General features: G+C 39.2%; 3 protein-coding genes across 5 annotated transcripts in view; all 3 read right to left on the reverse strand.

Moving 5' to 3' along the window:
- Positions 1-3,405: 3,405 nt before the first annotated feature.
- Positions 3,406-24,531, reverse strand: LOC117413298 (tetraspanin-17-like). The gene is made up of 8 exons (XM_058997098.1): positions 24,020-24,531; positions 14,416-14,466; positions 14,158-14,304; positions 12,623-12,793; positions 11,452-11,577; positions 11,132-11,179; positions 8,979-9,095; positions 3,406-8,330 (listed from the first exon to the last, which is right to left on the reverse strand). Exons 1-8 carry the CDS (start codon positions 24,104-24,106, stop codon positions 8,265-8,267), a joined length of 813 nt encoding a protein of 270 aa, XP_058853081.1. The 5' UTR covers positions 24,107-24,531; the 3' UTR covers positions 3,406-8,264.
- Positions 24,532-26,994: 2,463 nt separating this feature from the next.
- On the reverse strand, positions 26,995-32,716 carry LOC117412782 (eukaryotic translation initiation factor 4E-like). 3 transcript variants are annotated; one of them, XM_058997101.1, is made up of 7 exons: positions 32,287-32,716; positions 31,503-31,618; positions 30,680-30,775; positions 29,805-29,868; positions 29,122-29,235; positions 28,720-28,859; positions 26,995-27,378 (listed from the first exon to the last, which is right to left on the reverse strand). In XM_058997101.1, the coding sequence occupies exons 1-7, from the start codon at positions 32,308-32,310 to the stop codon at positions 27,264-27,266; spliced, it is 669 nt and encodes a 222-aa protein (XP_058853084.1). In that variant the 5' UTR covers positions 32,311-32,716; the 3' UTR covers positions 26,995-27,263. The 3 variants fall into 3 exon arrangements, with proteins under 3 accessions (XP_058853084.1, XP_058853082.1, XP_058853083.1); XM_058997099.1 differs by lacking the exon at positions 32,287-32,716 and adding an exon at positions 32,032-32,230; XM_058997100.1 differs by lacking the exons at positions 28,720-28,859; positions 32,287-32,716 and adding an exon at positions 32,032-32,248.
- A 16,265-nt stretch (positions 32,717-48,981) lies between these two features.
- The window catches only part of LOC117412971 (melanin-concentrating hormone receptor 1-like), a 12,445-nt gene continuing 5,131 nt past the window's right edge, over positions 48,982-56,295 (reverse strand). The window contains exon 2 of the mRNA XM_034021639.3: positions 48,982-53,382. Coding sequence (XP_033877530.3) covers positions 52,734-53,382 — 649 coding nt within the window. The 3' untranslated portion in view covers positions 48,982-52,733. The remainder of the gene's footprint in view (positions 53,383-56,295) is intronic.

A 56,295-nucleotide genomic window follows, 5' to 3' on the forward strand; every position in this document is an offset into this window, starting at 1 on the left:
AAGCGAGATCAAAGTGAAGTGAGAATGGTGGGGGTCTGACATCTCCAGTGTATGATCGTCGGGGGCTGATGAGCAACGCTTCACATGTAGCAATGCATATTTTCATTATTAGGCAATCCCACGCCGTTAGGCTAATTACATCATTACATATCCTGCCTGCAAGGGACCTGGTTTACTCATTTGCTTTCATTTCCTTTGACATTGACGCCAGCTTAGACACATTGATACACCTGTGCAGTAAGCCGTGATCTTTATAGTCTCTGTAAATCGCCTTGGATAAAGGCGTCTCCTAAATGAACAAATAATAATACTTGGCTCAATAAAGGCTAAGGGCACTCTGCAATACACTGTTTAACCTAACCTTATAAAGTAAAGCTTTAGCTGGTTTGTGTGAAGCCTCCTGGTCCCCCTTGCTCACAGTGAAGCCATTACCTTCAATAGAATCTGACAGGCATTGCACAAACAAGCACAACATCATCCTGTAGCTCCACAAAGGAACCTATGTTCTAAACAGAGCACACAGTAACTGCTGTAGGCTGTGTGCCAGATGACAACATCGGCTCGTGATACCTTGCGCACAGTCCTGCCGCGGAACTCCCTCGGCTCTCCATAGCCCTTTGTTAAAACACTTGTTGCTTGAGCTGAGTTGGAACATTGAAACGTGTGCAGGGGGTGAGTGACCCACATACCAGGAGATCCAAACGCCTGATGATGAACCAGCTAAATTAATTCCACTGATGGGAATTCAGATATGAATTTGAGTTTCAGCACTGGCAATTGTGCACAAGCAAAACACTTTCTGTCTCGGTACAACCGCGGTTACATAAGAAACACACTGAATTGCAGATGGGAAGTATAGCTGCTGCTGGTTGCATTGGGGGTTGCTGTGATTCTTACAATTCAAAATGTGGTCAATAGGAAAATAGTAATTCAGGAGAGAGGGGTAGAGCACTAGTAAATCCTGAAATAAGATACATTGCAGAGAGGTGGGCTTTTAAAACCCTTTCTGTTCTGTAAAAAGGCAGCTTAAAGATGTCTTGCACTGTTTAAAGCAAAGGCCATCCCATACACTACAGTAACATGGAGGCGACTCCAAGCTGTTATTGCCATGGATTATTTTGCTCATAACTAATGAACTGGATTAAGGAAAGCTTCCCATTTGAAAGAACAGAAACAAGACCCCGTGCTTGCTGACGCATCGAGCCAGTGTATCGCACAAAGGGATATCACATTCACCTTGCCAGACCCACAGGTGCTCAGTCATTAAACCCCACAAAAGAGAAATGAAGCACGCCTTGAAACAAGTCATTGGAAGATGTTCATATTACCAAAGGTGGAACTTAACTCCCATTGACGATGCTTTATTGGAATTCATCATAGCAGTTGGTAATGCATTCATCGGCCGTGTCTCTTAATGACTTGTAATGGCACGGTGTACGTGTAGCTGCAATGCAGCTGCAGTCAAGGGAGGTGCTCTTACTATATATATATATATATACACACAGCTTCTTTGGTGTTCTTGCATGATTGTAAATGTATTGTGATCATTTTATACTGTGCTGCAGTCCATGCTCAGAATAAAACTGGGAACACTTCCAATCTGTTGTTTTTTTTTTGGTTTTTTTTTGGTTTTATTAACACTGTTATTTACATCAGCATTAAAACCACAGTGTGCCAAAGTACTTTTATGAGATCAAAATATTCCATATTGATTGCCAGAGGGAGACTCCTCATTAATCTAAATTTCATCCTTCTCTTGCTCATCACGTTTTCAGCAGCTAGCTTTCTAATGATTATTCTTCATTAAAAAATCATTAGAACACTGCCGTTTAACCTTCCTCGTTAATCCTTCAGACTTTGACAGTTATTTGTCTTGCGGGAGCCCAATTAGAATAGTCAGTCTTTGAGCAAACCCGAGGATAAGTTAGTGACAGCTAGAAGAAGGAACCCATATAGACAGATGTTGCCTGTACTGCTGAGTTTCACTAGTCCATACACTGCTGGACCCTTCCTCTCGGGTGCGAGTCATTCATCTGAATCTCACTGCTGACTGATAGTGTCCGGTCAAGCTCTCAAGACAGAGCGTGTGGTTATGAAAGGGGTTGAATGACCGATAGTGTCCTGTCAAGCTCTCATGACAGTGTGTGGTTATGGAAGGGGTTTGAATGACTGATAGTGTCTTGTGAAGCTCTCAAGACAGAGTGTGTGGTTATGAAAGGGGTTTGAATGACTGATAGTGTCTTGTGAAGCTCACAAGACAGTGTGGTTATGAAGGGGTTTGAATGACTGTGTCTTGTGAAGCTCTCAAGACAGACTGTGTAGTTATGAAGGGGTTTGCTGCACATTTGTTTTCTAGCCTTTCTGCTAAAGTTGGATTTATATCAGGCTTACCTGCCAGTATGTTTCAATTGGGGTATGTCTGTGGTTTACTGCAGCAGATATATCAAGAGGGTCTTTGTATGAGGCTTCTAGAAAGATGGTGCCAAGGCTGTATGTTGCTGAGTTGTATTTTTAAATGGAAACATCGTGTCAGCTACTGTAGGTAGAGAAGCATACAAAACACACGTAATAGGATATTACACAGGTAAGAAATTCAGTACTGTACTAGGAAAATGCAGATAACATGGTTCCAAACAGCAGCCGTAACAGAACTAGAAACAGATGTTATCTCTCTCTCTCGCTTTTTTTTTTTTTTATAGATTACATTTAATTAAATAAATCAAATAGGCTGTCCATTTAACAGGAAGCACTGTATGGAATACTGCTAAAATAAAAACACCAGAAAGAATGTGCTGGTCAAGTTTGAAAGATGAGCAAATAGCTCCCTCTTGTGGTCAAATAAGAAATCCACATTTCTACAAACTTCCGTAGATCGCCTTACAGTCTGCTCTAGTTACAGTAACACCCAGTTCAGTTTTTTTTGTGTATGAAAAGCTAACTGAAGCAACACTTAATTGTATAAATACCAAGTAGTCATTTTATCACCCTTTTAAAAAATCTGCGCCAAAAATAGAGACACCTCGTGGTGTATGGTGGAACTGCAGGCTTATTCAAGATTATACACAGAGCAAGCACACTTAATGGATCCTTGTCCTTGGAAAGAGTTTTAGAATTGGTTGCAAGTCATGCTACAGTTAAAGATAAAGTACATTCAGAACTATAGATCAGAAGTATTGCGACACACTGTAAGGAACCAGTTGTTTGCTCTATCCCAGCATGCTACAGTAAACGGTTCCCACTCAGCAATATATAATTCTTATTAAATCATTTATGACAACCTTTGAGATGTTTCATGTGGACTATGGACTGTGGTTTTGTTCACTGATTAACCACTTATCCCTTACCCAACTAACTGACAATTAATAAGATGCAATCCTTACTTTAAGAATACAATACACCCACACATTAGTGATAAATCATTTTATTCCATATGAAAAAAAAGAAGCATATTTATAAGATACTACACAGTGTAGCAGACCATGTCCAACAATCAATGTCTTATTTTCAAAACTAGTAGTTCTAACATGTTGGTGTTTCAGGAATTAAAAGTTGTAAACCATTAAAACACATTTTATTTGTCTCCGAGAGAAGTTGAAAGAGGAAGATGGCAGTTCTTGTTTTGTTTTATTTGTATTATTATTCCAACCCATTTCTTGGAACCAAATGAATGATCTAGTAACGCTGTAATCCAGAGTTATTGTACAAAGCGTCTTTGTCCTTTCACATCACTTGACAGACTGCATTGCACATGGAAACCTGCTTCCAAACTTTGCACTATACAGAATTTGAGAACTATCAAATCCACTTCTTAATCATGGCGTCGGTAGTTTTATATAATCATTTACATACAAGCACAGTACAGCGGGTGGACAAGTACGGCAAGCCCTTTTAAAAAGTAATGCTTCATTTCTGACATCAGCAACGTTTCATTGAATTTCAGATTATCATGGACTCTGCAACTGGACTGCCTTTGTGACCAACTGAACAGGGTTGTTTGATCTTTGACACTGAGCACAAGAGTTAGAGCCCATGCCAGAGAAAGGAGCAGCATGTGTAAGGCAATCCGAACCGCATGTTAAGTGTGATCACAAACTGCACGATAACACAGAAAAAAAAGACAAAAATAAATAAATACCTAATCTGGAAAACAGAATCCCAAGCTTTTCCAGTAAGGCATGCTTAGTAACCAGCACTGCACATTTCCTTCAAAGAAACCACTGTTCATGTATTACTGTGAACAGTGGTTGTAACCAGGAGGTCCCCTGTTCAAATCCCAGCTCACTCACTGACTCACTGTGTGACCCTGAGCAAGTCACTTAACCTCCTTGTGCTCCATCTTTCAGGTGAGACGTTGTTGTAACAGACTCTGTAGCTGATGCATAGTTCACACACCCTAGTCTTTGTAAGTCACCTTGGATAAAGACACCTGCTATATAAATAAACAAAAAACAATAAATTACTACTGAATGTGTACCAAGTTACAGGAATCCTAATCGAAAACAATGTCCCATTTCATTCCACATAACATTTTAGCTTGTCTTTACTGTTGCGCTATTAAAGCAATTCAACACACTCCAATATTTTTTTTATAGAATCCTATTTTTTTTGAATGGCTGATGAGTCAGTGATATATGGTAAAGCTTTTTTTTTTTTAAAACTTGTGGCTTGTAATGTCATTTGGTCTGCCTCACTAGTTGCTATAGCATTTACCCTTTCGACATAGGAATGCTTAAATATTCAGAAACTTTCATTCAATAGCTTTGCTTTAAAAAGACACAAAACACATACTAGTGCATAGAAAGTGGTTGTATAATAAAGCTACCCCCTCCATTCATAATTCACAAGAACATTATGCTTTATTTAGTTAATGTTACTCAGTTTAATTCTAACTACTCTATTCATCTAGTACTGTAAATACAGCAAGTTTGTATTCCATCCAGGTCCTAAAAGGTGCTCTATTTGACGATGTCATAAATCCAGGGGCTAGGCAGGGTTGGAAATTGTAACAGTACTATATTGTACTGTACAAGTATCCTTCACAAATTTAACATGATCTGTAACTCACGGTTTGCTCACGTGCAAAAGTCAGATAACAAAGTAAAGAGGGACACTATTTAAAAAGAAGAGAGATATGATAATGACCCCTGAGGTTTCAATAGCTTTAACCTCTTCAGTGAATCAGACACAACTTCTTTCATAAAGTGAAATGATCAGAGAGCAAGCTTGGAGGCATACCGCATGAACACCTTGTCATGTAGGGGTCTTGGTAATGTGGTAAGACTAAGTGATTTGGTAAGACATTCCCTTCTGTAATATTGATGACAGTGCGATAATGACCCCTTTCACACTACTGCATCCATTTATCACGACTACATAAGGTTTATTACTGGGAGATGGGGAGGGTGATGTGGGTTGCAGCTCTGCATTTGAAACACACTGATGTTACCGATTCCTCCACTGTAAAGAAGTTCTTTCTTCAATATTTAAAGTAAAAAGAAACAGGAGAGGATTCTAACAGAGCAGCGCAGCATTGCAATTTGGTGGCACAGCACGAGAATAGGAAATCTTTACATATGGCAGTCGTCTTTTTTTTTTTGGCAATGCCCATCCCTAACCAATAACAGCTATCCTGCCAACCTGGGAGCCCGCTGTCAGCTGCAATGGAAGCAAGAGACCGCAAGAAAGAGTGGTGTGATCAGACTAGACGGGGACAGAAAACATGTCCAAGAAGGAAGGATGGAAGTAAACATTCCTTTGTGTGACCATCTGAACAATTGTTTTGTCAGTTTAGCTTAATTAAACTGCTTCGCCTTAATCCAAGTGTGATATAAACTATCAACACATCATTAAACGGATCAAACTGCTATGCAATTGGATTCTTTTATCCATTCTGCTCAGATACAATACCAACACAACCATTAACCCAACTTAACTGAAGGCTACCACCTAGTGGTGGGCCGGTATTGAAAGTGATTCATAACCAACGGAATTAATCCAATATTCACAAAAAAATTAAATAAAAATGGTACCACAATATACAGAAATATTGACTAGGAGAACTAGCTTAGTATTAACACAGTATTAAACTACAGTTTGTGTTTGAATACTGGGCTTGTGTTGACTTAATATTACACACATAATATAATGAAGTGTTGTACAAGACATCTCTTGAACCGAGGTAGTGTTACATAGACATGCTGAAATGACAGTGTTTGAGATGTGGGCTGGTTGGTTTATTGAGATTACAATCAACACAGAACTTTGAATATCCAGGACCACTGTAATAGGACGGGTGTGCCTAGCTCATGCACAACAGTACTGAAACCTCAAGTGAAAACCATCCTGAACTCCCTTATCTGCTTCTTTACTTGATTTATAGAGTTATACCGCATCCAGTATCAGAGAGCACTATAGTGTAACCATTCCTCCTCAAAATGTGATGGTCTCTCTGGTTTTGAGAGCCTCATCCCCACAAAGCCACCAATGGGTTGGAAACATGGGAAGGTTTTCAAGGACTGATTGGCCGTGGAGGTGGACACCTCTTATTCTCATAAGACAAAGGCATAATGCATAGAAATCAGCTTTCTTAGGTCAGGAAGAGCCAAGATGTGCAGAGCTTCACAGCCTTCCAGTTACAATAGACACTGGGGTGGCATGGCTATGGCTACTGTATGATAGAAATCAACAATAAGAGCTTGTTGATCTTATTATCTGTTTTATAATCGTTATCATGGAAGCTTGACTCGACATGATTAAGCCAGTTCAGCAGGTACAGCAATGCTGTTGAGGGGGCTTGGGTCCACAACATCCTGAAACAGGGCACTGAAAGAGTGATGATGGGACAAAAAAACACCTACACACACACACACACACACACACACACACACCACAGGATGAGCTAGTCATGATTCCACCACAGCACAGTCACACAAGATATTTAAAAGAGCAAATATCTGAATACTGTTACTAAAGTTGGTATTGATGGAGATGGAAGGGTGAAAAAGAGTCCCACTAGTCTCTACTGTATCTGTGCATCAGTTGGTTAAAGTTACCAGTTTAAGAGATTAATAATTGACTGCAGCGTCTGAACACTCGGAAGTGCTGTGCCCAGTGCCAAGCTCAAGTAGTGGCAAGAATCTAAACCAGAGATACTCCAGTGCTCGAGACACGCACAGAGCAATGTGGGACTGAGTCCCAACCACAGTCTGACATGTAGGGAATTATGGAAAGGACTTTTATTTTTTATAAATGCGCCATGCATGACAAAAGGACCAGACAGTAATAAAATCCTATTTGTGGCAGTGTCAGTACAAAAAACCTGCTCTTGCACAAATCTCAAGAGCGCTTACCTAGAAAAGAAATCTCTTTCAAATGTGCCCCTCTGAGTCAGTTCAGTTTGTGCGTTATAATTGTGAGCACCCATGTGCCAGTAACTGGGGTGGGGGTCTCTGTTGTAGTAGGCAGGGATGTGTAAAATAAGTGTCCAGGGACAACAATCACGTCAACCCCAAACTGTCTTAATAAATGACATTTAAAAACAGAAAAATCTGTGCTGGACTAGTTAAGAGAGAGGTACTGTAATAGATATCACAGATTTTATCATCATTCTTTTTTTTGCACCAAAATATTAACAACAAAAATTAATGGTCTGATCCAAACTCCTCTACAGAGGCAATCCGTTTCAGAGTGATTTCTCCCAGTATTCCAGTACGAGAGTAAAGATCACAGCTGTTAAATAATGTGGGGCAGCCTGCCGTCACAGGTGGGTTATCTCTGAAGGAAACATGAGAACCACAGAGGGCACAAAACCGCCATGAAATTAAAAACATAACACGAAAAACAGGCTAACCTATACATGTAATGTCAGCCTTTTAATTTCAGGAAGGGAGGTTGTGAAATTTGACCCAGAAGACAGGGCCGGGAGGACTCCGGATTGAATTAGGAGAGCCCCACTGGTCAGGGGAGACAATCTCTGATCCAACGTTTCGAGTGGTAAAGGCAGTCCAGTCAACTCCCAATGAGCTCCAGCTTCAAACCATTCTCGCAGGGAGCACGTGCAAAACCACGACATACTCTTCTGTAAATCAATTTAGAAAAAAAAAAAAAAGAGAAATCAAATACGTCTCGAGTCATCTAATGAAATGATCCACATGTGTCCACCTTGGCAAGGTCCCCCTGCTGCAACCCGGTCTCCATGCTCTAGTTCAGCTCGCAGCCGTCTTAGGGAGACTGGTTCTCGTCTCTGCAGTCTCCTGAACCTGGCGTCACCAGTTTGCCTTCACCGCTTTTATATCACTAACGAGGTTCTGTGCCAGACAGATTCCAAATATCTGAAAACAAACAAATAAAACAACAATTACGTGGGCGCTCAGGGGCAGACTGGTCTTCATAATCCATTCTGAAGAGCTTACTCTTGATATACTGAAAGGGCAAGCCCGAATGTTTAATATGAATGAATTACTGTAGAAAACATCTAATGTGAAGGGGGTAATCACTAGAAAATATTGAGAACAGGGAAATACACATTAGAGCAGGACACTGTTTACACCATATAGACTGCACTACAAATAAATAGTCCGTTATACCTCAGTAGGAAAATGATTAGCCAGCGTGTATTTACAGGGTGGTCTGACATTCATAAATTAGGCAGTAATTAAAAAAGTAAAACGATACTATATAAGGGTCTGCCAGGTGTTCAAATGTAAAACATAAAACTAGTGTAACTCTAAACACATGATTGAGTTTTCACAGCTTCCACAAACTACAGCTGCACTAACACACAGATGGCACTAGGTGGAAATCCAGTATTAAAATTGCTAGCTCTAACAGGGAGTCTGAACTCGGAAATCCTGCCCGGATACGGACCAGCAGGAGGAGAAGATATTTTCCATGTACATGTACTGTCCTGCATCTCTTAAAAGAAACATATTTAAAAAGCAGTTACATATACAACTATAAAGCACCTGTAATTTGCTTACCTGTAGTAGTGCAACTCCAACAAAAATACCAGCTACAACTATTAAATTATCCTGGAGCCATTTTTCAAATTGTCCTACACATCCCTTGGTGTAAATGAAGCTTTGCTGGTCCAGTTCCTAAAGAGCACAGAAGAAAAACAAACAAAGAAAGGTATTACCAGTGAGGACATTCTAGGATTCTTTGAAGGTTTGTAACCAGGCATGCTAGTGCGATAGGAGGGGCCCCCTATCCTCACACTGGAACCCTGATGCTTCTCAGAAGAATCTGGCACATTTCCAGTAAACACAACACCCAATCAAAGTTCTGCACCCTCGTTTACAGAGCACCTCTCCCCCTCTGAGACAAATAAGCAGGTCCTTACTACCCCCTCACACATGCACAACAGAGCTGTTTAGCTTATCCAAAACCAAGGGCATTATTATACATCTGGGGATTTAATTGACCTTCCAATGCTTATTTAAAGATATATAAAACAAAGAAATAACTAAAAATGTACGCCACAGTGCAGGCTTCTGGGAAAAAAAAAAAAAAAAAAAAAAAAAATGCTGTTGCCATTCTTCATTGCACTATCCAGGAAGCTGGCAGATTGTGTGCTGGGAGGGGAGGCAGACTGAATAGAGGAACACAGAGCCTAAACCCCCCTAGAGGCACAGGCTTTGTCTGCACAGACACAGACAGAAAGAGGCTTTTGTTGCCTCAGATAACCGACAAAAAAAAAAAAAAAAAAAAAAGCAGCTCTGCTATTGAAATCACAGCCTCTCAAGACCCCGGAGGGAACGAGGCTTGGTAGCAAATTACAAGAAGCCATTGCTATCGGTCTGTAATACATGCTGCAGACGGAACGAGGTCCGGAGCTGGACTTAAAACACCAGAGGGAACAGGCCAGACTGGAGCGGTCAAAAATACACATGTGCACAAGGGAACGGGCATCACCAATCACTCAAACCAACACAAAGCACACATGTGCATATGCTCTTTCATTCACTGTGCCTGTTTGACATTCATTTAGGGGACATAAACTAGAAGCAGCTTGAAAACAGGGCAGTAAAAGACATTTTTTTAACCATCCACAACTTTGAGAGTTTTGCTGTCAAGCTCCACTTGTCAAGCTCCAGTACTGAAGGTTGTGCAATAAGTTCTCTTCTCGTTTTGGAGGCCTTACATTAAAAAGGAAAGCTTAACTCTGCATTCAAATAGACACTTCTGGTCAAACAGCATATCTTTTCAGTGTATATTGACAACAGACTATTCATTCGGACACTAAGCTTGTTCAAGTGTGCGATGGGTATACATGTGGCCCAATTTGACAAGCCGGAATGGTGGACTGTGGGTAATCCAGATACAAGGTGTGGCTTTAAAGGGTTCAAAGCATGCACACACAAGAAACAAGCCCTCATCTCATCTGCTAGGACACTTTTACCAAGGCTGGAAAGCAAAGTTCATTACAAAAAGCAACCGCCACGTAATTATGCATGGCTGAGGCATGTGCAATTACCTAGCTGCACACCGCAATGTTTACTGCATAAGTGACTGCTGTAAAGAGGCTCAAGCTGACAGCTGAAATCGATGCACTCTTCAGAAGTGATTCAGTCATTTTCTTTTACTGCTGTTATAAATGGAATCTGCCCAATTGCTTGGCCAAGTATAAATTGTTTTTATGACACTTTTATAAAATGGCTGTCTAGAATGCCGCTCTACCCCATATTCTCTGTACAAATCCTTGGGGGGGGGGGGGGGGGGGGAATTCTATATAAATATTTATAAATCAAACTAAGATTTTTCTAGTGCTTCATCAGTGTTAAGTACACATTGCGATGTCTAGGTACTGTAATTCATTCAGAACTGCAGACACAGACACATGTTGCAGCTCATATGTCTATCATAGGCATGGTGTAAATGCTTGTCCACTTGCTTTCGTTTCTTCTAGTTTCATGGTGCCTTTATTGAGCAACTGAAAGCAGCATTGGGTATTACTGCTGACACTAACCACTGAACATCATGCAAGCCAGAGGCACATCAAGGCCGATGAGGAGACGGAAGCTGTATCTCCACCTCTGTTGCCCACCGACACGCGTGTATCGCCTTGGGGAGGAGCACGCTTTCATCAACCATTTCCTTTCAATTCACTGCAAGGTTCAAAAGTAATACTCACCATTTTGAGCCTCACGTCATAGCCACATTGTGTATTAAGTACATCCTCCTAGACAGAGAAAGAAAAAAAAATTGTACAGGAACTACTGGCTCTTTGTTCCGCCATGCTACAAGAAAAAGGCATGACTTATTTTGGTTAGTAAGGTCAAAAACTCAAACTGACCCCCACTTTCTTCAACTTTGCCAGGTTCATATGTTCCTTTTGCACCTAAATGATATTTAATTTTCAACAATGCCTTAATGACAATCTGGACAGGCTGGGCAGCCCCTTCTTCAGTTGCACTTGCTTTCTGAAGGTCCTGCGGAGATCGGTGTTCTTACCGCAGGGTCCTTGACGCAGCAGGAGAAGGGGACTCCGCATCGCTCTCGACTCGGGTTCATGTCCGTGCAGTTAAAGTAGATATTCAGGTTCCAGTCATTCGGACCATGTGCTCCACAGCATGACCACTGCAAAATGACACGGGTGGTGGGGGGGGGAACGGGGAACATAGCAATGCAGGAATGTTTTACCAAGACCTTCAAAAATCAAAAACACTGTAGCTCCTCATTAAGACAGCTGGTTAGTTGAACTCTATATGTCCTACAGCTAAAAAGATCTTATTATCCATTTAACCTCCGGTTTTGTCATATTGGGAGCGCCGGGACTTCACTTTTCTGGAAGACACACTGGAACCCAGTCCATACAGACAATACGACTGCAATCGAATCCCTTCCAAACACCTCCCTTCCCAGGGAGACTTCATGTCCTGTGTTACACAGGGAGTTTATTTTTCCTAGTTTTTCTATAATCCTTGATCAGCTGGGGCAGCTCCCATATCAATGGTATTGCAGCAACAAGTGACTAAACCAACACAGCCATGCAGATCACTTTAAGTAAACTTTAAACAGGACCCTTCACTTATCAGTGTTTTATCAACTCTGACCAGAAATGGACCAGCACTGAACTGCCCTCTAACTCAGCTCTTGGTTTATCCAAGACCACAATCCCATAACTATTGGTTTAAAAACAAACAGCTACACAGAGACAGAGCCGTAGGGCCTTATACACTACGGCAACAGAGAAAACACATTGTGACTTTACCCTCTGCATTGCTTTCCAGTGAGCACACACACACAGACACACCCACACACATTTCAAATGTATGTATTTAAACACTTAGTCATAAAAACAGCAATAAAAGCATACACAAATTAAATAATTACAATGTACATGATCCTGGTCATAGTCATAGTCACACAGCCATCACATCTATGGGGCTCACTATTAACAGATCACAATGCCATTAACATTTAATGGTTGAAGTTCAGGACTGGGAGACAGGAGAATATTCCCAGCACTGTTTGCATCCATTCTACTTTATTTCTCAGTCCTATTTTCACAAAATGAAAATAGTAGGTGTTTCTCTTTGGAAACAAATATAATATTACAAAGTGTGACTGCCGTCATTTTGTAATTATTATTTTTTTATTTTTTTTAAAGACATTTACTCACATATTCTTGGGCGAAGTCTATAAGGTTCTGCAGATCGATGTCGTCCCGATACGCCTTGACATTGTTATTGATGAAGAAATTGAGCTGATCTTTGATCCAGTCTTTGAACACAAAGGCCAAGATCCCTGCCGTGAGCTCTAGGAAAAAGATCAGCCCTAAAAACACAGAGAACTGGACAGAACGAGAGAGAAAGAAACGGGTTAAGATCCCCCACAAGCGGTTTCTTCAAGCAAGTGCCACGCAAAGCACACACATTAAAGGGTTTTAATGCATCTCAGCCAACCAGGTTCGTGAAAAGGTAGCATGTGGAAGAACATGTTGTAAGAAATGCCTACGCAAAGTTGAATAAAATGTGGGAGGTCACAAAGCAACCTTAACGAATCAATCCAATCTATTCACTGACCCAGACCTTATTCTACAGACTGTCCACTCCAGAATGCATGACACCTGGAGGAACAGTTCCACGCTGCACACACAGAGGCTATTCCTCCTCCTCTCTCCGATTGGATCTGGATTGGTAATGTGTTGACTGCAAGCACTCCAGGCAATCAGGGTCTCTGTGTTGCTGGTGATCAATCACTTTCTGCTCAGCAGTCAGGGGTAGATTGCTTTGACTCGCTGGCAACCCAGAACCATCCAGCAGAAACATCTGAAAATGTATTAGCGGTTTCTACTGCGTTATGTAGCTGTAAATTACAACAGCATGTGTCTGTGCTTAATAGTTTTAATTTCACTATGTGGCTAATGACAGTGAAACTTAAGGTACATTTAAAATGTGCCCACTGGTTCTGATAACAAATTATGTACCGATCTACTTAAATAAATAAAATCAGAGGGGCCGCAGATTCAAATCAAGTGATTAATATATTATACATGCTGTAGCAAGCTAGCACTTTGTAAACTGGATCAATACAGCTCTGGATAGCCTTGGTATTATCAGCCTGAACATTTAAGCTTGTTTAAATTGTATTTTGTGATTAGATTTATTCGTATTGCTCGCGTCTGAATCCAGACCTCAGCGTTTTGTATCTCGACTCGGTAACAGAATGCAGACACTTTGATCGTCTCTGAATCAGCCTCTTCAAATGTGTTTCAAATTAGATTTGCAAGTAATGGAATGGAAAAGATTCATATTGTATAAGTTTATGCAAAGCACTTTGAGGAATGAATAATGAATTGAACTGACATGGCACAGACAGGATACACAGTACAGTGTGCTTATAGGAGTAGAGAGACTGTGTGGTGCTGTGGTGCAATGGCACCAGGCAGTTACATACTGCACAGCATTAGAATCATTATTCCAAACGTGGACCCCTACAGTATGCATGTACAGCTGTGTGTCTGCCACACGCTACTTGGCTGACACAATAAATGCATTGACTTTATCATTAACCCCTACCCACCTATAGACCTTTTGTATTAGATCTGGGTTCAATTTGATAAACTGTTGATTTCATGTACACATTATGTACAGAATATGGAGCTTTGTGTGTGTGCCAGTTTACTGCAAATCCTTTGAATGTTGATAAACTCACAAATTTGAGGAGGTGTGTGTTTTCTCGGAGCGCTCCGATACAGCCAGCGAAGCCTAGGATGAACATCACAGCCCCGACCACCATAAACAACCAGACGGGATCGAAGCCGCCCAGGTCCGTGATCGAAGAGATGTTCGACAGCACTCCCTGCAACAGCAAGCCGTTTAAATAGTTACACGGTATGCTTCAGCAACCTTGCCTAAACCTGGTTATCACTCCATCAAGAAAACACGCTCAGCATTTCAAACGCTTCCTTACCTTTTCAGCCCAGGCCCAGAGACCGATAGCCAAGAACGAAGCACCCAGCAACTGAAAAACAGGGAATACGAGGAAAATGAGACTGCTGAACGCAATGCAAGCCAGATTCCATTGCTTTTAGAGGAGAAAGCAGGTTCAATGCACGAGAGCAAATAAACAATGGCCGTTAGTGTAGATTTCAAAGCAGACAACACAAAAAATACTCTATGCTCAGTAATAACTATACAACACGGCTAGGATTTACCAAAGACACCAATTTGCACCCTCCATTTCTTTTTTGTGCGAAAGAAAAAAATATATATATACCTTAATGTTATAATGCTACAAGAAAGTCAAGGTGTTTGTTACCATTTTTGTAACTAATGGTTTTAATTGCCTTTCACAAATCAGTGGGTTTTGGTGTGTTAAAGACGTGGGTAGAATGAGGACACAGATGTATTTTTGTGCACAGACTTAATTCTTCTTTAGAAACCTGTGGAAACTGCCCGTAATGTGTTGTGATGGCTGCTCTGTGCAAAGTGTACTGTACTTTCTTTGGCACAGATTTGCTGTTTTACAACTGTACAGTGCATTTACAGGAATGCAGTGTATACAGTATCCCAAGTTGAAGTGAGTGAAAATTTTTGATGATAATAATAATAATACTAAAAAAAAACCCATTTAATGGCAAGTTTATACCAGCCATTTCAGTTAAGGCAGTGAACTGACTTTTACAAACATTGTGGTTTTAGGTATTTAACTCAATGGCGTATATTAGTCTGAAAGCCAGATGATCATAATGGGCTTGAATCAGCGTGCTTGTTACTGCAAAGGGTGCTGTTAGCTTTGTGAGTACTGCATGTGGTTTAGGACACTGTATTTAAGTTAAAGAGCCAAAATACTTCTAATGGAAAGTCTTCTCAAGTTGAAAGAAGCTGCCACTACTATGCTCCAAATCAGGATATATTGTGGTACACTACTGTGATCTAGTGTTCAGAGTGGAGAATTGGGAGCGGTAAACTCCCTGCAAACACCTCCTAGTAAAATCAGCATCCCTGCCTGTTTCACAGTTCAGTGCCTTACCCCCAGACACCTGCAATAATGAAACCATGCATTCCCACATGATACGCAGTCAGTTCTGAATAAACAGTTCCCTTTTCGACTCACTGGAACGACAGCCTGGTAACCACCTTAAATCTATCTACCCATCTTCAAACTGATGTCCCCGTGTACTGTAATGCACAGACGGAAATCTTTTATCCTGAAAGCATAAACACCACAATAGAAAAACTGTTATCACAGCAAACACTTTTAAAGCCATTAACACTGACAACTGAGCCTCTGCTTGCTTCAGCACTGCTCCGAAAGCCTCAAGGCCCACTGATTCAATGTAATACTGAAACCTGGACGGTGGAATCACCCTGAGTGCAAAGCTAGTTTGCATGTCACATGCCCATTGATTTTTCTTTTTTTTTTGTTGATACATTTCAAAAGTATTGCACAACCTCCATTGATTTCATAGGATGGCACAGGTATAGACCAAGCTACCCTTGTGTGTCCAGACTTGAGTAATGGCTGGGTGCTACTACAGTATACAGCATGCACAGTATTACGTTGTGCCTGGCTGAATAGTAAACAGTTCGAGCATGGCGTTTATGTGCACATCATGTATAAATGCACAAAATACATTTCGTTTCTTATTTAAATTAGAAACAGCAGGAGTCCTCTTAACTCCCACGCACAGATTTCTTGTCTAAGACACACAGAGCAGATTTCAGCTGGAATCAAGGAGAACGCCTCTGGTCTCCTGCCAGCCTTGTCCCACTCGTGTCAGATATCTGACTGCAGAAACAAGGACTGTATTTGTCACAATGCTCTGGAATGTGTACACCAGCCTACATTCTACCTTCTAGAGGGTGCCAATACACAGCTAAATAGCATTCATACTTCCTGCACTGAAAGGCTTCTTTGGTTCTACAGCGCAAATATTTCCACTGTGATCAGAAAAAAAAATACTATGCAGCAAAATACTGGCAGAGAAGTTGAAAAGAAATGAATCACAAAATATTGCACCCAGCTACACAAACATTACAAAAAAAATCACTTTCCTTCAAGTTTTTTGCCCAAGAAAAATATATATTTCCTACAGTATACAATACACTCCTAGTCTCCTCCAGTATATGTTTTGGATTGCAAATGGCTATAATCTAGGAAACTCGCTTATACAAAAATTGTTAACCTGTACAGGAACTCTCTCATGCTCACACCTTTGCGTTTACTGTATAATTAAACTGTTGTGGTGGTGCCTCTACTCTGCCTTGCTGAACATTATTATAAATATTATAATAAATTACGAACTTTCTGTGCGATTATGAGGCCCCTGTGGACCTACATAGAGCCTGAATGTGGATATAAAGTGTGTTCCGGCTTTGAGAAACATGGCCTGGATGTTGCTGTGTGGGTAACTGATCACTTGTACCAGTGCTGTCCTTGGAGTGGACTGTACAGCAATGCCATTGAAAGTTATTATGTTAATGATGCAATAGCATTTAAAAACCCAATTTAACAACATCGCAGGCAATGAAGAAAACTGCTGTGTGTCTAATTGGCAGGGAGCCCTGTGGCTTCCTGAGCAGGGCAGCCGTGCAATGCTGGGTTTATTATTCATTTTAATAATGGCACTGCTGAGAATGTACACAACAAATAACTGAATCATACACTGAAAGCAGCACACCACCCTCAGGGTCACAGGTTAAAGGTCGCAGGTCTGTTGTATACCTGGATGTTAACTCCGGTCCACTCCCAGCACAGAGCACATAACTGGCACAGCAGTACAGTATGGAATCAACAGGCCGACAGAGGAAGAACGGCTTGACCCATCACATTCATGACGATGGTTAAACGTTAAGGCCAAATTTGAATCGTTTGACACTTGGCTAACATTTAGCCTAAATGGTTAAACTCTAAACTATTTCCACCCGACTGCATACACAGTACAGTAAATGCGTGAAACATTCAAACTACATTGAAACATTTTTCACGGGATGGGATGTGACAGGAAAATCTACGAGACAGGACGGGACGGAGCTCAAGTTTCACTCCCATGTCACTCTCTAGCCTGAAACCCGAAAGTCTATTTGGCTTCAGCACAACCCTGCAGGTTCACAGAGTTTGCTAATCCATTGAAGACCTGCGTTAGCAACCAGCAGTAACCCAGGAGATGCACAAAGCTGCATTCTCATTCTGATGAAGACATTCACACAGACTGAATCCCATCACCTACAGATTGTTGCTATGGCGACCCTCCCTCCACCCCCTCATCTCGTCACACTGCATGGCAATTAGAAGCTGATTCACAGCCTGCTGTGTCCGGCTGTTCCTCCTATAGAGGGTCTGAGATAAGAACGCAAGAGATGTGCAAAATAACTGTGATAATGATAAACATACCAGGAGGGTGGTGTAGCTCAGATAAACTTTACAGCGCTCTGTAAAGCAAGCGGTAACGCACTTTTAAGTCTTAAGTGATTTATTTGGACTAAACTAATGTAACATAGTAAAAATGCCTGTGCAATAACATTACGCTTCAAGAATTCTGCTGTGCATTCTTCAACAGTAAAGACACTGTACAGAAAAGGCACCATCTGTTTTGTTCGGCTACCAAAAGGGTTGACATAATGAAAGAGGAAATTTAAAAGGGAAACATAAAAAAAGGACATAAATGGCCTTGAGCAACAGCCAAAAAAGCCTAAGCTTTCAAGATTACTGATATCCCTTGGCAAAGCAACAAACATTAAAACTAAGTTATACTAAAAACGATTTACTTTAACATCATAGTTAAAACAGACAGCTACAATTTTACAAGATTACATTTTGTTTTATAGAAGAGGTAATAAATCTCAATACCATTAGTCCCAGTCGTTATCTTGACGTCTGGTACAATCTATTAACTGCTGCAGTGGCCAATTATCTCGCGCTAACAATGGCCACTACATTTTTTTTTTTTTTTTTGCTTAGTTATTGATTTTCGGACACACTAATCGTAGTCTTAAATATAGAAAATATACAGTTATTTCGATTCCTAATGGTTTGTTACTGTCCCTTGGTCACGGTTGATGGGATGAGGTACAGACAGGTCAGAGGGAGAACAGCATATTATATTATATTATACAGTACTACACTGTAGCTCAGCACTGAGACAACAGATGAATTGTATAGTTTGCAATTCAAATAATTCTCCATAGTGTATGAGACTGTATAGCATGTGATCACACACTTGAGCAACAGGGGTCAGAGAGCGATGGATCTAATTTAGCATAGCTCAGACTACCTTCCAATCTAATCAGATTAAAACAGACACAGCAGCAAAAGCAGCAATCAGCATCACTGCAAGTCTGAGGAGGCCAGGCTGTCTCTGAAGAGGCCAGACTTCCACTCGGCTTGCTGACCAGCCATGCAGATAAATTAACACTTGCATCAGAACTTGCAGAGTCAGCACTGACTGGGCTCTGTTGCTTTTCAACACAAGTGATCCTTTTGAAAAAGCCCTGCCTTGTGAAGCTATCCCTCTCTCAGGTGTGGGATAAAAAGTTAGAAAATAGACACACTAAACCGCTGTCCCGTACACTGATCTGTATATGCATGGGCACCACTAGAGCAAAGAATGCAGCTCAGTCCGTCGCTGCACACGGCGCCAAACCCTTGCATGCAGCAGCATGAAAAACACATCGTTTACGGTATACACCTGAAGGCGATTACTCTGCGTGGGAATTAACCCAAATCTGCCTGTACTGGTTTACCTACCGTCAGGTGAGATTTCATGATTTGATAATGGGATTAGTATAAAAGGAGGCGCTCCCAAAAATTAAATCTCTGAATACCACACCAAACTTATATTTGAACTTGCAGATAATGCCCTTACTTCTACAAGGGAACACAGAAGAATTCAAAGCAAGCAGGTACCAAGTGGTGTTTCGGTAATGCATACAGTAATCTGTGTATATTATCAGTTATACATTTCTACAGGTAGCACAGGTAACTTTTTTTTGGCTCTACTGTGCAACCAGCCACTGTGATAACCTTTAGGAAAGCCTATTATCTTAATGTCCAAGTGTTACCAACACAACATAGGGAAGCAAAATGAATGAATGCATTATCTACATTTAGCCTCGTTGCTTGTAGATTCCCATCTGTCTTTTGTAAATGACAACACCCCCCCCCCCCCAGCTATTTGAAATGTCATTCCTCAAAGCGGAAGGTATTACTGTAAGAAAACCACTAAATAATGAGAAGGGTTTCAAAAGGATTTGAAATGTGTGTACCTTCCTTTCACTATACGGAAGCTCCTGGATAGCACAATACACAAACAGACAATAGAATAGAAAATAGAAAATCACAAAAAAAAAGATCAACTACAAACAATCCTAAACAAATGGGTCTCTATGATCCAGCAAGCACTGCGAAAGCCATTCTAAAACCTGGAACGGATTGAAATGCTGCTGTATTCAGTGGGGATGTCATTTCCATCACTGCACAGTGCAGCACAGTGTAGGGGAGCAAGACCATCTTGAGTCTATAACAATGAATGCAATGTGATTTCGCTGAAGACCTTATTTCATTATTTTTTATTTTTTTACCATGGAAGTATTGCAGATTTTAGGGCTAGTGGATACAGGTTTGATAGCCCAGGCTTGATGTACTGTTCTGTTGCCTTTAGTAGGCTCTATCCTTATAAAACCATGGCAAATCCTGATAAATGCAGTCATTGGACAGGACCATGGGAATACTGCAGAATTATCCTGCACATTTACTATGGTAAACTTTTACAAGGGTGGACACAGACATGCAAAACTTTTAAACTAACACTGTGATGAAAACTGGGTGCAATGCACATGAAATAGTGTCAGAAATGTGTTAGTCAGTTGGGGTCTTACAGTATTTATAGTACTAAGATGCCTATTACGTACACATTGCTCTTCATTCAAAATCCATTTAGAGGGAGATGAATATACACTTAATGCCGGACTGTGTTCTTTCCTTTGCTCGCTGCTTGAATTGGCTTGGATTCAGCAAGGTTGTTGTAGATGTTCTACAGAAAACTAAATTCCAGATATCAATGTGGTCTGACAGGTGTGCATCACTGGATGCAAGCAAGTCAATGCTTGATGAAGGAAATGAATGCTCACTCGTAAAAAAATAAATAAATAAATAAATAAATAAATAAATAATAATAATAATAATAATAATTTCCTGCTCTGATCTTTGCATTTTTCTCCCACCACAGCAGACAGCAATACCCTTACATGCACACACATCCCAAACAGAACGATACTTAGATAATGGCTTCACTATTGCACCAACACTAAAACATGACTGCAATTACAATGCAAATTGAAACACATTTTTTATATAAATATATATATTATATATATATATATATAGGAGCATGTGTGTACTGTATCTGTATGTGCATGCAAAGGGAGGGGTGCATCACTGTACCGAATGCTTGCAGATGTGTGTAAGCTACTTTAGAGATTATGCAAGTGGACTGGTAACCCATTTATACGGAGAGTTCTCCCAGTCTGAACTACAGTAAGATCCTTAAACGAGTCCGGACCTCCAGAAGTAGGAAGGCAGTTGTCTGTGTTGATCTCCGATCCAGGTACAGGGGTTTGACCTTCAATTGCGTGCCGAGCGATTCTCTCTAGCGCCACTCCTAGGTTTCACACAAAACAATGGCTTTTGCTGGTTTACGCACTCACAGGAACACAACAGTTTCCTACAGGAAGTTACTCGGTTTAGTTTAGCGTTCGCACCTTTTTCCTTCTGACACGGAAGGTCACAGTATTCCAATATTGCCTGGAGTGGAGTTGAAAAAGGTGACACCGTGGGTAATTAGCCTGTATGTACAGGCTTCTCTATTTTTCCCTGGGTGAATTAATTTATTTATCCGATGACTGTATATGAGCTATTCATACTGTAAAAGGATGTTCAGTCAAATGCCAGAGCAACACCTGGTACCAGTTGTACACTACTTCGGTTTTACTACAGCAGTCTGTAATTGGTAAACCAAAGCAAAGCATCTGTCTGTTTTCTCTTCCCTCGTCCCTCTTTCTGTTGCTTCTCAGTTCCCAAGGAGAGGGGGAGGCTCTGTGTTCAAGTGAGGATGAAGAGAACGCTTCTCAAGTCCAGCCCTAGCTCAATACAAGCACTTACCTCTTAATGAATGGGACAGAGAGCGCAGAGCCCCCCCTCCCTTGCACACAATGGGACAGAGAGCACAGTGGCCCCCCTTGCACATATGAGTTATGTCTTTCCTTCCCAAATCATTCCTCTGAATGACTCCATTCCATTCCAGACTCAGAACACAAGAAAAATAAAATGCTTTACAAAGAAGGTGAGAAGTACGACTCCAATCAATCTTCCCCCAGGGCTGCTCATTATAAAGGATTAATCCCGGGTCTCTCCAGCTGCTCTGCTGCCCAGACACTGAGGTGCATTCTAAGTGCAGGCTACAGTAGCATGGCATGACTCTTCATTAAAACATGCCCTGGAGATTGAAGGTCACCCAATGCATGCATTTACAGTATAAAGCAAACTTAAACCGGTGTCATTAAACACAAGTGGCAACAGTTTCTTTGAGGAACCATGTTCTCAAACCACTATACAAATATTAAACAGGACCCAAGTTGTTTTTTGTTTATTTAATCCAGTTAGCCAATTTAGATAAGCAATGCGTGTTGGTTTTCCCTCCTCCCAAATATGAGTTGTTCTCTTTAATAATAATAAGTAAAAAAATTCTGGGGTTTGGCTTACAGCAAATCTATTGGTTATGTCCTGAAGTTGTTGTTTAATTCTAACGTCTCCTGGGTGTGCACACCTGAGGGAGCAGCACCATGCTGAAGAGCTCCAGCAGTACTAAAGGACGAGTCGATCCACACTGGGGAGGGCAGCTTGCACAAATGGTATTCAATGGCTGGGGAATACATTTGGGCATTCAGTTGTGTACACAAGATACCACTACAGCATGTTTTAGAAGAAACTTTCCAGTGCTCTGCAATTGGCTTACTCACACTATTAGTGGTATGTTGACGATCTGGACCGACTACTCCCTTTTTAAGTTGTCCATGTTTCATTCCAAGTAATTTGCCTAAATGTCAGTCACAATGCACAGCTGTTAGAGTCCATGTAATTTCCTGTATCTTCAGCCTAGACTTTAAGAATACGCCATTTAAAAACTTAAACACACCTGATATTTGAAATGTTTCTAATCATTCATATATCATTTATATAAATGACTGCACCATTAAACCAATATATACAAGATGTACAGCAATTAAAATGTATGGAAAAGAAAAAAGACTGACTTGCACATTTCTGACAGTTTGGATTAACACGTACATCTTGTTATAAAACCTAGGCTATTCAGTGGCAATAATGACCTTTTTATTATTTATTAGATACAGCAGAATTGCTAAATGATTGTACAGAGTGTTCTTCAGCATTCCATCACATTAAAAGCAGTCAAGTACAGGGTGGTGTGTTTACTCAAGTCAGTGTCAGCAGGTTTTGTTGAAATGCTGTACAGTAGAGTGAAGGCTGCAATGTTGCAAACTTGTCAATATTACTTAACCAAACAGCTTTGAAATTACACTGGGATCCTAGAGGGTAGATTTAGTTCATTCAGATGGCATAAAAAATAGAGTTAAACAAAAATAAAACTACTTGCTGCTAAACACTCACCCACTGATTTACTCTGAATAAATACTGTATCCAGCTCTGAATTCATTCTAAATTAAAAAGACAATCAACAATGTATTTTTAAAATAGCCGAACGGTAACTCCAGCTGGATTAGTAGCCCCCAATTTGGCAGGACAGACATAGGAAACCTTAATTCACAGGAACTTCAAACCTGAAATGTATGCTGATGTATACAACTCGTGTTCATACAGATACACACACTATACAAAACAGTGGGGTTGTTTGCAAAATATAAAACAGCCAAAGCTAGAGTTCTTCAAAATAAAAGTCAATGCATTTAACAGTCTTAAAATGTTTAAAAACACCACTAAAGGAAGCCAGACAACTATACAACTTCATAGGGTACACCAGTAGTACAGAGGAAATAATATTGTTACACTCAGGCCAGACTAGAGTGCAAGGTACAGAATTATTGTTTTAGTGTCTAACTATAAACAGAGACATCAATCGGACTATTCTTTACAAGTGTTTTGTATTCTTGAAAAAAAAGGCTTCTGTTCGTCAGTCTTGTGAGTTAAGCATAGATCGACAGCTGAGCTTTCTATTATGAAAAACAAGGCAACATTAATGATTTTCAACCTTGAAATATAATTATGCAACTGCTGTAAAACGCGAAAGCAGTTAGTACTCTCATATTGAGAACTAATAATAATAAATAATCTTCGATTTAGCTTTTTCTCATGTCAATATTCTTCCAAGATTGAGAAAGGCGATTTGTAAGGGTTTTTCATAAAAACAAACTCTCGCCCACCTCCCCCATCTCCCTCTCACACACAGATAATGTCAGGATCACAACGTGTAGATTACATAATGTTTTATACTGCCTCAATGACACCGTAATGCTTCTCTAGCAACACATCTACTTACCCAAAAAATAATGTTGAAGCCAAAAAGGAAATATTTCACACAGCAGCTCACTTCGGGTCCTTTGTAATGGTGGTGTTTCCCGGACATTCTTCTTATGATATTATTACGTGAAAATAAACACAAAAATACATAAAAATAAAAAAAAAGCACAGAATAATTCCAAACGATTGTACAATTCACAAAACTAAAATAAAATAAAAAACGCAGAGCGGTGGCGCCTTGGCGTTAGGAATATGGATGTATGTAAAACATCGAGCTGTGGGAATCCTCGGCAGGGATGAATTAGTGTAAAACAGGAGACATTAACCGACGACCAGGGCGCATTTGGAGTACAATTACACAGCAGTAATCCCAGAGGTACGAAAAGGGTTGCATTTGATTTGTGTTGTTTTTTGTTTCAGGATCGCCTGCGAATTACCTCCATTTCTGCAACAATGCACCTCTGACTTGTTCCCACATACACCCCTGCTGTGTTAAATGCAAGATAAAACGCAGGGATCGTCACAAAGCCCGTTTCGAAGCCACCTTTGTTTTTAACAGGGACCCCTAGTGGAACCTGCGCGAAGCACAGCACAAAATACACTGAAGCGCAGTGATTATTGATGACGATCATGACCGCAACTAACAATCAAAGCCGAAATAAAAGTAACTGAAATATCATGGAACACACACAAGCGGGAAGCTGCAGCTAAATCTGGTTTTGACACTATTCTGTTAACATGAACGAAATAAATTGTTATAGCGTTTGGAATTATTTTTAATGTGTCTAGGTGTTAAATTTACGTTTGCAATAGATGGATACCTACAAGGGTCAAACTTGGCCAACCCACCCATTGATGTGTATGTGTTCTCTGTGGTGCAACAATGCAATATCTGAGATACATATTAGTTTGGTGAAAATGATGTTTGGTTATCCATGTAATTGCGGTTTCCCTGTCTGATTTGTTGCCCAGCAGTTTTGCCAAACAGATTGTATAATTTAATGTCTTCACTTTTGGGGCTTACACGTTTTAACACAGTGTCATCCATGCTCAAGCATGAACGGGTGCAGGCAGTTTTTAAATTATTCGTACACAGTAAGTGCTGCATCTAAAGCTGTGTATTGCTTGCACAGTGCCATCTTGTGGCAAAAAGGGAGCTAAGAAAACATTGCATTATATTGCTTTTTCTTACCCTGCAGGAGTTCTTTAATCCCAGTTCGAGAGAGAGAGAGAGAGAGAGAGAGAGAGAGAGAGAGAGAGAGAGAGAGAGAGAGAGAGAGAGAGAGAGAGAGAGAGAGAGAGAGAGAGAGAGAGAGAGAGAGAGAGAGAGAGAGAGAGAGAGAGAGAGAGAGAGATTGTTTTTCTTTCAAATTGAACATGACAAGTCAAATGCCAGACTAAACTCAATAGCATTCCTGGTTCATGGAGGAAAATATTACATACATATCTGCTAAATAAACAAATAATAATAACACCGTGTAACAATTATTATTTTTTTTTTTTTTTTTTTTGGTTCCTGGGTAGTAAGTGTTATTTCCTAATTGCTTGTGCCTGAAAAGTATAGAAAATGGCTATTATTCCCCACAAACTTTGCTTTTGTGACCAGGACAGTGATACTTTGAAATTTACCTATTTTCCAGAACATTCCAGATAGATTCAGTGCTGAGTAAACTTGGAGTAACTTCTAGAACTTTCCAGTAATATAAATAGTAGTATAAATACAGGGGCCTTAAGCCCACCAGTTCAGTTTAGTTCCAGCTGCCTAAGTGGATACATATCTGCATTTTTCTGAGATGGTATCAAGAGGCTGCAAGCATTCGGCAGACGCCTTTTGCTATGTCTGCGGCCAATTTATCAAGACAAGAGCGAAAAAGTACTCCGTGGAAGCATCTGCTAAAATGAGTGAGGCCTACAAGGCATATTTCGGCATGCCTGTCGGGGATCAAGACAAACCCTGGGCACCTCATTTCACAAGTCCATATCCTTGATGCTCATCTTGATAAATTCAAGGAGAACATGGGAGCATACTCGGAGGAGCAAGGCGAGCGCTTCCACCAGGATATACTGGACTTTGAACGCCGCTACCAAGGACAGTATAACGAGAACATGATGGGAGACTACATTTGGGGGCTGATTCATGAAAGTGATTTACAGTATAATCGTAAATCTCGAAAAACTACTCGCTTCTAAATCTTTTGTAGTCATTGTTGTATTAGTTTAGTATAAATACATGTTAATTTGGATTCATATGTTGTTTTTTTCTGACTTTATGTGAACGAAGAGACAGAAATTCGCCCGTTTTCTCATTGGAAATAGGTACATTTCAAAATATCACTGTCCTGATCACAAAAGCAAAGTTTGTGGGGAATAATAGCCATTTTCTATACTTTTGAGACATAAGCAATTAGGAAATAACACTTACTACCCAGGAACAAAAATTGTGTTACATAGTGTAATAAATTACTTAAAAAAACAACACAGAAGCAGTGATAACACAGCTCGTGCTAAAGAGAGGAAATTCAATTATAAAAAACGTGATTAGCACGCCTTCCATATAAGCAAGCATTGTGCACAGACAGATGGGATTTTTGAGCAAGACAACAGATAAGACGATGTTGCAAATTAATCTCACATCACTGTTAGATGCTCTTGACTCAGCACCCTCTTTCTTGGCAACGACACGCATCCACCAGCAAGTACAAAATAAAGTTATCTTCCAAATATTTGATATCTTTAATCAAAAGAAAACAAAAAGAGCAACCATTGTATTAAGAAATGTAGAGCATGAAAATAACACAAAGCCCCCTTCCCCCACCCCACAAAACCACCTACAATTGTGAGAACAGTCCTGAAACACAGTCTGTTACACAAGACAGTACCAACCTCAGATGAAGCAGAGGTTCAAAACAGCTGAAACACACAGGACTACTCCATGTCTTATATACTTTACAGGACCTTATTAAATGCAGTATAACACATTTCTTGATCAACAAATGCAAATATATATTTTTATTTTATACACAGAGGGACAATGTAGTCAGTCTATGCAACTAAACAAAACCATTTGCATCTCCACACATTCATTTACTTTAGATAACAGAACAGTGCAAGAGCTGCACACTCAATGAAAACGAACCAAAAACAGCCATGTCACTGCCCCCCCACCCCCAAAGAAAAAAAAACAAAAAAAACACCACACGTCAGGACATTAACTGAAGTTAACACTGCAGTTCTGCTTCCTCTACCAAGACCATCACAGCCTCTCAGACAACAAACTTGTTCTTGCCAAGGGAGTTGCTCTTTGTCGCGGTGTCTGCATGAGCCTGATAGCCAATCACTATCTTTGCAGGGAGCCCCAGCCCTTCCTTGTACCTGCGCCTGAATAGGGAGAGGAAAAGGAGTTCAGTGCGACACGTGGAAATGATTGCATATAGCAAGGGTGTCCAATGATGGGCCATTCCGCTCCAGGTGTAACAGGTACAATTAGATAGTGATCTACTTCAGGGTCTAGGTAGAGGCTCAATTGGTTCAATTAAATGATTTAGAACAGGGTTGGAACAAAGATGAGCAGTGGAAGGGCCAACCTTGGACATCTGCGACAAAGCATCAGATTCGTTCTCGTTTTCTCATCTCTACATCGCTTTTTGACTGCCCATAACTAAATTGAGATTGCACGCTGATCTTGTGAAATACTAAACAGTTTGTAGATTGGAGAATGCACTGCTCATTTATAGGTGCCACTATGACCTGCAGCCACAGCGTGTAGAATAGCATTTCAAATGCTCCTGCATGGCTTCAATTTGACAGGAAGTTCCCAAGGTACAGCCTTCAACAGCCAATCAGCTGTCAGCAGTACGGAGTAGATTCCAGACTACCTCACTTATATTCAACCTGTGCAGAAACTGACCAAAACATTTCACATACATAAACAAAGTCAGAATAAAATTATTAGGGGCAAACTGATGGGATTGATCTACAAACCACATTCACTTCAATAATCATCATAAATACACTGCAGAGGCTGACACCAAAGAAAAGTCCATGCAAGTGTCCAAGTCAAACACTGCTCAAATGTTTTGAACAGAGATGCATACAACAGCACCCAGATTGGAGAGCATTCCTGCCTGGTAAAATAGTGTCAGGAACGCCAAATACCAAGACAGGTGCAAATTTGGCACAAGATTCTAGCGTCAGGGTACCTCATAACGCCAGGCAGAAACATTAAATTCTGGCGCCAGCAATTTATTTATTTATTCCTTAGCAACCATAGATGATGATCATTTCTCATTGGGTCTGAACTGCTCACATGACCCACCCACACTCATCCACATACACAGGAGAGAAGGTTCATGTCATGTTGGAGGTTGTCTGGCGGCCTTGATAATTTAGCACCAGTAGGCTCTGTGGTGCTAAAATTTCAAAACAGTTTAGCACCAATTTTTAAAACGATTTGCACCTTGGAGTATGGTAGTGCCCTGCAATGGAGCTTCCTTATTGGTAGGTAAAAGTTCTGAAGTTCCTAATATACATTATAAGTCACGCCACCACTGGAACCCATTAGCAGCAATTATAGAGCACCAAGAGAACTGAAATGCCTCAAACACCAAGGTTAGAGCCCATCTGAGGACAATTCACTACAAGAAAAGGCTTAATGCTACTGTTAGTGATTAGAAGCCTGCAAACCGCTATGCCTCAGAGCACCACAAAGAGCACACCCACCCAATGCAAGTGACAGCCTCCCTGTTTTCTGTATTGGTCGTCCAGACGGCGATTTTATCTCCCTTTGCACGGACATTGAGGACAGCTCCGCACACATCATCGCTGTAATCATCAAAGGACTCTCCGATGATGCACAGGAGCTGAGAGAAGACAAGACAGACACCATTCACTGTCCTCGTAGGACGGAGTGAGCAGAACTGCATATCCTATTTCAATCCTTAAGGAGAGAGAGCTCTTAACCAAGGACAGGGTCAGTTATCCAGGTACTGAATATTGCTATAAGCCATGGGCATGGTGTGTGTTTGTATACATCTTTAAAACTTGGTTTTATTTAACAAGAGAGAGAGAGAGAGAGAGAGAGAGACTGTATGCACTGTACTAAAACAGTGAAACATTTCTCACCGTTTCCAGCCAAAACCGATCAAGCTCGGTGTGCCTCTGCTGCTTTGACAGAGTAATTAACCAGCGGCCGCCGCACTTGTTCCTCCTATCCTCCCACATGGGCTCAATCCCATCCTTAAAAAAAAAAAAAAAAAAAACCCAACCACACTTGGTCAATTGCAGCAAACTTTATTGCTTAGTTCTGTACTATCACAGTACAATTTGCAACAAAACAGAGAATCAAGCTTGGGATCAGCTGATGCCCCACTTTAGTCCACACCACAGGGTTAAAGGGATCATTTCATCACCGTGTATAGTACATGGCAGAGTGGGGAACGGGATAGGGGAGTAAGAGGAGTGCTACATTCCTCTTCTGCATATTCCAATCATAAAAAGGAAAATCTTCTGGTGTAAACACCATACTAAAATCAGGCTTATGTCCTTTCATAACCTCTGATAACTTCAAACACTAGATCATGGATTCTAAAAGATACTTACACAGAACCAAGTCAAGTATAAAACGTTTCGGCTAGTGCTTTCATCAGGGTAATAATTTCACTACTGGAGACCAGCAGAAAAGTGAAGTGAAAAGATCACCGACAGAGCAGCAGTATTAATCCTCCCCTCCTCGCCCCACAAGAAGAGACAAGGTCCACCGTGTAAAAACAGAAAACCGAAGGATTTGATAAATCAAATTCACTTGCCTTAAACAGAGAGTAGTCACAGCCCGACGACAGCTTGCTGGCAACTTGAATGTGGTTATATATTCTTTGAAAAAGCAAACCAACACAAACATATAAAACAGAAATAGCAGACATTCTGAATGATTGTGATCTGGAGATGTCTCTTCAAATTACAACGCCCTCAGATCACTGGGAACAGTCAGGTTCTTTCCCCACAATATTATACTAATAAACCAATAACCTGGACTTCGAGGTCATTGGCATGGCTCAAGTTCTTATACTAGAGAGAAAATGAAACTGAACAGCATTTCAGAGTACAACAGCTTGACAAAATACATTCCTGCACAATAATATAACCACCCCATTGGATTAGTGCTGGAGTGCGTGAAGGGGCAAGGAACAATGCACGCTGACAGAGGACTGACCAGGAAACTATAGACAGCAAAAGAGACATCTCTCTCTGCAGACTGCTCCAAAACCTATCCAAAGAGACAATCAACACTGTGTGCCCGATAGCTACATTACAATACTAGTACATGCCCGATTCACACTGAAAACATGCAAGACCTACTTCAGAGACTGTCTGCTCCATCAATATGTTTAACAACATCAATTAAAGAGGCAAGGGTTACTTTCCACCTGGTATGTGCTTGCAGCTCTTTACCACACAATGGCAGTGTACCCTTACATTTGCAATGCATTTCAAGAGATGCAACTCCAAAGATATCTATATTATATTCAGTTGGTGTTTACAGTATTTATCGTATTATGTCTGTTGGCATCAACCAAAACGGCATTTGCACCTCATTTGTTTGGCTTTGTGTTTAACCCTAAATGCTGCACATCAGCGATCCAATATACTGCATATCCTTGACAGTCAGCTTGTTTTTACTCACGCCCAGAAATCCTCCACTGTGTCGAACTTGGTGATGAGCTGCAGGTTCGCCTGCCAGGTTTTACTTTTGTCATTCTTATAGAACCATAGAGCCCATCTGTAAGGACACCAGGGGGACACAAGACAGTGTTAACAGAATATTTAATCATAACAGCAGTAATACCCAGACTTTGTTAGCCTGATTAGGCCAAACATCACAATATCATCCGTCTTTTGGATGAGACGTAAATGACTAAATGATAAGTTGCAGTACTTCCCAATTTGGCAAGTACATTAACTTGTTTATTATATTTTATTGTAGACATTTGCAATTTTTTTAATATAGGGTTAATGAACATCTGCAGTTACACTCTTAACCAGCAGATGGCATTAAAAACCAAGGATACCGTCACCGAAATGTTCCTGCAGAAAATAGAGCCTTACCAGTGATGATGGTAAAGGCACCGCCCACGAGCTTGTGGTCAATAAACAAAACTTACAATTATCCAATTAACTTATTTTTCTATTACCTGGGGTAAAAGCGTTTCACAAGGTTATAAAGTATGTTGATTGGATAATACATTTTCCATATATTATTAATCTCATTATTTTTTGTTGGTGATTTTTTCCAGACTTAATTTTCTCGACTCAGAAGCAGCCAATTTAAGCCTGCCACAGTATGGGCGCGCTTCTTGTTCAGCAGGAAATTACTTCTTATTGTGGTGTCAGCCAGGTTGCAAATGCTTTCTTTAACTCAAAGTGAACATAAGCGTGAAAAACGCAGATTGACAGCAATTTAACAGTACGGTCAATGTGGTAAGTTATAACCCCGACGTGCTCTCTACCTGTTCTGCAATGGGCTCTTCACACATCTCTCCAGCGAAGCGGCGGCTTCTCTTACGATTACATCATGTGGACTCTTCTTTTGCTCCTTTTTCTCCTGTGCACGTGCCAAACTTACCTAGGAAGACAGTTATTATTTTAAAACCTTTTTAAATGTCTATGGGCTACCCAGAAATATCTAACAGACAATAAACAAACCCGTGTTTAGGCCTACCAACCGCCCCCCCCCCCCCCAAATAAAAAATAAACACCACTACTAGCCCCTACTTGTTTTAAATTGGAAGTCCGTGCGCAACTTTACCAGGAATACAATATAACGCATTTTATATCAAATGTGTTTACTATAATAATGTTGTAGTAGGCCTGTTTAACTTTGAGCTTTTACCAACTTAGGAAAACTATTCAAAACGTTACCGATAATAAGGGGTCCTATCCAATCTATTCCTAATCCACCGTTACTTCGGTTTATCAAAAACATCATATTAGTTCGGTTGCATTTCATGTTATGTTTCGCTAAACAATCCAACATACTAAATGCGCTACGCAGATTTCTCTGCCAGGGTCCAGTGCTTTCTCCAGAAAGCAGACGTAAAGACCAGAGCAGCGCACCATAAACTATTAGAAGTCTAATGAAGCCGGCGAAATGTTCCGCGTTACTCCAATTAAACAACAAATAACAATTAAAAAACAAAACTATGCTAACTATGAAAATGCTCATTTTCAATAATGATAATAAAAATATAAAAACATGTGTGCCACGGTTGCAAGAAAGACCAAACCGCTCACCGTTTGAATTGTAGCCGTAGCCATCTCCGTCCCAATCAAGCACAGTCTACCTCTGACAGGTGTGTTTAAGATCCTAACCTGGAAATACGATGCGGGTGTGTATTATTAATTAAAGAAGACAATTAAAAAAAAGGATATATATATAATCGCTGTAGTCTGTATTCATTGATGAATATTCACTATTGGAAATAAAACATTAATATATGAAAGTACTATACAAGCCTGTAATGTCAAATACTAAAAAGAAGATTTACAAATTCTCAACTCAGCAGTTGCGCAATATCTAAAATGCAACTTAAATTCCTATTTTCTTTTTAAAGATAAACTTTGGCTCTACAATGATTGGGTGGATGTTCTAGTAAAGCAGACTGCAGCATGTCCCTGAACACAATAAACCCCAATGTGGCTGGCTCAGAAACACGCGGTTCCTGCTGACACAGAGTAATGACTGCTCATTTTAGAGCAGGGAACACGAGGCAGCTTAGGCAACTTGTTGTTGTGGAATCAGCAAGCAATTTGAAACAAAATCAAAAGAGTAGAAACATCTGAAACAACTAATTGATTCAAATAAATAGAAACATCAATGGCGCTTGTAAACAGTTTGCTATTTTCTAATGCAGCTTGTGAACTTGTTTCAACTAGGAGTTACTGCTGACCCAGTGCCCGGAGGGGAGTCTCTGTCACTAGTCATGCTTTAAAAGCAGTTCTCAATGTTAATATCATGTTTATTTTCAATATTAACCACCTGTGTGGCTGGACATTGCTGTCTATGGATGAGGGGGGCTTCATTCCGCGTCATAGATCTGAAATCACTCAGTTTAATTCATTTGAAAGACAGGTAGCAGAATATGTTTTATTCAGATTAAAGTCTAGTGGTCTCCGTTTTCATTCAGGCCTCATCACGTCAGCTGATATTTGTTCCTTTTACAGTTTTAATATGATAACATGATTGGTTCACAAGCAAAGTGAAGCAGTATGTTGTAACACAATGTCACTTCCACCAGTCTAGAAGTTTATTAAAGTCACGTATACCAAAAAACAACAAAAAGGATCAAGATAAAGACAACGACAAAGGCCTAAGCTGAGGGGAACATGGATGAGCTGTTTTGCATCAGACTTTACTGATACCTTTAACAATGGATACTGACTGTACAGGGCAATCAATTACACACTGTTGCTATAAAAAAGACAACTTTCCTACATGGTGGATTCTGCTTTATTTATTGTTGTTTTGACAAAGGCACCCTTGAGTCAAATGGTGGACAGTATACACAATATACCTAAAACTAGAGATATTCCCCATTGTTGCTACCTCAGAGACAGAAAGTGTTCTCAAATTAGGAAATTTCACTATTTATTTCTCCAGAAATTAGATGAATGGTAAGTAGCTGCTGTCATTGCGTTAATAGAAATGTTTTCTCATAGCGACAAACAGTTCGTGACCCTGCATATAATAATATTGCTTACCTCAGAGACAGGATGCTTCTGAACGGGCAGATGGCAAGTACTGAATAAATAAATACATTAAAAGTAAGCAGGGGAGCTCATTTTACATTTCACAGGTCATATAAAAAAACTGTTTGCATTTCAAACTCTAAAACTAAATACTGAAAACCACAACATGATTCCCAACGGAGGCCATGATAGGGTTATTATATGAATGTTTTCAGAGGATTTACTCCAGTTATTAATAAACTTTCTTCAAAGGAGAAGCACTGCCTGGTTCTAGATTTGTAAAATAAAATACTCAAGGCCTCTCAGAGAGCAGCTTGGGTTGTTTCTGAACCATGCTGTTGTATTCTTGTTGTATTTGTTCAACGTGGTGGTTTTGATGTGTGTGTGTGTGTGTGTGTGTGTGTGTGTGTGTGTGTGTGTGTGTGTGTGTGTGTGTGTGTGTTTAGCCAGTGTTGGGAATGGTGATCACATGATGTACTTGCATATTAGACATGTGACCACAATGGCACGCTAAACTTTCAAGTTTTAAAAAGGCGTGATCGCCAAAACAGAAAATGACACGCAAAAGGAATTGACAACAATTAAGAATACATTAGTTAAGTAATCTGACTTTTGGTTTCTCACTTTGTTACATTGATGCAGAATGTTCTGAAATATGGCCTTTTCTGCAAACTCACTGTGGTTATTCTGCACACTCCACTAATCTCATGTGTTACCCTCCTTTCTTTTACCATGCTTTGACTCCTTTAAGATAGATAGATAGATAGATAGATAGATAGATAGATAGATAGATAGACAGACATCACACATGTGTTATTAATATAAAATGTGAGTTACAGAGTTTAATTAATTCATGTATCACACATTGTTTACACAGGCAGTCAGACTAAGACTCCACTTCAGAAAATTCAAATCATAATAATTATAAATGCAATATGTCAAATACAGAGACTTCAGACAAAGAAAGGGGGTGTTATTGACCAGGTAAGAAGTGGCACACACATACTTGAAAGCTAGGTGTTAATCCTGTTAGACGGCTGTACATGTATTAAGATAACATTAGGGATGAAGTGTAAAGGACAGTAGTGAGACGGATATGAACCGCACATTGCAGTGGTTAATGACCAACAAGTTTTAAATTACCAGCAGACTTTTTTTTCTCTTACTCCACAAAGTGCACAGTGTTACTCAGAAGATTATTTTATAATCAATCAAATAATCTAAAAACTAAATCTTATTCAAGACAGCTAGGAGATTATACAAAGGACTGCGGGCTCCGAATGGAAGGACGCGAGGATTACCATCCATTTTATTTCTGTTTTTTTCTTTAAATTAATATTCAGTTCTGTTCAATAGCTGATTGCATGAGCTTTTCCATCCTGGCAAGATACTGGCAATAACAATGGAGATTACGTATTATGCTTCTTTAGTAATACATTACTAAAGATTTTATTTGAAATGAAATCAAAGCATATCTCATACTACACAATAGGATTAACTATATTGGGAGCTCCTACTGGGAGTTTGAAAGCAAGTATTGCATTTCCACGCTTTGATCTTTAGAAGAGATGTTGTGAATAAAATGCCATATTGCGTGGCATCATCCATTTATTAAGACAATACAATTCTTCAGTGAATCTCATCATCACTTTTTACCCACTGAACATAAGCAACAGATGACAGCAAACTTCTGCACAAAGGAGGCACAGGGCTAGTCTGAGGACTCTATGTGGACTTGTGGACTGCATGTCTCTGAAGCACAATGAGATGGACTGTCCACATTGGAACCCCGCCACCGCCTCCCGCCATCCCCCATCCCTACCCACCACCCACCACTGCATAGGAGTGCAAAAGCCTATGCAGCCAAGATCTGCAACTCAGCACAACCAGGATTTAAACCAGCAAGCCCCTGATCATATGACTTACCTTGCACCTCATGTTGTAGTGCCTTCACTGGGGATACCAGATTCGGTATGTTAAAATGACGGTTTATGGTAATTTCATTAATTTGTTTAATTTCTAATACAGAAACCCCACAGCCTACCACTTGCGCTAGGTGTTGGAGAGCTCATAATGGGCATTGATTTATTTTAATTAAATTGTAAACCCAGCCCCAGTCATATAAGCCTGGAGTAGATTGTAGTGAAACAGTTCAACACAGTTCTGCTGTTGATTGCAATATATCCCCTTTGCAATACAATGAAACAGCTTGCATTGGAAATATCATTGCTATCCCACTGTTATTGGATCTATATTGTCAGGAGGTGAACTGATAGAATGCAAGGAGAAATGTATATTGACTGTACAGGGCAATCAATCAGGAATGCTTTATGATTGTCACAGAATGCATAATGCCTGAGAACCGAGGCATGCATCACTAGGCCTGTAGGCGTGATGGAATCAGGTGTGGATCAATTATCTACAGCATGCAGGCCTTCGAGGTTATGTTCAGGAGGGAACTTTTGGGGTGTACTGCTGATCCTGTCTGTTGTATTAAATCACTGGGTGAACTGCCACCCACCTGAAAGACAGGGTTACCAGAAGATTAAAAGAAGATCATGACATAAATGTTATGAGCACCCCCTTAGGAGACCTCATTAAGAGCCTCACAGCCCTTTCAGACTCTTTTAAAAAAGGATTGGAACTTAGGAGACCTCATTAAGAGCCTCACAGCCCTTTCAGACTCTTTTAAAAAAGGATTGGAACTTAGGAGACCTCATTAAGAGCCTCACAGCCCTTTCAGACTCTTTTAAAAAAGGATTGGAACTTAGGAGACCTCATTAAGAGCCTCACAGCCCTTTCAGACTCTTTTAAAAAAGGATTGGAACTTAGGAGACCTCATTAAGAGCCTCACAGCCCTTTCAGACTCTTTTAAAAAAGGATTGGAACTTGTCGTTTGAGCAGTATAAGGTGCTTATTTTGACAGCTTTGATTACACCTCTGTTTCTAATGTTCTGAAAATTATTTAGTTCTTAAAAAGGTGTTTTACAAAGTGGGAACACCCCCATAACATCGTTTTTTAGGAGTTACTATCTTTGTGGGGACATTTTCTCAAATTTTGTCCACACATTGATAGTAATACCTGCAGACACACTCACACACACACACACACACACACACACACACACACACACAATTAAAAGTAGATTTATAGTTTTATAAATAAAAAAGAGCACTTTTTTAAAATAAACCCCAATGAATACAGGTGTTGATTTCAGCACCATGGACAGTTCCATGCATTGGATTTTCATGCAAGAAATGTATCTTCTGCTGTTCGGGCTGCTTTATGATAATATTTAGTAGAAAGTATTGTGCTAAGATGTTCATGAACCATTAATGTGTGTTCTTGTGTCCATACATATGCAGCATCTGATGAAATGTTCTGTTTAATATTTAGCAGGAGGTATGTTCCCTGTCTGTGATTAGAGGATCTACATTTATATATTGAAATACTGGCTGTGTATTAAATTGAATGTGTCAGGAGAACATGGTTCAGAGGTCACAGTGAATAGATAGGATAGCAAATCACAATGTGGTGTGAAAATGTTTGACGTTTATTTTTTACTGCAAAAATATACAAATAAGTGACATATCTAATGATGGTTGTCCTTAGCAACCTGGCTTATTTTCAACAGTATGTCAATCACAGAGTGGCAGTATTTATGTCATGCTTTCAACATACAGTACTGCACTTTCCTTTACGCTCTACTTTCTTGTGATTGCTATGGTATACCGCAGAAAACTTGTAGAAGAGAATATAAAAAGTTCTTAGCGTCAATTTGGTCATTAAATTTCAGACAGCAGGAGCTGACTCAAGCTGTGAGCTGCAGCAAATTGAAGGTGTATGCAGAAGGGATGCAAACCATATTTAGATGAGTAATCATCACGATCTGCCAGCGGGGAAAAGGTCAGCCTTTGGTCAAAGACACGCAGTGTTGTAGCCCCTTGAGTAGACAACAACATACCCTGAATTAGCATTAATTCAGTGACCTTCATTGCAGGCGTTCAAGTGTGATTCAGTAGACTTGCATTGCTTCCCAGGAGGTGGAGGTATACAACTAACAACAAACTCGGGAAACAAACAGCTTCGGAATACATTGAAATGGTTAGAGCTAACCATACAAATATACAAAAGCAAGTGTGGCTATCAATGCAATCAATAAGCGAGGTGTCCTTACAAAAGACAACTGGACAGAGGAATGTTCCCATTAAAACCCTGAACCCAGCCATTCCGAGGTAAGGGCAAGTGCCGAATATTAAGTGAGGGTCGCTGTAATCACACTTCTGAAACACCAGCAATCATAATTGCAATCTGGATGGAGGTAAATACATCCCAGAGGTTTAACTAGGATACAGAAGGTAATTAAAAAGAATACACCAGAGTCTAGTTTAAAATTCAGTTTAGCTGCAACGTGCATACAGATTACTGCATGCCACTCCGCAGTGACAGACAGTCAATTCTAATGATGATAAACTGCAGGTGAAATGTAAAAGTAGTGTGATTAAATTGTAATAACATTGCAGTTTACCTCGCCACAGTTCATTGCACACTCATCTGTGTTCCTATTGCTGATAAATTGTAGTTGTGAAAGGGCAGCCTGTACTGTAGTAGACTTTCCAATTAGGGCAGTATTGCAAAGGAAGTTCGTTTTTTTAGATTTCATTAACATCAATTTACCAAGCATTTACTTCAGTGGTGTCAGTTTACTTCTTATTTGCACCTAATAATTGTTGAAAACCCCAAAGCAAATCTGTGCACGATGTTATCCTGAAAATAATTAACAGCAATCGAGGCTTAATTATCTTGTATATAAAATGCACCTGAAAAAGCAAGAAAATAGTTTATTTATTTGTCTGCTGTGCTGCTGCGCAGGTTTCTAGGTTTGTTTATGCACTAAATCTATTAGTTAAGAGCACTTGGCACTATTTTGTTTATTATTGTGAACACCATTTATTTCACTGGGTAATGTGCCTGGCTGGGTCTGGTCTGGGGAGTAGGGTGAGCAGAGGTGAGTTCACCTGGTAAACTTTGTCCCTGGTTTGTGTCCGTGCTTGGTCTGCCTGTGCTCACTCTTGCTTTTTGTTTTCCAGTGCTAAAGAAACTTCACTACAGGGGACTCAAGATCTGTGTATCGGGTGCTTTTTGAAAACCGATTTTTATTACTGTTAAAATAAATGATCCTGCTCGTATGAGCTTAACTATAACTTTGTCTTTGACTTTCATTTAGTTGGAAGGGGCTTGTATCGGGGAAACACACATTATTTCATATTCCATACCTCTTTGAATTCTTATTAGAGGTTCTACTCCTCTTTAAACTATAGATGGCCTAGTCAAGGTTATATATATATATATATATATATATATATATATATATATATACATATATATATATATATATATATATATATATATATATATTTCTTGAAAGTGACGACTGCTACAGAATGCATAATTAATAGACTTTGTTATTACAGTGTGATTAAGTGACACACTTTGTAAGTTTGACCCTTTTTTGTCTTATATCTTATGAATAAAGAAGGCAAATGTGATTATTTAAAAGCATTCCCAGGATAGTACAACAAAGTCAATTGATCACACATCTCTCTCACACAGTCAGTAAGTAAATAATGGAAAAATATAAACCTGGAGCTTTCAGCTGCTTTCTCTAAAGCCACTTAACAAAAAAAAAAAAAGTGTTTGCCCCATGGCCCTTTTTGAAAACACAAAAATGCAATCTGAAAATGCTCAAACGAAATCACAAAGCTAATTTATTCCAATGTTTAATATGCATTCCAGCTGTCCTTTACTTTGTTCAGATAGAATGTGATATTTAATTGTCTCCCAAGGAAGCCAACACTGATAGCTGTAGTCATTAAACTTTTCTTTTCCACAGCAATTTCTTTCCAAAAAGGGCTTAAAGATATAACAGGGGTTTTGTTTTTTGTCTTATAGCAGCAATTTGCTTGTAATTAAACAAAATGATGGCTCTTTTCACAGCATCTGTAAAAAAAGGTGAGGAGAAACTGGATTATTGGGTGGCCAGCATCTTATTGCATGGACTGCTCAATTTGCCCATCATTGATCTAGATATTGAAGAGGGTATCCAACCTTGAGAAAAGGGAAGCATTTCCTCAAACAGACGCAGCACCTTGAAATACAGTGCTACACTTACCCTAGACACCTCATGTAAGCAGCTCTAAAGGGGTTAAGAAGCAGGACCAAATCCTCTGATACTGTATGCAATTACACAGGAGTGAAAATCCCTGATCTTGGGGGTGGCGAGATGGCCAATCTGTCACCTTGGATATTAGAGTGCACACTATAGGACCAGGGGACTGGGCAGCTGAGGCGAATGGTGACCCATACAGGCAATGTCCTGGAGATGATTATAAAATCACTTCCAGCAACCAATCAATCACTTAAGAATGTCAAAATTCCAATGCATCTTGTGTATAAATGTCATCCTGTGCATAGAACATATGATAACTTAATAATAACAGACACCCAACACATGACGTCATGCCTCAGACTCAAATCGATTACAGGATATAGGCAATCAGCAACCAGTGAACATGTGTGTGACATGGGGGCTGGAAGATATGCTGCTGTATATTGGAACAGGTTCTTTCACAAGATGTAGGAGGAATAAGTACCTGGCACAGCAGCGTCACCTTAATTAGGTTTCTGCCAATTCACTGACATTCAAGCCTGGATCTCAGATAGAAAGGCATCCTTTTTCAAATAAACAGCAGCACTGGTTTGACTTCATCGCTGTCATGTGTTGCTTACTGACTGCAGCAGAATCCAATTTCTAACCAGCAGTCTTTTCTTTATTTGATTGATATCTTTGAGTCACGACCTCCGTCGCACGCTGCACCTTTCTGCACAAGCTCACTCGCTTGTGAGGCACCTCGAGGTTAAAAACACTGAGCCTTTTTAGATTGTTCAATGATATTTTCATCATGGCAGCTATTACTAGATGAACATGAATGAAAGATCATATTTACCGGTCTTTCATTTCTGGACAGCTATGCATTCTCATAGCAGATCACTGTGAGGCCATGTTTATTATTTCCCCAGACAGTAATTCTAATCCTCAATGCTAAATCCATACACAGCATATGCAAAATTAAGGAAGGAAATTTTACAAATTGTCATAGGTTGCTATTATTGCTTAAGCACCTACTTAAGCACGCCTATGTGTATAAGTGAAGCACAATTATTCTGAGTGACTGCAGGCTATTCATCTAACCAGAAATAAATGAATGAATTGCATTGAACCCGCTGGGTCAATGAATCCCATGATCTTCACTTCCTACCCAATTCATTTCTACACAAAAACAGACTTTGACCTGTCAGAGTGTTCTAGAACACTCTGATCAAGTGTTCTAGTATGAAGTGTTTGAACTCTCAACCTGTCTGACAGTATTGACACACTATCCTGTTTGAAATGCATTGAACTGTCCTTTCAAAAAAACAGGTACCTGTTCATCTTCAGAAATATTAAAGGGGGTGATCTCTTTCTGACAGAGGTTATGGATTTTCCACCACCCCTTCTAAACGAATTCACCGAGGCATGCTGTCCATGCAACCTCGATGAATCAATCTAACTTAAAACGCCAGTCTCCATGTCCTGCTTTATTTTCCTTGTTCTATAGTGACACTCACACAGCTTATCCAGAGGTACAGCATGCATGCGCTTCCAATAAAGGGCTTTAGCACAGTTTTTAAACACAGGATTTAAACTAATACACATTCTCAAACAGTCCAAATGCCTGGAAAACAGAAACTGTAGCCTGCTGAAACGTGTTGAATGTGGAACAGTCCATTTGTATCACTTGTGTCTAACTTTCAACTAGAATTACCACTAACCCCATACAAATCTGCCTCAGAAAGTTATTGTACAGCAAAATTATTGTATGCCTTTCACCATGTGGAGGGTTAAACAGGGGTCACCCAGAGAAACGAAATGGAATCTCCCTATAGGAGACTTCCATTCCCCATGATAAGATGACTTTGCTTATCGCAGCACTGAGGCTTTCAAAAGATGACATTTTGTGTTGTACACTGTTGATGTCAGATGTCAGAACCTGTTTCTGATGCTTTATCAATGATAAATGAATAGACATGGAAAACAAATAGATATCAGCTGCTACAGCATCCGTCCTCTGATTGTGTTTGAACTGAGCTGCATATCGAATTTGGAAATTTGAAAGCACTCAGAGATTGCGTCTGAAAAGAAAACATTTTCAGTAATGAACAGATAATAAAAGCAGGCACGCACCTGGGGTTTAGTTGGGTTAGGAATCTGATTACTTCCGAATTACTTATCTGTCTTTCTCCTAGTGAGCCTGAAAAGAAAAGGAATCCATAAAGTCAACATCCTCTTGAGAGACTTTTTCATAACTGTGCTAGAGAACGGGGATACAATGATTGCATTCTAATAAACCACACAGGGAATAGCCTCATGTGCAATAAATGTTTTTTTCTATCTCTTTATAAAAAAGACATTTAAAAAGGTGAAGTACAGTGGCCCTGAAGTGCAAAACACAAGCAAATACAACGTTAGCAAAGGGCACATGGAACAGTTAAGTGGGCTTCCGATATTCAATATTCAAAAAGCATACATTCACAAGTGGTTGTGTATTTGCAGTTGTGTAACATGTCCAATTACAGTGTAATTACAGTGTAGTTCAAGAAATGTTACCATTGAAACTAGATGTAGAGCCGCCATGGCAGTTGCTGATTTGACATACTGAAAGTTGTTTAATTCTTGTATGTTTTGATTGACAGTCCAGATGAAGCAGGAGGTATAAGTCTGCACTAGAGAGTCAATCATTTCAGCCATCGTGGATACTGAAGCACCTGTCGATCATCAGTCTGATTTCTTGCCCATTGCGAACTAAACTGACTTGCAACAAGATGCATCTTTTATACCGCAGGCGTTTGTACAATACAGTTTCACAGAGATGTATTACACTAGTCCCCATTACAAGGTCTGTGGTCCTGCTGATTGCTCATGTCCATTGGAGTGGAGTTGCTGTACCCAGCTGAGCATCCTCACAAACCTAATCTACGGCTTCTATTTCTGTAGTTTACTATTGATTGACCTTGAATGATGTTTCACTGATGTGAACACTCTGTCCAGTTGCTTTAATAATTGCTTTTATCCATAATGAAGTAGAGGAAAAAACAAATAGCTACAGCAATAACTTACTGTACACAGAGGTAGCCTTATTTGTTTTAATGTAAATTAATTTAAAATTCAGTGAAAAAGAAGAAGAGCTATTACAGCCATCATTTGAAATGAGGACACACTGTAATAATATCTGAAATTTAATGTGAGTTGTTTCAGCAGTTTTGATAAAGGTGATTTAAAGAGATTTAAAGGTTAAAGATGACGTTAACGCTTCATGAAAAATCCTGAAGATGTACAGTATCGTGCACTCTCTAGTAAGCCTGGAGCAAGCTCCGACCTGCACCACTTTCATTTCTCTGACATTGCATGCACAATGTGTCCTGTCAGCATCTCGATGCTGAACTGCAAACTACACACCCTGGAGCTAATAACGACAGAGAGCAGAAGAACACGAGTGTTTACCTTTAAATGTTATTGCAGGGGTTAGGGTCAGCAAAATACTTCATCATCCTCACTAGCAACAGGTGCGCAGATGAACACATCATTAACAATGGTTTTCAGTTAGTTGCATTAGTTACATTACCTTGCGAAGTGCTTTAATAACTCACTGCTGTGTAGCATTCGCAAAAACTGGGCCAAAAGAAAAATGAGCTTTTTAATCAATGTGTTTGTATTTTAGTGGAAGAAAGAAAACCAACATAAGAAATGCTAAATAACTAATACAGCCAGTGACCTACTGTGATGTACTACTTTAATAACCCTAGCAATTCAATGCTATCCTGCCAGACTTTGTCTGAGACACAACAGACCTTTTGTTTTAGATGTTTACTGCTTTTAATGCCATCATGGTTAATGACCCAGATCTAAAAGACCTAACATTTTGAACCCCCAATTAATTTGTAAAGCAGTGTGAACATCAATCCCTCAAAAAAAAAATCTGTTGTTAAATGAGCTTTTTGTGAAACCCGGCAATTATACTAATGGCAGCTGAGAATGTATTTTTGTGGTTTGTGGTGTCTGTTTTCTCTGCTATAAGTGGTGAGTATCTTGACATCTTGGGGACTGAAGTGAATATTGCCAACCAATCAGAGACCCTACTGGAAAAGAAATACATTGCAAAGGGGGGTTAGTGGAGCGCAGACCTGGAACACCGTGTGAAAAGCACAAACAAGCTTTGTAGTGCATAGAGCACATACTTACTGTGAATTCTAGCTTCCTGTACATTCACCCTTAGAAATATTCCGTTACTCATCAAACTGCATGTGAAAGTACAAATCTAATAATGTAAAAGAGCTTTAGGCATTCTGAGACAGTCTCTCTCTCCCTTTTTTTTGTTTTAAAACGTTATTTTTAAAAATGCAGAGGCTTTGTAGTTCTATTATCTTATTCCAAGGAGTTCTAAAACATTTATCATTTTTTTAACTTCTGTTGAAAACATGTTCTACAAAGCCTTATTAATACATTTTAGATGGTTTCTATTCGATATCTATAAAGTGATACTAGAGTATGCCAATTGGATGCTATTTTTTTATATTTTATGTCAGTAGCAGTGCATTGATAAAATGACTAATTGCTAAATCTCTCCTTTTAATCACTATGTCTGTAGCTCATTTGTTGTTACTGCTTTGACAGCCTGCATTGACATCCTGCTCAGACATCCTTAGCTTGACTTAAATGAGGCTGGCATTGATTTTGTCAGCTACATAAAGACGCCTAAGCCTGCATGCACGTAAGTAAATTGTTTTTCCCAATGGATGCGTTGGCGTTCCATTGATCCACAGCAATGCAATTCACATCTCTGTGGGTGTCATCCCTAGATTAATTCTTTTTGATGTTCGGGAGTCATTTTTCCCTCTGATTTATTGGCTATGGTCAGGTTTAGTAATGAATAATGTAAGGGTTTGGTGATCATTGTTATATTCTCAGATTAGTGTCAGTATTTATAATATATTGGCAATCAGATTTCACAAGGTATGTATTTGTCCTGTAGATATATATGTTATAGTTTGCCTGGGCTTGGGCCAATCACTTATACTTTATAGAGGTGCCTAGATCAGATAGCTAATCTTCCAGAATTTCAATTCTGCTCTGCAATCCTTGGGCAGTTCTGTAATTATTCAATTACTCTTCAAACTGCATGAGAAAGCTGCATCTACTAGCTCTGTATGTTCCACACCACATCCTGGATATATAAAAGGTATTTATTGTATTATTAGATATTTTTAAATTATTCTCCAGTGCAATTAAAGACAATTAAAATGAGCAAAAGCCAGAAGAAATACCCAGGGATTTATCTGGTGATTGATTTAGCAAATCTCATATTAATCAGAAATTAACTTTCATGCAATAGAATTTTTAATTATTTTTTTATGAATAGTTATTTTCAGTCAAGATGAGGAAGTGCCAGGAGGACTAAATAAAAAAAAAATAATAAAAAATAAAAAAAATAAAAAAAATTATAAACAAAAGGTACTGGCCCTTAAATTGGACTCTCTCAGTGACCAACGCAGAGACCACAAAGAAAGCTGCCAGCTCCTCCTTTACACATGTGGCTCAATTGGCAGTCAAATACCCAGTTTAGCCTGGCCACATTCTCACCAGGTTTTGGGAGCTTTAAACCTCTGGTGCAGAATACAACAAAACTTCAATTCTTTGCATTGTCTGTGTCAGGACACGGAATGAGACACACAGTGTGTTACTTTTATTCCTCGTCTGCTTTCATCTCAGTGCTAACTACAATTAGAGTTCTGAAGGAGAACAAATAGAGACACAGTGAGAATCAGAACAACCTAAGAAATGTCCTATTAGATTAGATGAAAGTTAAGATTACATTCAAAAGTAAAAGGACATTTGCAAAGGCACTATTCACCTTTTTAATCCTATAGGGGGTTATAGGATACCTTTTGGTTGCATGTTACATTTTGTGGATTATATACATTATTAAATGCAATCTCTTAAATCCGTGACAGTTCTTCATTAGCACAGTCATATCATGATCTAATGAATTGAACTGAATTGGCAGTTTAGATATTTCTTATCTGCAAGAGTGTATGTGCAGGTATGCTACAGACAAGTTAAAAACAGCAATACAATCAATTTCTACTCTTAGGGTCTCAATAGATATTAAGAACACAGTAGGCCTTGTTTTTTTACAACAATGAAAACTGAGTCAATAATGAAGTATGCACATATTATACAGGCAGATATTTACATATAGTTTAAACAAAGACTGATATATACAGTAGACTGCATTTGGAGCAACGAAAGAGAAATGAGGACAATGCAGAAATGGTAATATTTGGAGTACCATCATCATTACATTGTGTTTTTTTCTCATTCTAGCTCACCTTTTTCCTGAACAGCAGCAATTACTTTAGATTCATTGCACACTTGAATACATTGGATAATACAGCTATGCCACCTGGTTGGCCTCTGTAATGTCCCTTGGCCAGGCTTGTGCCTGTGTAAATATTGTCTTGGTATGCAGGTGCTACTAATTTTCTAGCTCATTATTCTACCCCGCAGGATGGATAGACCAAGAGAAGGGGTTATTTATTATGCAAAGCTTCTGATTTGTATGAAATATATGCAAATTATTAAACACCCTCTATCAATTACACACAAAAAACGGCTTAACGAGACCAACGACAGTCTAGAAATGTCATGCATAAGTCATCAAAACACAACCTGGCCCCCCAACCCAAAAAAAAAAAAAAATAATACATGGAGAAGCTGTGCATGAAGGGAAGCTCCTTTCCCCCCCCCCAGCAGTGACTTGTCAGGCTAATAATCAGTTTAACATTTTCTGACCAGGATCTTTGGTCAATCATCCACGAGTTCCCAGCTCTCTAGTCACACTAAGCCTTTTGGATATTAGCAGCTTTAACGTATTAGAAGCCTTGATTGAGAGTTCATGACTCGTGTGGATCTATGGCAAAGATTATCTGCACCTCATGCTTGCAGAGATGTGATCTGCAACACAGAATTTCCAAGATGAAAGACTGGCAGGCAATGAAGAGGTCCTTGAACCAGACATTCATGTACTGTAGAAGAATGACTTTGTGTATTTCGAGTTTTGTACCCCTAGGACATTCTCTTATTAATACATTTGTGACTTAAAATCAGGTGATAGTACTGCACACAACCTCAGTAAAAAAAATTAAAAAAAATACAAAAACATGCCAGTTTAAAAAAAAATAACATTACAAAAATAGCAAATTGTCTTCATGAGAAGTATGATAAATCATCACAGTAATCTTAAGAATATTGACGCAAACAAAAACACAACAGGACACATTCACTGAATATGTACGGTGCTCTCATGTTAAAAAAAAAAATAATAATCAAAGTATTTCCAGGGAAAATGCTTTGTGCATCTTCACCCATGCACTAGGAATTTGGGAGAAAAGTTTCCTCTAAATTTGCTGAATTATGATTGAATCACTTGTTTAGTGGAAAGTGCTCTTTGTATTCTAGCTACAGACCCTTAGCAGTCTTTAAAAGGCAGTATGGTTCTCCTGCATGGTTTCAGTGCGGCACTCCCTTTCATATCTAGAGAGCTGTTGTTTGGATGTTTGCTTCCTCTCTCTGTAATGAGGGTCATCCATAACAATAATAATACTGTTATGAGCAGTTTCCATCAATGCATATTTAATTAGAGTACATGTGATCAGTACATCTAATACAGATATGGCCAAAAGTTTAGCATCACCTAGAATTTCAGGATTAAAACAAACAAACAAACAAACAAAAAAAAAAAAACTATATGAACATCATTTTGATCTTTTGTTTGACATCATGTTTTGATATTGAAAAAGTCTACTGGAAGCCATAATAGTAGTATGGTATTTCATGTTAGATTTCAAAATGTCACATTTTTTCAATTTCTACAAAACAGTATGCAATTAAGTATGTTTCATTCAACATTATGCAAAATGTCTTAATTCTATAGGGGGATGCTAAACTTTTGGCCACAGCTGCACAATGTACAGGTTGACATCAGGACAGGTTTATCGCTTGTTTTAAACTGTGTTACCACAACCTCCTTTGTATTTGTCAAAGGATAGCCAGGTGTCTAAGGTGGTCAGGAGATAGGAAGGAGACTCCGAGCTGACATGTTTATTTTTTCAAAATAAAAATGACAAACACAAAGACAGCTCACAAACCCAAAATAAAAAGGTTAAACAAAACAATAGCACACCACAAATAATGAACAAAAAATCCCTCACCTCAAGCTTTTCACTATCACTATGAATTTTAAACAAACCCAGAGGAGCCTTTGCCACTCTCTCCAGGCAGCTGCAAATCCTCCCTCACAATGGCACTTCTAACTCTTGTTTTATATCATGTGGCTGTTCCCAATTAACACCAATTATCTAATTTGAGAACAACCACATGCATTTTGCAGGGATAGGAATTAACCCTATCCCTGCCATCCACCACCACAAACCCACAAACACAAGACTTCTTTACAAGCAGGGCTTTGCCTGCCCCCACGAACTACCTGCAGGGCTCTCTTCTGCTGCCCTGCCACAGTACTGTGCAGTACAACTAGACACACACACACACACACACACACACACACACACACACACACACACACACAACATTGAATTACTGTCTTTACTTCTGCAAGAAATGAGTGGTCCTCAAATACTCTTTCATCACAGCAGATATTATATTTGCATTAATGTATGTATGCATGCATCACTGTGCTAAACAGACATCTTCTTCTCTATTTGTATGAATTTATCTTCATTTTCATCCCTCTCCTGCCTGGACAAGCTACCCACATACAGAGTTGCAATTTCATTTTCAGCTTTTCAATACCATGCCATAAGGGCTTGAGCTGTTAATATCAAGACTGGTCTTCTCTTTATCCTGAATTCAAGGAAGAGTCTGGGGAAGATAAATATGTGTAATATTTGTAATAGTAAAGTCAGAACAGCAGACTCAGTTTTCAGAATGCAGCTATTGCTGATGCAGCTGGAAGTGCCAGTGTCAGTGTCCACGTGTGTGGCTGTTTATCCATTTCCACTGCCTGACACTACATCAGAGCACAGAAAGAAATAGCACAAGAATACCACGGCTTACATGTCAAAGCTTTATTGGAACATTTAAAGCTGATAAACTCAGGCTTGCAGGTTTGGCATTTTGTTTTGTTAATTTTAGAAATTAGAAATAATACAAACAATTTCAATTGTAATACACAACATCTGCGCAGCTTCGAGAGATAATACATATCGACTGACTTTACCACAGTCTTTCATTAACTCCTATTTCTTAAAATATAAAATAAGACCCAAACAGAAAGTGACTTGGTTGTCTGGATGAACGGTAGTTTTGTTAAAATTACTAGTTGCTTTTTTTTTTTTTATTTACCTGTCAATAAACAAGAGTTAATTAAAGACTTGTAAACACTTATTGTCCCATTAAGAATCTTTTTCTTTGCATCTCATTAGCATAACAAAAACACACACAAAAAAAGCAATAGCAAGATTTCAATAACACACTTACTGCTGTTACTTCTCCCTGTTCATTTGATCCAATCAGAACAATTTCCATCTATGCTATAGTATACAGCATAATAAGATCACATGACATGTGGGTGTGGTCTATGACACATTGTGGGGTGTACATTTTAAATGACATCTTAAAAGCAACACCCTGTAACTGTATGAATCCTGCCAGCGATGTAATGACTTTTACCAACAACAGAAATACAATGGTAAGGGAATTTAAAGTCCATTGATAAGATATAGTCCATTGATAAGATATATATATATATATATTTTAACATCATACTCACAATATGATACTGTATACAGTACATTACATATAAGATTGCACCATCCTGAGTGGCAGCTCTAAGAATTTCTGCATAAAAAAACCTTTCAAAGGAACCATATCCAAGGAACTAAACACATGATATTTCCTTCCTGTATGGACAGGGTTACAATGTAATGGCACGATGGTTGTACTTTTCATGAGACGCTGTGCCATTTGAACCCTTCTCCAAACTTATCATTATCATTCATGATGCCATATTATTTTATCAGTACGTGTTTTCAATGAATAGACCAGGGGAATAAGATACAGTATGTTGCAATGCCACTCCAGCATAAAATTCTCAACCAGGGACTTCATAGTGGAAACAGCACTGCAATGCATTTACTGGCATTTAGTGAACATACAGTGTATTTTGTATCATTAGTTGAAATAAAATAAAGAAACATGTTAAAAGTCTTTTCCTGTTTATCTACTGTTTTCTAATGTACTGTGTGCTTTGTGTCTATTTGTTCACATGACAATCTACACAGGTCACTCTATTATAAAGTACTACTGTTTCTACTATTGGAATAGTCCCAGCTGACATTTCATGAAAAACACTTAACTAACCAATACTGGCACTTGTGTTACAATGTGTGCACTATTCATTAGGCCCAGGGTTATAATGTGATTTGGCCACATGTTGGTAATGACAGTAATGCTATAAATAGCTGGTCAGGGACATCTCCAGGCATTCTGAGACAATGCATAGTCCAAGCAAATCATATTTTACACCATCAGATCTGGGTTATCATACTGCTTCAGGTGGTATTTGTACACAGCATGGTTTATTTTGTATAAAACTGTTTTTTTTTTTCCATGCAGATTTAGGTTGTTACTGTATATGAGCATGTCATAAACGGTTTGAATGATTGTTGTAGCAGTATGCCAGGCACTCTGTTTGCAGTACTGGTAGCATACTTGCATGCACAGTTTCTGTTGCTATACCTTCTTTGACTGAACATTGGCCATTTCAAGTTTTGTATACAAAAATGATGCAGCATTTGTTTAAGTATATAATGACCTCATTGCATCAAGTATAGACAATATTCCATTACAAGTAAACACTGTTTAACATGGTTATGTATATTATAAAATGAGATTACTACTACTACTACTAAAAACTATCAAAAACAGTTATTTCAACTTTTTAATTTTCAAATCTTTTTACAAACTACTTTAAAAACTACTACTACTACTACTACTACTACTACTACTACTACTACTAATACTACTACTACTAATAATAATATTTTTTGTCATTGCATTCCATATTGTACCATTGATTAGGATGAGAACTAAGATGCCCTTGAACAGTGACGTTGTTGCATTATTGACATCTCCATTCCGTTCTGCATTTGCTTTGAATATATTTAGAAAACATATATTTTACTCTGGTCGTAAATGTTTCAATCCAAAAGCTTATTTCTATCAGCACTATACTGGTTCTAAACCAACCTTTTCATGGATAATGGGATGTAAAAAATAAAAAAAATAAAGGGTAGCACTTTAGTTTAGGTATCTGTTATATGTGATGGCAACAAAAAAAATAAATAAATAAAAAGTGTATAATAACTGTATTGCAAATGCAAAGCAGCCCCATACAATTGGTGAGACTGACCTGAAAAGACTTATACAAGGAAAAACTCCAGTTTAGGAACCATTTGTATGAACATACATATATGTGTTATATAATTTTACATACAGGTAATTATTAACATAGGATAACAGTTTATTACAATGACATTTGAATAACACATTCATATTACTAGGTTTCTTAGACGTCAAGGACCTTAGCTACATGTTCTTATAACACTGTATTGACATAGCCTGTTATTATTAATACACATCTCATATTTTTTTATAATACCCTTCATTACACATTTGATTGGTTATTTATAATGCTAAAACTAAAGTGTTACCTTTAAAACAAATTGACAAGAGAAACCACTGCTTTAATTTTGAGTGGCTGTCTATAAAAAACAGGTTTCCAGGTCCTTTGGAGTGAGGCTGTGCTGCATACTGAGTTATTTATTCATAATATCTAGATAGGTCTTATAACTGATCTCTAGCCCTCACAAAAGAAAAAGTGCATATCATAAATGCTCTCTGTCTTTTGAAATGTGGGGTGCAGCGTCTGCGTTCTGGTGAACCATTCATCAACACTTCCTTTGTTGTAAACTTTGTAATATAACCTTGTTACATAATACAGAAAAGAGAGGCTAGAGACCCAAAATAAAATTACAAACCCTTTCATTTAAACAAAAGCTGTTCCCCATGTTATTAAAAAATGGGTTGCATTGATTGCTCCGTGTTGTATTTGCATATCAGGCTTTCTGGTGGCTTAATCATAAATCACTTAAGCTTTCCTCTTGTGAAATTATAATGTAATCAAAACATTGATGCAAATAATAACCCTGTAATTCACTACACTCCAGAGATTATTTTTACACACACACGCATACACATTCAGGTACAACCACAGTTAACCTAGTGCTATATTCAGATGAACTTTGATTTAATCTTGACCTCTCAGGACCTCTCAGGCCCCCACTGAACCTGACATTACCTAGGGATTAAAGCAACAACATAATTGCACTGGTGTGATATTATCAGAGCATTAATGCGATCTTCAATTATGGAAATTCCAATGTTACAAAACTGACAAGTGAATAACTTAAGAGTTCTTAAGAGACTTTGATGCATTATTTATACTGCATGACTTTAGTTGTTTGGTTCTAGTTTTGTGAAATGAGCAGTGGTTATAATTAAAGAGTGGAGAAAATTTACGATAATGTAAAAACCCGAACTATCAACCCAGTTTTCTAAGATTATTGAAAAAAAGTTTTTTGCCCTAGTGAAAATTGTGTCTCTGCCTTTTTGTCTCAATGGCCAAATTAAATGTTTATGTAATAAACCTACCAAGAAACAACTGAGGCAGAGGTAGGAAACTAGGAGTTCAAGTTGAAAGTGCTACACTTTCATGTCAATAACTTAAATCACTCCATCCAGCACCTAAAATGTTTAAATAACTGTGCTCCGATAGTTAGTCTCTGCTGTGACGGAGGAGCCTCCATCAGTCTTGACCACAGTGTGCTTGGAGGTGCTCAGCTGGCCATTGTGGGACTGCTTACTCTGACAGAGCCGCTCCTGGAAGTTCTGTGCGAAGCAGAGCAGCATGAGGGGGTTGACGCAGCTGTGGGCGTAGCTCAGGCAGATGCTGATGTGGTAGGCATAGAGGAAAGAAGGAGTGGGGGCCACGGCGGTGAGGTTGAGCACCTGCATGACATGGAAGGGCGACCAGCAGAGCAGAAACACCGCGATGACCAAGAGGACCGTCTTGGTGGCCTTCTTGGCCCAGATGGACTGCTTCCGGCGCACCCTACGGAGGGATCTGAAGACATGGTAGAGCGTGAGAGAGTAGAAAGTGCTGATGATGATGAGGGGGATGATGAAGCCCATGGTGGACTGGTATAGGGTGTACCAGTACATGTCTCTGGGGCCGGAAGGCAGGTCCAGAACGCACACTTCTGCCTTTCCCACTCGGATGGTCCTGGAGTACAGCATGACTGGCACTGTCAGCAGGAAGCTGCCAGTCCACACTAGGGCATTGATGACCATGGTCCACTGGATGGTCCTCCTCTCCGAGGCTGGGTGGACTATTGCAACATACCTGAAACATAAAGAAAATGGGGAGGAGATTGTGAACTGAGCAGGGTCTTGGACAACAAGTATGCTAGTTCCCTCCAGGTTTCCCATCAGACTTAACTTTGACTCACGTGCAACTGTAAGAGATCACTTCTTCTAAGTTTGTGCCTCATGCTGTATAAACACTATTTCAATTCAATAAGTATTTTACCAAGAGAGAGACAAATGCTTGTTTGCAGAACTAGTCTTGGTTTGAGTTGACAAACAGCAAGTCAACGCAAACCAAGAGAGAGACTCCTCAAACCCCATCACAAACAGTAGGGAACAATGCCTGTCTTGTTCCTTGGAACTTTCTATTGTTGCCTTTAAAAAGCCTGAATCGAGGAGTTATTTTATATTGATTACATTTTTTGAGCATCTTTTCTGTGTATTTGTTTTCCATAATCTTCCTTGACAGTTCTTCTCCTTTAAATACATACATGGTTCATCATTTCTTTTTCATGTTTCTTTATTTCTTATTTATTTTTGCAAGTCAATGGATACGCTTCAGCTGTCACCTGTGGCTTCTCCACATGAGAAAAAGCAAAAAGCGCTCCATCACTGTGATAGAGAATCTCATTTAATTCCGTATCAGCCGCTGAATAAAAAGGTTTCCACTGAGATAACAGGACTGGGTTGTACAGCTGAATAACAGTTATAATAGCGTTATCCAATGTCATTAGGAAAAATAAAATATGATCTATTATAAGACCTGTAAAGAATGGTTATTTAAAATAAGGAACTATTCAACAGAATGAAATGTAATACTGCTGTGACAGAGTGCACTCCCAAGTGAATGTCAACAGAAATAAGACCAAGATTAAAAAAAGATTAAACATGGTCCCTTGCTCACTATGTTAATTTGTGAAGTGCCTGCTCGCTCTGTTAAATGCCCTGTTTACAAATGATTATGCATGCTAATGTACTACATTGTACAGTGAAAACAGATAACAACCGTAACAAAAACACTTGCCATCTGCAAGACACCTTTGCTGTTGATAATGCCATGCAAATGAACTATAGGAAATATTTTGACAGACAGCACAGAAAGCATAAAGCAGCATTACATGCCATGCTAATTTCATGAAGAGTAACAACACTGTACCGATCTGTTTATTTCCTGCCAGCTAAGAACTGACACAGAGCTCACTAACGTTTCCATAAATAGTATTGATCCATTTTCAAAAGAAATGTTGGTTTTTTTCTGGTTTGAATTTTACATATGAATCTACTACGCTCGCTGTGCAATCCACTCTTCTTGAACTGGAAGGGGCAGTGGAGTGTGAGAAGCAATGTGGAGTGCATTACCCACATGCCTATTGTCTCCCCATTGAAAGGGCACTGTCAGTCTTATTAAAGGACAGTGTACTGACCCTGACACCTGCTCTAAAAAATAATTTACAAGTGCAGATATTGCAAGATACAAAAGAAGCTACCAGCTGTGGCATTATGAATAGGCTGGCAGTGTTAACAAGGTGCCCCTGCAGATATACGCCTTAATGAAAGCCTGGATGTTTCAGCATACTGGGTCATCACAAATCATGTCAGATTGACAGCATACCTGCTGACCCCCGTGTGTTATTTTAACATGTAGAACTTTATCTTCAACCGTAAGAGTGACTGCAATAATAAAACAGCTCAGGGTGTCGAGAGCTACTGACATTCCACATGATAACTCCCAAATGCAAGGCTAGTAATGATTCACAGTGTTGCAGCACTGAATATTTGGTAGCTTTTATTTCTGCTTGCAGACAATGGTGAGTCTCTTCCTGGCTTGGATTTAATATTTTAGGTTAAACAGCAAACCCACACATAGTACTCCACTGTGAGCTGCATTCTGCCTCAATTGGTGACAGGTGTTCTCTGGAACAAGATAACAGTAAATAAATTACAGGTTGTAGAGCTCACCCCTTTAGATTTTTAAAAAGGTTCTAACTAAATAAGCAGACAGAATTCCAGCAGGTTATATTCCAAGCAGCACCATTTGTAAATACACTTAACCTTTCCTGCCTCTTGTGATTTTGAAACTTTTTTTCTAAACGTTCTCGTTTGCTCTTTGTAACTCAGTACAATTAATCATGCGAACAGGGATTTCAAGCAGAAAATAATTACAGTTTTTCAGTCTGGATTTTAAAAGTGGGAATATTCTTGGGAACTCACTGTTCTGTCCACTGAGCTGCAGGTTCTTGCTTTCAGGTTTGAAAATATAAAAAAAAATGTAATTAACTGTAGTTAATTAAAATGATTATAAGACTGTTCTTTAGTTTACCATTTAAGGAACTAACTTTAAAAAGGAAATATAAGTGGGCAGAAAGAAGGATGCTGTGCACAGCAGACTGTACTGTGAAAAATAAATTGAATTCCTAGAATTGTCCTCAGGTTGTATTCATTTTCTATGGTAAATCTTCAGTATGGCTGACCTCTGATGTGGTGTTGCTACTGGTATCTGCCTGTGGCTGCTAATGACTGGGAGTTCTGTGGGTAAGATTCAAGCTGCACAGCAAGTCATTTCTCATATTTAATTCAGTAGACGGGTTTAAAAAAATGGTTTCAGAAACAAACAGAAAGCTGACAGGCCAACATGGAAACAGAACAGCCGCGGACATCAAAAAGTATAAAACATTGACAGGACAGTCATTTTTCCACAACTGAGTAAGCATGTTTTATTTGTCTGTTACTCAACTTGAATGGCTTTCTCTGAAGACTAGTGATCATAGTTTTTTTCAGCAAAAACTCCTGATATTGGGTAAACCTCTGCATGGCAATAAACCGATTAAGCACAAAACACATGTTTTTGATCTGCTCTACGGCTTCAGTCACGCAATGGAATACAGACTGACTTTCAAATCCGTCACACTGGATAAAATGGCTGTCAAATGTTGTTCAGTCAACTTACTGT

The sequence above is a fragment of the Acipenser ruthenus genome, chromosome 23 (assembly GCF_902713425.1).
Source record: "Acipenser ruthenus chromosome 23, fAciRut3.2 maternal haplotype, whole genome shotgun sequence".
Taxonomy (NCBI): Eukaryota; Metazoa; Chordata; class Actinopteri; order Acipenseriformes; family Acipenseridae; genus Acipenser; species Acipenser ruthenus.

What these genes read in the sequence shown, in the direction of transcription:
- LOC117412782 (XM_058997099.1), bottom strand. Translation starts at nt 32,112, where the DNA reads ATGGTGCGCTGCTCTGGTCTTTACGTCTGCTTTCTGGAGAAAGCACTG. An exon ending in AAGAGCCCATTGCAGAACAG is followed by an intron (nt 30,776 to 31,502) that starts GTAGAGAGCACG and finishes GTGTCCTTACAG; the next exon opens with ATGGGCTCTATGGTTCTATA. An exon ending in GTGACTACTCTCTGTTTAAG is followed by an intron (nt 29,236 to 29,804) that starts GCAAGTGAATTT and finishes TTTTTTTTTAAG; the next exon opens with GATGGGATTGAGCCCATGTG.
- LOC117413298 (XM_058997098.1), bottom strand. Translation starts at nt 24,106, where the DNA reads ATGTCCGGGAAACACCACCATTACAAAGGACCCGAAGTGAGCTGCTGT. An exon ending in GCTGCGTCAAGGACCCTGCG is followed by an intron (nt 11,180 to 11,451) that starts GTAAGAACACCG and finishes TTCTCTGTCTAG; the next exon opens with GAGGATGTACTTAATACACA. An exon ending in TTGGAGTTGCACTACTACAG is followed by an intron (nt 8,331 to 8,978) that starts GTAAGCAAATTA and finishes GTTTGTTTTCAG; the next exon opens with ATATTTGGAATCTGTCTGGC.